The sequence below is a fragment of the Strix uralensis genome, chromosome 15 (assembly GCF_047716275.1).
Source record: "Strix uralensis isolate ZFMK-TIS-50842 chromosome 15, bStrUra1, whole genome shotgun sequence".
Lineage (NCBI taxonomy): Eukaryota > Metazoa > Chordata > Aves > Strigiformes > Strigidae > Strix > Strix uralensis.
In genome coordinates, this window is record NC_133986.1 from 2,349,568 (window position 1) to 2,404,714 (window position 55,147).

The 55,147-nt window shown below is 39.5% G+C and overlaps 1 protein-coding gene across 2 annotated transcripts; it reads left to right on the plus strand.

Annotated features, from left to right (window-relative positions):
• Positions 1–697: 697 nt before the first annotated feature.
• On the plus strand, positions 698–42,053 carry FAR1 (fatty acyl-CoA reductase 1). Of its 2 annotated transcripts, none has more exons than XM_074884331.1 (12): positions 698–821; positions 13,941–14,135; positions 17,020–17,195; positions 19,831–20,010; positions 22,820–22,997; positions 24,051–24,095; positions 24,208–24,326; positions 24,799–24,866; positions 26,418–26,589; positions 33,452–33,581; positions 37,122–37,249; positions 39,145–42,053. In XM_074884331.1, exons 2-12 carry the CDS (start codon positions 13,947–13,949, stop codon positions 39,305–39,307), a joined length of 1,548 nt encoding a protein of 515 aa, XP_074740432.1. In that variant the 5' UTR covers positions 698–821; positions 13,941–13,946; the 3' UTR covers positions 39,308–42,053. The 2 variants fall into 2 exon arrangements, with proteins under 2 accessions (XP_074740432.1, XP_074740433.1); XM_074884332.1 differs by lacking the exon at positions 26,418–26,589 and adding an exon at positions 26,910–27,081.
• The last annotated feature ends 13,094 nt before the right edge of the window (positions 42,054–55,147 follow it).

A 55,147-nucleotide genomic window follows, 5' to 3' on the forward strand; every position in this document is an offset into this window, starting at 1 on the left:
TGAGGTAAGCGGAGCACATTGATTTGTGCAGCACGGCCAGGACGCGCATGTGATAGGTGATACTATTGCCGCGGCGCGGGTAACGCTGCCCGCGGGCCTCGGGCCTGTGGGTACAAACTGCTGAAAATATTCCCCCAGGCGTCGGGCCTGTGGGTACAAACTGCTGAAAATTCCCCCAGGCGTCGGGCTTGCGGCCGCCGGGGAGACGCCAGCTCTGCCCGAGGCCGCGTCCCGCTCCCCCAGCAACGGGGGTGGCTTTGATGGAGGCCGCGGTGGCTCTCGGCAGCCTCGGCTGGTTTCGGGCCTTTCGGCTGATTTCAGCCGGAGCTGACTCGGTGCCTCCACACGCCCAGTTTTAGCGGTTCGGCAGGGCCCGCGTGGCGGCGGGCGGCCCGGACGTGGCGGGGCAGCGGCGCAGCGCCCCCGGGGCGCAGGCCGCCGCGGGGCCCGTTTGGCGCCTCCCCCGCCGTTCCCGCCCTTGCCCAGGCCGCGTACTGCCGCGAGGAGCGGGACGGAGCGGGGGGGAGCGCGAGGAGCGCGCGCGCGCGGGCTCGAGGGCGGCGGCGCAAATCACAGCTGCTCCCCGCCCCCGCCTCGCGCCCCCCGCACGCGCCCCGCCGCGGCGCTGGGCGGGGCTCCCGGAGGCCGCCAACCCCCGGCGTCCTCGTCCCTCCGAGCGGCGGAGCGAGGAGCCAATAGGCGGGCGGGTACCGCGTGCGCAGCGGCCAACGGGAGCGGCTCTTTTAGGACCGCTGCCCGAGCCCCTCAGAGCGGCGGGGAGCGGGGCAGCGAGGTTCAGCGGGGGAGGCCGCCCGGAGCAGGTACCGGCTGCCCGGGCTGCGGCGGGAGGCCGGGGTGATCCGGCGCGGCTGGGGGCCGTGGGCTGCGCCGCTCCATCTCCTGCCGTCCGTGAGGGGGGGTCGCGGAGGGAGCCGGCCGCCGCCGCCGGGCGTTCCTGGGAGGCTGCCGGGGAGGGCGGGCGGCGGGAGCCGCGAGGGGAGGGCGGGAGGGGACGGGGAACGCTGAGGTGCGTCGTGGTGGCGGGCGGGCGGGCCGGAGGCGCGTTCCTGGCGAGGGAAACTCGCTTGCCGGGGTCGATGCTCGGAAAAGGGAGGAACCCCGAACGCTTCTCTCAGCCGCTGTCTCGGCACCGCCGGGCTGCGCTTTCGCGTGGGCGAGGCTGAAAGCCCCGCGGCCCGCGGTGGCCCGCTCCACCTGCCGCTGGGCCTGGGGCCGGCGGGTACCACCCTTCTCCCCGCGCTCTTCCTCGCCCGTCCGCCTTTCCGTCTCCTCGGCCCTCCAGTCACTGGGTGGGCCTCCTGCGAGCAGCGGCGCGCCGGCTTCCTTCGGCTCCCGCCGTACTGCCACGGTAGTTCCCCCTTTCTCGAGCCCATGTAGGTGCGGTTAGTGCAAAGGGTAGTCTTGCAGGAAAAGGCTACAATTTTCCCTCCCGCTTAGAAGAATGTGGGGGGAAGAGAACCGAAACGGCTCGCCTTTTCAGACAGGAGCACCAGTTTAGTGGGTCCATGCATCAGGAAATACTAGATGGAGAGCGTTGGTAGCTCTTGGGGTGTGCAGCAGCCCCTGACTCTGGGTAGACTTTGAGTCTTGTGGAGCAGGAGCCGCGTGGGTCTACAGAAGGACTTTCGTGAGTGAAGTTTAAAGTGTGGCTAACTCCAGAGATATACTGATTGGTAGCAAACTTGTAATTGAAACCAGCTTGAATCCCATGGAAATAGAAACCTTTAATTTCACTTAACCTACTTCACAGCTTTAGCAACAGAAAGTTTTTGATATTTTAATAACTTTCAATAATAATTAAGCCAAAAGTGGAGCATGTAGGAGTTTTACTGTCTGTGACATCTGTCTGTACTGTGACAGGCTAGAATTTCTTGACTCCCAACTTCCCTTATTTGTTTATCATGTCTGTGCTTTATAACTGAGATACATAATCTCCAAACTGCTACAATAAAGTGTTAGGTGTATATTTCTAGGATCTTTACTTTTCAGATTTTCTACTCTGTTTTTGTACACTCTCATCAAATATAGATGGTTTAAAAACCAGCTATTTCCCCACCCAAAACCTCCCACAACTGCGTATGAGAGAGTGCCTTGCAGGTTTCTTTTTCTCCTAGCTGTTGTAGAACTATAAAGTAATATGCAAATCTAGATCTGTAACTTCTTACTGCAAGTACTTAGTCTCTATTTATTTACCTTATGCTGGACTCCAGGTCTAGTGAGGCTTTACTAGAGATTTTAATAGTAAAAGCACAGTGGGACAATTTTCCATTAAGTGTGACTGTCTAATATTTTGGACGTGATAAATATTTTTACTTCCTATAGCTGCAAAATACCCAAGCTGTCAACATCTTAATTATCCAAAGCAGCTGATACTTGTCAATAAAAAGTTAGCATTGAGGCAAAACTGTAACTTTTATAATAGCAAAGGACTTCTCCTCATTTGGTATTTAGTGTTCCTCAGACTTTGAAAGTATGTATCTACGAGTCAGATGGAAGCAGAGAGCATAACTGTCAGTTTTAGAGTGCAACTCCTGGCAGTATGCCATGATTCTGCGTAGCAGAGTTGTCTTTGAAAGGTGGAGTAATAGGTGTCTTGAAATACCTGTACTAATGTTTCTCCTGCAAAGGGAGAATCAGTCCATCCATAGAGCCTCTTAGCTCCTGAGAGGCCAAACTGAAGCTCCTCCTGACTACTACAAAGCAAAGGGTCCTTTGTCATCTTCCTGTTTTCTGAGTTCTAGCTCTTGTAGGAACTTGCAGTTCCTCACAAGGACCGTGCTTTCAGTGCTTGGAACGGATGTATAACAAACTAAAATGGTATTACAACAGTTTGGAAAGTTTAAGCAAGTGCTAGAAAAGGTATTAGACGGCATTGAAGACAAGGCTGTATCGTTGCAGTTGTTTCAAGTTTGATTAGTTTCTCTGGCCAGAAATTGTGTGTATGTGTTTTGTGTGGGTGTTTTGCTTTTTTTGTCAGAAAATATTTGGTGTTTGAGGAGGGTCTGTGTTCAGTACGGTGTGCCTGTTACTTGTCTGCAGGAAACAGAGCTGCTGGGAACTTAAAGCAAACAAACAAAAACTTCTGAAAAGTTTCTGGGTATGTGTTTAAGCTATTTTTAGTATAAGTATTTTTAGATATTTAAGTTGTGAAAATGGGCTTTTAATTTTTTCACAGGGTTTTGCTCTACATGTGTTGGAAAAAAGGAAAGGTAAACGTGTGTGGGGTTTTTTAAAAGAAGGTAATTAGGCTTCAAATACAATGTGATAGAACAGTTGTCAGATAAATGAGTTATTTTTAGGTTTCAGAAGAATTATTGGGAATTTGTACAGAAACATAATGGGAGAGGAAATATCTTTATTGATTTGAATTGGAAAGGCCATTGAATTCTACCATGTTAAGATGTTATATTGTTTAACTGTGGTTTTGCATGAAGAATTTTTAAATGGCTCACCTAAACATTAAGGAATTAAATTCTTGGTTGTTATGGAGGACCTGACTGTAATTTTAACAGAGTTCTAAAATCTTAACTCTTTTTGCAGCTTTTCAACAGTCAGCTCACCAGCTGTGAGTATGCTTACTATGGGTGTCCTTTACCACAAAGGCACTGGAAGTTGGGAGTTGGTGAAACATGACTGGGGGCATTTGACGATTTTCTTACAGAAGTATAGTTAGTGAATTAGTACAAAACATTGACGTGTATCTGTCAAATAATGCATTATGGTGGGTTGGCTTTTTTCCCCTGTAAATCTTTCTTAAACTTCCTGAAACTCTTCAGTTGAGAGGAGCTGAGAGGATAAGCAAGGTTGATAGTTTTGCATTTTTTTTTTTTTTTGTAAAAGCATGGAAGGGTATGGAAGGAGCTTGGAAGTGTTGTTTCTTAGGATCTCAAATTTGTTGTGTAACATTTGCTGTAAAATGTGACTCAGACCTTCTGTTCCGGTTTAACCCTGGCTGGCAACCTAAGCCCCACACAGCCCCTTGCTCACTCACTCCTGATGGGATGGGGGATGGAATCAGAAGAGTGAAAGTGAGAAAACTCATGGGTTGAGATAAAGACAGTTTAATGGGTAAAGCAAAAGCTGTGCACACAAGCAAAACAAGGGATTCGTTCCCTGCTCCCTGTGGACAGGTGGGTGCTCAGCCATCTCCAGGACAGCCGGGCTCCATCACACGTAACGGTTACTTGGGAAGACAAGCGCCATCACCTTGAACGTCCCCCACCTTCCGTCTTCCTCCCCCAGCTGTATGTGCTGAGCATGGTGCCACATGGTCTGGGATACCCCTGGGGTCAGCTGGGGTACAGCTGTGCTGGCTGTGTCCCCTCCCAACTCCTCGTGCACCCCTGGCCTCCTGGTTGTAAGTGCTGCTCAGCAGTAATTAAAACATCCCTGTATAAATCAACACTGTCTTCCACACAAATCCGAAACATAGCCCCATACTAGCTACTGTGGAGAAAATGAACTCTATCCCAGCCAAAACCACATTCTCCACCCCTTATTCCATACCATTTATGTCATGGTCAGGTCCCACGCTCTCCAGTGTATCCTCATTAACCACCACTATCCTTCCCATCATTCGATACAATACACAGATACCATTCCCTTAGTTTATGGACCACCCCTGTGAAATGTATGTAAAATGTCCATAAATGTCCCCAAAGTGGCCTCCATCTGTTCCAGTGGTCACTCAGGACAGGAGATCTGGTGTGTTTATGGAGTTACTGGGCACTGAAGCCAGCTCAGGTTGGGTCACTGCTGCACTTGGCATTGCTGCCTGTAAGGCTTGTCTGCCACTGGTTCAGGTGGCTCCTGCTATAGTAATTCCTATAACATAGAACTCAAATAATGAATTATGACGATTTAAAGGTATTTCCATTACAGTCTCACCCCTGGTTCCTTTGGAGCAGACCATTGGGTTTGACATCGCAGTGAACTCCTCCCCTTGCCCCTGCTCCAGCTTGGCCTTATCCCCAGACTGCAGTCCCTTAGGGGGGTGCCTGCCCCAGGTGGAGCCTTATCCATGAGCCACAGGCTCTCCAGGGGTGTTCCTGCTGCTTGTACCTGCCGCTGCCACAGTCGCTTTGGGGTGTCCTCCCCCCGCAGGGGCTCACCCGCAGGTCACAGTCCCTTCGACTCGGGTTCACGCGGGAGCTCCCGCCTGTCCGTTACAGCAGCACAGACCCAGCAGCGATGCCCTGGCCATCTGCCAGCCCAGGCACATCGCCATGGCTGTTATCAAAATGTGCCCAGGCACGGCAGAGTAAGATGATCAGCGCTACAGCAGTACAGCAAGCAGCGAAAGCAAAAAGCAGCTGCTAATGAGCACTAGACTCTAATACAGAGTAAGGCAAGCAAGCCCCATGGCAGGCACAGGAGCCTGCCAGTTAATAGCCAAACAGCCCTAACAGCTCTAAATTCAACCTGGCACATTCCAGTCAAGCCTGTTGAGATGTCGAACCCTTTGAGTCCCACGTTGGTGCCCAAAAGGACTGTTGTGGTTTAACCCCAGCTGCCAACAGCCCCACGTGGCCACTCACTCATTCCCCCCTGGTGGGATGGGGGAGGGAATCAGAAGAGTGAAAGTGAGAAAACTCATGGGCTGAGATAAAGACAGTTTAATAACTTGGTAAAGCAAAAGTTGTGTGCACAAGCAAAGCAAACCAAAACAAGGGATTCATTCCCCACTCCCTGTGGGCAGGCGGGTGCTCAGCCATCTCCAGGACAGCCGGGCTCCATCACACATAATGGTTACTTGGGAAGACAAGCGCCATCACCCTCAACGTCCCCCCCTTCCGTCTTCCTCCCCCAGCTGTATGTGCTGAGCATGGTGCCACATGGTCTGGGATACCCCTGGGGTCAGCTGGGGTACAGCTGTGCCGGCTGTGTCCCCTCCCAACTCCTCGTGCACCCCCGGCCTCCTCGCTGGGGGGGTGGGGTGAGAGGCAGAAAAGGCCTTTGCTCTGTGTAAGTGCTGCTCAGTGGTAACTAAAACATCCCTGTGTTATCAACTCTGTTTTCAGCACAAATCCAAACCACAGCCCGGTACTAGCTACTGTGGAGAAAATGAAAACTCTCAGCCAAAACCAGCACACCTAACTCTATAATAATATATATAATTTAAAAGAAGGGAGGAATAAGAGTTGGGGGTTTTTGTTCTCAGTGAAGTATTCTGATTGTAAATGCTTCATTAATAAATGTAATCGTATGTGTCAAGGCAATTCTAGTAAAAGACTAGCTAAGATGGCTTATCTTTTCCTTCTGATGGTTTGAACAGAATGTAATTGCAGGTGGAGTTTTTGGGTAGCTATCTTTTGTTCTGTCTGATCAATACGAGGAATGGGAAATCTGGGTTTTAATTACCTGGATTTGTCCCTTCATGGTGAAACCAGGCAAACTGATGAGCCACTTAAGTGTTGTTTGTTTTGTCCCCCATGCCCCCTTTCTTCCACCTGGTTTCTGGCTTTCCCCTTCCAGCAAAATGACAGTATCACAAGGAACTACTGGACAGTAATCCTCCTGCTGCTGCTGCTAAGGCTTTTCCTAGTGATAACCTGCACTGGGTATCAACATACTCGTATGAAGGTTAAATTAGTGCCTTTGGCTTGTTTTCTTAACGCAGTAAATAAGAATTGGGTGATCTTGTAGCTTTAGCAGTTTATGTGGTAGTCAACTGTGAGTGTTACTCTGTTCATTATGTTGTAGGTAGGTGGTTCAGATGGGTTTTGTTCTTTCAGGGTTAACTCGAGTCATGATTTATGCAAAGTAAGAGCCATGATTTATGCAACTACCTTGATAAAGCGAGGCTTTATCTTGTAATCCTTCCGTAACCAAAAACACAAGGGAGATTTCTAATGCAGATCTCACATTAACTTCAGAAAAAATGATCTGCAACTGTGATCCTGTTCAGCAAATCTTGAATCTGCCTGCCTTTTGTTTTCTTAAAACTTGTTTGAAAACTCTCTGGATATAAGTGTTAAACGTGTTTCCACTTGAACTGGAGATGAAGTATAGTGAATGTTCTTATGTGGTATGTGCTCTACTGTAATAGCTTAATTTCTGAGCTGATCTGTGCTTTCTGTGCAACTTGGAGAAATGAGTTTAATTGTACCAAAAGAGATATTTTTCCTTCAACATGCACTTGAAGGCTAAGCTCAAACAGTAAACAATTCAGAAAAACACCACCTTATAACCTAATTATATAGGGATAGTAAAAACCTCTTTTAATTCATTTTCAAAGGAGGAACTTCCTATAAAAGACATGCAATTACAGCAAAGCAAGGCACTGCTCTGGTGCTTTGTGAACAGTGTACTTCCTACTCAAAAGTAATTTCAAAGTCATCTGGTACAGAATCCTTCTGAATAGAAGAATAAGTCAACGGAAATTTGTAGTAAAATCAGAATTTTGGCTGAAAGGTGTGTGAACATGTACATAAGAAATATCTGTGTAACCACACGTGGCCCACACTGAGGTCAGGTTCCCTTTAGTAAGACTAAAGGATTAGAAGAGGTTAAAGACGCCATGATTTCAGGCACAGCCCTGACTTCAAAGTATCTAACTTTCATAAGGGTATCTTCAAATGGCAAATTAAATAGTTAGTGGGTTGGGCTGGGTTCTGCTAATAAATTACAGGGTGGTCATGGGTTAGTTGGTCCAAAGTCATGCTTCTTCCTAAAGCAATTGAGTGAATACTGTGCTTGGTTTTTGTCATTGTTGTCTTAAAAGGAGCTTACAGAACTACTTCAGTGTCTGGTATCAATCTAGATTTTGGTATCAGAATGCTGTAGTGCTGTTAAATAGTTCATATGCAGTACTAGTTAAGTCTCACAAAAATCAATTTAATAGTGCTCCTTACCTTGAATGCATATACTGCCAGAGGTACTATTATATCCAGGAGGAATGTAGCTTGAGGAGCATACAGTCCAGAAAAAGCTTTCAGTATGTAGCATATTGCTGTGGCTAAGAATAGTGAGAAGAATTTTTTTTTTCAAAGCAGGTCTACTTTATTTGTGGATAAGGCTATACACTTAGTTATGTAAACTTTGATCTAACCATATTAGCTGCTCTAACTGGTATTGTGTTTCAATAGATAAATGATTTAAAGTGGACAAACCTTTTCATTGGTAGTAGGTTAGTCTCTCTGAACATCTTCAAGATTGAACAATATAACTAGTTTGAAACGTCTATTGTCAGAAATTCTGAAATATACCGAGTGTCAGCCACAAGTTTGGCTTATTCCACATACAGCTTTGGGTCTGCTGGTGATATTTATGCTGCAGTTGTGATGACTTAGGTATAATCTTTGAGATTTATTTAGTTTTGTTGCATTTCACTTGTTTGTAGAGATCGTCAATAAAGGCATGTTGGTATACAGGAGAGAACTTAATATTACCTGAATCCTCCAATCCAGTTACTTGTCTGGAAGGTGGGTAGTGAGACACTATCTGGCATACTACCAGGCATAAGCCAAAGACTGGTTAGCTAATACTAAATTAGTGGACCCATTTTGATAGTTCTTCAAAACTTAGTTGTTCTAATTAGCTTCCAGACCTGGCAATATGTTTTCCAGCTCCTGGAGATGTGTTAAATTTTCTTGGCAGGTTTATCCTGCAGGGGACTGTGGCTTACAGCTTAGTAAAGAAAATGACCTTGCAAAGTGTAGATAAGAATGTTGATGAAGTCTAAAACATGGATAAGCTTGTCTTTCTGCTAGCTGTGGGAAGAATCCCAAATCTTCCACATAATTATAGTTTGGAATAGGTATGCTTTTAAGGTTAACTTAACACCAAAAGCAGTTTACAACAGGAAGTGCTCTATTCCATCATGTCAGTCTCTACTAATCTTCTAAACAGTATCTTTCACAGATAAGGTTTCTCAATGGATATAACCTTGGACTGTGAAGACAAACAAACTATCATCCTTTGGTGATATGCTGGATAGATATTGTCCAAATAGGGCAGATCATTGACCCTTGTGGTAGTTGAAAATGTGGACATTCTGCTGATAACGTTCATTGATATGCTTTTGTGGAAACAAGGCACCAAATGAAATGACCCAGGCTCGTCTTTCTGGCAGTAACCTTGTTTAGATGAGTTAAATATTTATTCCTTTGTTGCCTGAATCTCTCTAGTTCTTAGATTTTTTTTTTTTTTTTTTTGCTTGCTACGGTGTCCTTGCAATGTGACAATTGAAGCTCTATACGAGGGACCTCTGTAATGATTTTTGTCTGGTGTGGATGCATGTGTGGAGTTTAAAAATATTTGGTGCCTTCAGATTTGATGTCTAGATAGACTTCATCTCCTGAATATGCACCAAGTGTTTCTTCCACCTTACTTTTAGACCTTTTCCTGTTGTACTGCTTCTGGTACTAGGTTCAAGCTGTCAGAGGGAAAGGGGGAAATTAGTTTGTCAGGCCGTATTTTTGCAGAACTTTGTGGCTTGTTGCTGACACTTTAGAGGTTGGGAAATACATGTTTTCTATTTCCTGTGAGTGATAATCTCAGTATGATTGAATTTGGAGGGAGCATGTTGTTGACCTAATGTTTGTCAGTGATAAACTAGAAAACAGACCATTTAATCTCGATCAAGGACATACATGCACACTCTTTCTAGTTCCTGGGTTTAGCATTTAAACATTCAGTGAAACTCTAGCAGGCTTTCCTGGCACTTGGAAAGTAAATCTTTAAGCATCTTGATCTGTGTTTGGACAAATATGTGAATTGATCTTTTTCCTGTTAGAAACAGAATTGTCTTTGTTTTGAGAGTCGGAGACTTCTGTTTGAAGCAATGAGTTAAATATTGCTGCAGTAGCTCTGAAGACAAACAGAGCTGCTGTTGTTTGCTCCATAATAGCACTTGCTCAGCCTTGGACACTACAATTTTTCACAAGATGGGGAATTCTGGCTAGGATCCTGACTTGTGGGGTTTTTTTACTGAAGTGTTTAGGAGCTCTTATTTATCAAAGGAGAGCACCCTTCAAATAAGCAGTATTTTCAAAGTGTCACCATTGGTTTAGCCCTGAACTTGTGAATTCGGAAGTAGCCTAACATCAGACTTCTTTTTTTTCTTGAATGTTATTATTTATTAGCTCAAAAAAGTAGCTGTGAGATAGGGATTCAGATATTCCAAAGTGTGCTTTAGACAATTTTGTGTTTGATAGGAATTACCTGTCTGTGTGTTTGAAGAGGTAGCTGTTAACAAGTCATTGGATAACTAGTGAAAATATGTATTGCTGGTTAATAGCTACAATTTAGCTATTGCAAACATACAAGTTACACTCTAAAACTAGATAAAACAATTGCTAATACTTAAATATCAACTTTAAAATGCTAAATTTGATTTTGCTGTGTTGTCTTGCAAGGTAGGAATATTCTTCTGGATCTACTACAGCCTGTTATGTGTTAGAGGTTCAACTAAGTTTCCACTGGGAACTGCATCTATTTCTTAACTGTGGTTTTTTTTTTTTTTTTAAAACCACAATTATCATGTAGTTCTTCAGTAATTTGCTGCCGTAAAGAACTTTAAAAGGCAACAGAGGTAATATATTATACCTGTGAGAGAAGTCCCTTCTGAGCTTGAAATTAGGAATTGCCAGCAGTGCTATGCTAACTGACATGTGGAGATGCTTTCTCGGAGAAGGCAGGAAAAGGTAGGTGGAGAATGGGAACATTCTTTCCCTTTCCTCTGGTTGAGATAACCTTTCTCTGTAGTGGGGCAAAACATAGGCTGCTGATTTCATTTTGTTGATTCGCATCTAGATTCCATACATGGTTTTTACCCTTAAATCAGATTTGGTGCTTCTAGACAGTTCCCTCACGATCCCGGTGTTTATTGCTGTAACTTTGGCAGCAATGTGTACTTCTGAAAAGGTCACCAGTTCTGTTTTCTAGCTGGAATCTTCTAGAGGAATAGAAATAGAAGACAAACTTAGGGTGGAAAATTTGCTATGAACAAAGACTACCAGAGGCTAGTTGTCAGAGAGCAGAGGGGAATGGTGTTTAGAGTTTTTTAAAGGAAAAATTTGTGTCAGTCCTTAAAAAAAAAAAAAAAAAAATTAGCCTGCAAACATATAAGTGTTGCTGTCTCTCGAGTGAGTATTTATGTACGTTAGTGGTTTTTTAACTGAACCCATTTCATCATTATGCTTAATCATAGCTTTGGATCTAAATGTTTTGTAGGGTTGGTATTCTGTAAGAGTTTCAGGAGAATAGTATAATTATTTTTGATCTGATATCAGCCTCGTACTCAAAAAAGTATGGTCGGTAATAACTGAGGCAGGAAATTTACTGATCTATTCTGGCATCTAGTTTTCTTTACATTGTATGACCCTAAACATTGTCAGATTTTTCAGTTAGCTAAAAAGCTGGACCACAGCAACACAGATATTTCCACTGGCAGCATAACTTTTTTTCATTGTTTAGCTTTTAGAAACAGATGTTGGACTGTAGCCCACGTACTGGGTGTTGTAGCAAGGTTCCTGTGTTTATGTAGCCAAAGACTGTCTCTGCCCATGTGAACGTTTGCAGACTGAGGATACAGCTTTATGTCAGAAGTAGTATTAAGCCTTCCTTTGAGGAAGGGCAAGCAGGCTCATGGTATTAAAGTACTGTCATAGAGTCTTAAGGGTTAAAAAATATGAATTATGGCTAGGTAGGTAAATTAGTAACAAGATTATGTATGAACCATAACAAAACTGAATCTTTGACAAAATTGATACGGTAATGATTGCATGAGTTTTCTCTTCCCTCTTTAACAGAACGGAAGTCTTATCCTGTATGGGCGAGCAAGCGTGTGGATTTTTAGGAGGAAATGGAGTTGAATGGTGTGTGCAAAGACCAGGAAGTTGGAAGTTATGGGGAGGACAGATCTGAATAGCAGAGAGCATTAATTGTGACTTAGAGCCACAGTGAAGACAACAGGCCTGTATCTTTCTTTGAACAGGAAAAAATGACTCAACCATGCTGTATCTTACTCACCAGGCTTTATTGCAGGAGGTGTGCTCTGAAATTTGCATTAAAATCTCTTATGTGTGTGGCAAAAGTGGTTTAACGTAAATAGCTTTCTCCCTCCATCCACCTCTTTCAATCTCATCAGCCTTCAAACGAACAATTTTGGATGGTGTACAGTGGCCAATGGAAATAGTAGTGCTTGTTCTGTCCTAAACTTGCTACTGTATGCCATTATCGGTTTTTAGATGCTTCACTAATAAATGCAGGAGCTAACCTTGTCAAAGAAGGGAGTCAAAATAAGATTTGGAGTGTTGGACCAAAAAATGTAAGACTTTGTACCCAGACTCCTGAAACTGGGTCTTGTGCAGGTGATAACTCATTTCTGGCAAGTAATCACTTAGAGCTCGTTCAGAGGCTTTGTCATGATATGAGCACAGGAAAAGCACAGCACAATTGCTTTAATATGCCAGGTACTGAGATATAGACAAGCATTCAAAAAATATTTCCTTACTCTAGGGGCAAAAGGTGCAGATTAAGCCTGCAGTTGTTCACTCCCAACATCCAGCATCTTGTGTCTTCCTTGATAAGTTCCTGCTTGCAGTAGCTTGTTGTTTCAGAAGAATTAAGCATATTTAGAAGTTGCATTCCTTTATTCCTGGATGGTAGGTGAAGAAAGGCTCTCACCCTGTTTAGATGTTCAGTGTTGTAATTCTTACTTGCTTAAGAAACACTCCATCACTGTTTAGGGAGGCTCATTTTTTGGGGGTTTTTTTAGTATGGTTTTATGGAATCTATCCCTTTTGATAGTGTTTTGGTCATAATGATTTGTGTTTGGCTCTGCTATAGGAGACATTATTTTTATAAGTGTAATTAGAAGGATTGATAAAACATGGTGGAAGTGTATCCTATGCTACAGTCTTCTACAGTAAAATTAAGCTGTTTAAGGGTTACGGTAAGTATATCGATATATCGGACTTAACAGAATGGCTTGTGGTTAGCCTGAGGCAGAGATTGAGTTCTAAAGGTCATAAAGGTCATGGTCCAAAGACCACATTAGTGTGAGAGATAGCAGTATATTTGTCCTTGGAAGGTCTTTCAGTTTCCAGTATCTAGGATTAGCCATAATTTCCAAGGGGTTGATTAAGGGAGGAGAAAGAAATAATTCTCATAGTTAACTTCCGAACTGAAGCAAAACTTGCAACACTTTTGAGCTTTGTGATGGTTTTAAGTAACAATCCCTTGCCCTTCATTTTATTATGAGGTGTATTTGTGGCTAACTCGAATCTTCAGGTTTTGTGAGAATTGTAATCACTTATTTGGGGGGAAAAAACCCGACAGACTTGATTGATAAAAAGGTTGGAAACCTGTATCATCTGTGGAACTGTGTGGGTTTTTTGTAATCAATAGAAAACCAGCAGATCTCCTACCAAGCAACTAACTATACCTTCTCTCTGGCTTAGCATAATCTGTAGGAAGGCTCAGCCTAACACTGACAGGGGACTTTGCTGACACAGGCAAAATACCAGGGCCAGCAATTGGCAGATGCCTGGCTCCCTGTCTTCTGTCAGTGTATTTGAAGTATCTACTTGTGATTATATTTTAATGATATGACCTTTAGTTTACATGGAACAGCCACTTAGAGTGGTAAAGGACCGTGCATGTAGAGGTAAAAATAGGCTGAAGTTGAGCTATTTTCCTAGACTGAGTGGGTATCTAATTCCTTGAGACGCTGTTAACAGGAACCGTTTACAAGAAGATCTGGGATGACTATAGTGACCTTGTGGTACTCTTTTGGAATGTGGCAGAAAAAGACTAAGTTAAAGTACTGGTTATACGTTTAAAAAATGGCTGCTAAAAGTATTTCTTTCAGGTATGAGATTGAGTGTTTGCATCTGTGCCGTTTATTTAGATCTTCTGCACATCTGAACTCCTAGAAGTTCTTTAATATACTTTTGTTTTTAACTTTTGTTAAGGTCATAATGGTTTCCATCCCTGAATACTATGAAGGAAAGAACGTCCTCCTGACAGGAGCTACAGGCTTCATGGGAAAAGTGCTTCTGGAAAAGCTGCTCAGATCTTGTCCTAAAGTGAAAGCAGTGTATGTATTGGTAAGACACAAAGCAGGGCAGACACCTGAAGCACGAATAGAAGAAATTACCAGCTGTAAGGTATGTGTCACATGCTTACAAAGTACATGTTTGTCCTTCTTTATAATGTTCCCATTTCATTTTAAGAACAACTTCGGTTTGTCTAAAGCAAAATATTGTTGTTAAATGTTTTTTTGTTCTAACAAACACAAAATCCAAGACCTGGCAGAGCTTCTATAGCTGGTTTTCAGGCTGTTAGTCTCTAGCAAAGCCGGTAGTGGAAAATTACCCTGTATTTAATTCAGGAGGATGTTCAGCTGTAATCCAGAATTGAGAAGTAAAACATCTGAGTTAAAACTTGTTAAGAGAATATATAATCAAAGTACAAGAGGCAGTGTGGACTGGGAGTTGTAAGATGGGATTGAGACCCTTCTTTAAATCTCAAGCAAGTCACTTTTTCTCCTTGTGCATTTTTTCTTTTCTGTAAGATGAGGCTTACTGCTTCCTTTTTCTTGAATGTGCTATTGGATCTACCAGTTAGCAAGAATATGTGATCTCAACAGGCTGTTTAAATAGCTTATATTTGTAAACAGAACAGAAATGTTTGTCTTAATAGATTCTATTGTGAATTTCTGTTAGTCATACAGACTGCTATAAACATGTGACAACAGGGGAAAGGCACTCATTCTCTGCTGTGAAATTATCAGGGTGGCTATCTAAATGATTTTCTGTGCATGCTGGGTGGGATGCTTTCCTCCTGAAAAGACTCATTGCCTTAATATTCTGGTGAGCTAGGCTGGGTGTTCTTACTGTATGCAGAACCTCCATCAGTGTTGCCCATCCCTCTACTACTGAGTATCCTGTTTATGATGAGAAGGGTGAACAGGAAGGGGAGAGATTTCTAGCATGAACTCTGTCTGAAGCAGAGTTCGTTTATTTCTATCCAGGTCTTTCTCTTACGGGACATGGGAGTAGGCAGTTTAATTTTCCAGGCTTAGGAAATATGTTGAGATGCAATGTAGCCTCTACAAAGTGTGTGCTTAGAAGGTACTTAAAGGGAATCAGTAAGAAACTATGAATGCATTTAGGCTAGGAGGGGTAAGTTGCTTAAAGTAAGACAATGAATTTCTGCGACTCTGTCTAGTTAAGATTATAGCAGACATGAGGATGGCTGCGTCCCTAGTAAATTATTCTCTGTAACTGTGTGTCAAAACTGTAGCTCATCGCTCAGAAGCATCTGCTTGCAGTCCCGTGCAGTGTGATAGAACACAACAGAATGAGTGACAGTGGGGTTCTATCTTAAAATCAAGTCGCAAATTCTCTCTACATAAACCCCTCAGTTTGTCACTCCCTGGAACAAGGAAAAGGTCTCCAGACTGAACTGTGAGATGAGAAAGGAAAAGTTTCTCAATCCCCTTTCTGTATGCACTGTTACCCAAATGAAAAGTGGGGGATATTAAGACAGGGGGGAGAGTGGCAGTAGTGTGGGCTGACTTAAACTTCAGTAAAATGTAAGCCTCAATATAGCTTTTGGGAAACTCATGTGTTGTAAAAGGCTTTTAAATTTGAGTCCAAATCTTCTGGTTATAGTCTGTACCAACTCCTGCTGAGATAACAATCTGATGTGATTTATGAGTCTTGGTGAGCACTTACTGCTGGAACAGGTTCACAACAAGTCCTGGTAAGCAGGGCTACTGCCTGAGGTAGTCCTACATCTTAGTCCCTAGAGTAAGAACATAAAGGGATGGTGTTGCACATCTATGCAGAGATGTAGATGGGGCCAGATGTTTGTTCTCTCTTCATCACATGGTTAGACAATCTGTTTGGTAGCAGTACAAGTTTATGTTGCCTTACGTGTCGCGAAACTGCACCTTTAGGTAACTTTAATGTATAGTTGAAAATGAATTAACTTCTCTTCAATCTGTAAGGAAATGTCTTTTAACTATTTGCATTTGGTATAATTGCATGCTTGGAGAAGGGAAAAAATGTACTGCTGTGATTTTAATACATTTTAATCTACTTCTGTTGAAGCAGTAGCTAAGGTATTGGCCCCTGTACAATTAAGAAGAAGGGTCTGCTCTGGTGAAATTTTCAAGTGTGTTTTATTCCCACAGTACTATTCTGCTTAGGAAAACTTGCATGTTAATGAGTGTAAATAAAATGAGGCAAGAATTTTTATCTGTGTTAAGCCACATAATTAATTATGAAGAGAATATATGATGGAATATAATATGGGTGAGATTTTTTTCAGTGAGAATAGTTGATCACCAATTTGATAAGACTTGATCAGATGTTGGAACATGGTATGCAGCCTTGAACCCTGCCTTTTTTCTTTTAACTAGCCAGAGAAATGATTCTTTTTTTAACCTGGAAGTTCCCCAAAACTGGTGTAATTCCAGGGTAACATTTCTTAAATCACTGGAAGTTTTTAAGGCTTGATGAAAGTTTTCTAAACCTAAAAACCAGCATGACTTGTGCAAGTCTTTAAGAATTTGAATAGTTAATATCAAGCTTGGGAAGTGGGCAGACTTTTCCCTTTCCTTCTCTGAAAGAAAAGGGATTACAGTATTTAGACTGCAACTTAAAATTTGAGTCCTGGTGTCTAATAGAGATCATTCCTTCTTCTGATACTGATAGAGATCTAGTTTTAAGGATAGGGATGAGTATTAAAAAAAATTTAAGTGCAAATTGAAGCCTTATTACCTTCTGTACAACACATGTAATACTGCTTTCATTGTGTGGGATAAATTGTGCACAACTTCATCACTGAGTATGTTCACAGGAAGTCAGTAACATGTTGTAATATTCCTAACACACTTTTCTTACTTACTGATGATCTTGAGAGGTAAGGAGGTATAACTCTGTATAGATAGAAGATGTGGGGGTTTTCTTCACTTAAATGAGATCTGTATCTCTTATCTTCACCGGCTATTAGTTTGAATTTTTAGTCCTGTTTTTTTGACAGCTCTTTGACAGGTTGAGAGATGAGCAACCAGACTTCAGAGCAAAAATAATAGTAATTACGAGTGAACTTACACAGCCTGAACTGGACCTTAGTGAACCAATCAAGGAAAAACTTATAGAATGCATTAATATTATATTTCATTGTGCTGCTACAGTCAGATTCAATGAAACACTGAGGTGAGTCTAAAATTCTGTATACTCTGATCTGGTAAACCAATGTTACTGAAAGGGAGAGGGTAAATCGGGTCTCGGCGCAATCTTGCAAATATTCAGCTTGTCAGGCTACTTCATGTACTCTGACATTGGTGTCTTCGGGCAATTTCGTGATGCCCCTTAAGGTAATAATCTTTTCCCCCAAACTGATCTTAAGCTGTTGGGTTTTCCTTTGCTCTTCTTAGGAAGATGGAGGCACATTATTTAGACCTGCTTTGTCAGAGGTTAGAATTACAGTATTCAACATGGAAAAGTTGATCTCTCTTTAAAGCTTTAGGCAAAAAGACAAATACAGTATTAGTACTTAGAAACTAAGTAAGTTATTCTTGTAGTTTTGCGATAGGCCCCTCAGGTTTTGTGTGTGTGTGTTTGGTTGGTTGTTTTGGGGTTTTTTTTTGACTAAATCCCTCTGCCTGAATTTCAAAGTCGTCTTGAAGGGAAGCTGTTGAAGGGACAAGGGAACATGTTGCTATTCTGAGTCTTCCTAACATCATGCGTTGCTCTGGTATCTGGGATGGGTAGGAAGGATACAAATAAGCTGTAGCTATATGTATTGTGCTCACAAGTAATATTAGAGCTTTTTTCCTAGTGTGTAAAAGGGAACACAAACTATTCCTTTAGCCTTCCTTGTTAGAAGGGAAATGCACATTTTCAGAGGATAACTTTTTGGCAAAACTGCATGTGGGGGAAGTTCTAGCATTTGTTCTGTACCTGATGAACAAACAGGAGATTAAATACTGCTCAGCTTTCTCTGTGTCTTCAGCAAGTCTTTCATTAAGAATAGAGGTTTGCATTGGAGGGAGAAGGGAGAAGTAGACGCGCAGGGAGAAAGCTAAAAGTTGAAAACTTCCATGTTGTACAGAAAATCTATTATGGAAATACTAGAGAAAGGAATACCAGAAGCAAGAAAAGATTATATTTGTTTTTTGGCGAAAACAACAACTTGATTTAGTGTTAAAATACTGGAATAAATGATTTTGTGAGAAATAGCTCACATTTTTTGGGAGGGGGAAGTAAAGCAACTTTGAGATAAAACACTTCTCAACTCTGAATTTCTTTGATTTGTTACAAAGGCTGGCACTATCTCTCTAAGAATGCTATACTGTATGCTGAAATGTCATAAGGTAGCCTGTGTTTATCACTGTTTTATGGTCTTGAAATGTTAAGGAACTGCCAACCTGATGAAAGCCAAGAGGGACTTTTAAAGCAATTTGAGAGACTGGAATGGCATCTTGGTAGAAAAAGCCACTGGCAGCTTCTGCTTTCTTGGTGGGCCCAGTATGTTGTTTAGCAAAATAGAAAATGTGAGCATTTCTTAGGGTGCTCTGGTGTCAACTCTTTCCTAACAGATGGGCTGGAATGGTTGGAGGAACCTTACAAATCTGAAGACCACCTAGAGCAGCCTTCATCACATATATATCAGGAATAACTAATGTGAAGTTCAAAATACTTGACTTGGGGCCAGTGGTAGGAATAAAGTCAAGAAAGCAAAATACTTGTGCTTATTTTTGAACTCTCCCTAATTTGGACTTGCTATACACTTTTGTATCTTTAAGTGATGCGTACAGCTCTAACTCCTTCCTTTGACTTCTTGAAAGAGACAGTGAAGACTGAGAACAATACTTTTATCTAAAAAAAAAATCCAAATTTATTCAAAAGTAACATTTTCCATTTATGTTAATTGCTTTGGGATAGTGGTCCCCCTCTCCTGCCTGCCCAATGCTTCAGTAATAATGTGTGGTAAAGAAGTCTTAAGCTTAGTGCTTATTTGGGGGGGACTAAGATTTTTTCTTTACTAATATAACATTTTTTTGCAATAAAGACTTTGATAAATATTTAATTGTATTGAAACTTTGTTGATTAGTACACTGTGTACAAGAAAACTAGTGCCCATAGTAAATTTTGTAGGCTGGAGAGAATATCTGAATTGTATAATCATAGTAGTTGATGAGTAAGTTGTGTTCTGATGGGAATTATAGAGACATACCTGCTCTCCTACAGTGTCCTTAAGGACTATTTTAATGAGAAGCAGTGAACAGTGAAGTTGGAGGATGAAAGTGTGGTTCTTGGTGGTTTTCCTCCCCCCCCCCCCCCCCCCCCCCCCCCGTGAAATCTTGTTGTGCTATCCTACAGGAAGATGTCAGTCTCCAACTTATTAGTCCTCTAGGCCTTCCCTGTGAGTTGTTGACTGACCTCAAGTTGAACTAGGAAGTTCAGAGATGCATCTCATGTGGCATCTAGGTGTTGTGTTGCATTATTTTCTTCACATTTTATGAAAAATGTAGGATTGGAATTTAGCTTGAGGAGATCAAACGTATACTGACTTTCCCACTGTAGTAATGGAACATGAGGATGCTAATAAGAACAGAGTAAAACTGAAGAAAATTATCCTGAACATTGAGAGATGTTCTAGATTAAGACTGGGGCATACTAAGCAGAAAGTTAGGATGGTGTCCATGCTGCTTTTTTTGGGAAGGGTGGAGTATTTAGGAATAGTTTATATACCCATCACTGAGGCATTTGGGAGTGGCTTGACCAGTTGTTTCTTTTTGCTTGTTTCTATCTTGCTTTCTGCTAATCAAATATGTTTCATCAACAGAGATGCTGTTCAGTTAAATGTGACTGCCACACAACAGCTCCTCTTCTTGGCACAACGAATGAAGAATCTGGAAGTGTTCATGCACGTCTCGACTGCCTATGCATATTGCAATCGAAAGCAGATTGAGGAAATAGTTTATCCACCTCCTGTTGATCCCAGGAAACTGATAGATTCTCTTGAGTATGTGTTACGTTTTATGAAGCTACTTCAGTAATCTGTAACCACTTGCTTCCTAGTAATGAAGTACCAAAAAATGGTTTGGAACCTGAAAGATGAAGAAATTAGCTTATGCTGTCCTGTAAGTCTGACAGCATGGCTGACACTTCCCTTTACAGGAAAGGAGATGGGTTAAGGTTTTATGGTTGCTTTCAGTGGAGCTAGGTGTGGAGTGGTGCTGAGGGAGAGGGATACTCCTATCTACTCATGAGGCCTCCTATATGCTGAGAGTGACAGTTTTTCATCTGTATGATGAGCTGAATCAGGAACTATTAAAAATAAACGCTGTGCTGTTACAAGTGTGCTAGCACTGCCATTGTGAAGGAAAGGGATAAAACCAAGACAGTCCCCTTTAACAGCATCTTCCACTACATCCAACTAACACCATTGTGAGGTCAGACTGAGATGCTGAAATAAATCGTAGTACTTAACTGCTTAGAAACACAACTGTAGAAGTAGTCCTGTTAGGTATTCAGAGAATGCAAACATTAAAAATCTGTAGTTTTTTTAATCTTGAAGTGGGCATTAGTGGGGGGAAGAAATTACTCATTCTGTATTTTATGTTCTGTGTGTATTAGCTGTCCTGAGGTCTTAGTCAGTAGCTGCCAAACCCTAACAGAAACAGGTGGCAAATAGGGGATAAGTCAACTGTAACCTAACAAATAATAATCTCAACTCTAAATCAGTCTCTTCCTTTTTCCCTGTCATACAAAATATCACCCCTTGTAAAAGAAGTATGAAACTAAAAATAACTAAAAAGTAAAATATCTTCTTTAACTTATTATATATGGAAGAGCACTAACATTGAAAACAAATGAATTACTACCTAGAATGCACACTGAGCCAACTTTTTTTACGATGTTAACTTTAAATAATCTTTCAAATGAGATATTCTGAAATAGTCATATTTTTTGTCTCTCTTTTCTTTTTGCAAGCAGGATAAATGATTTAAACTGCTTGCTCTGGGCTTGGACAGATGTCTGCATTTTAGAACTCATGGCAGTGAGGGGAGGCTTCTGTGAACCTATGCAAGAGGGCTCTCTCTAGCCAACAGCTGAGACACATAGAAATCTGTATCCCTTCCTGGACTTTTATACTCCTCTTCCCACCCCAGTTTGTATCATGAAAGGAGTCTGATGCGCATTGGCTTTGATTGTAACAGAACATTGTGAATAACAATGTTGGCTAAATTCTGTTTATGCGGCTAAGATGTTGGGTGACTGAGGCGAACAAAATCCAAGTCCTGTTTTGAAGTGGAGAACACCAAAGTAGCAATAGTTCAAGAGGCGCGTCTCTGTCGTGCCTGTGTGCTATGACTGAAGGTTATTACAGTTTTGGATGCAAACTGCTGAATGAATTGGGGAGCAAGATGAAATTGCAAGATTTAAATAAATTAAGGGGAGAAACATGGTGACCCAGCTTGCTTCAGGGGTGGTGTGTGATTGCTTAACACACAAAGGTGGAGGTGATGCTCATAATGCCTTTGCAGTGGCATCACTTTCTAGATCACTTAATCTAACTGAGGAGCAGTGTGCCTGTGTCCCAAAGACTAACTTGCTGTGTCTGCACTTCATGTTTGAGAACTTAGTTGATAGAATTAGTACTATTGTAAAGGAATGTATTACTTGCTCTGTAGTTGGTGTGTAATAAATTAATTACTTGGGCAAAAAGGTAAATAGCAGTATGCTTCTTGCAGTGGACGCTGAACGTGCAACCCTCCTCTCTCTTACTGAGAAACTTGTTTTCATTTCAGTCTGTATGGCTTTTTCTTTAAAGGAGGAAACAACAAAAGAAAAAAAGATTTAATATTTAACAAAGTTCATAAATGTACTTACTTTCTACAGTACACCGTATAAAATAGTTTCAAATCACTTTTGGAACTGGGCACATGTTCTGGTGAAAGATGATTTTTTTGTGGTTCTTGGCATTTACTGTCAAATATTTAGGTTTTATTGTTTAATTTGAAACTAAATGAGCATGAAGTCAGTATAAACAGTCTTCTGTCAGTTGCTAGTAATGTCCTTAGACAAACCAGCCCAACTACACTGCTGCTGTAGGATCTCAAATATAACATTCTTCCTTAAGATCCCTGTTCAGAAGGGTTCTACATATGCAGTTGCCACCTTAAATAGTAGTGTGTAATCAAAATGAGTAATAGGCAGGCTGTATTAAACTTGAATTTTCTGGCCTCTGGGATCAGCCTTCAGTTCAGATAAGCGAAAACCCCTAACTTATATTTTGATGAATGGTATTTTAGGAGGTTATGTGATTTTTGAAGTTAAGTGCAGTATAAACTGTCAGCAGACATTGATTGTTATGCAAAAGTTTGTGGAAATGTTTTACAACTTCCAGCTGTTTAAAGTAGAAAGAAGTATGTGACATGCGAACTTCAGTGGGAGTTGGTGTTAAATTCTGAAAATCAAGCTAAGATTTAAAGTGTACTAGTGTTAGATATTGGGGCTGTTGCAGAAACATGAAATACAGACCTGCTTTTTTAATTATTGCCTAAATTTCTTTACAGAGTTTCTTGTTCCTCTGTGCTTATGCAGCTTCTAGGGGATGCTAATGCTTTGGTGGTTTCGGTGGGGGTTTTTTGTTGAGTTTTTTTGCCTTGGGTGGTGTTTTGAAGAAGAGATTGGATTTTAATTTTACTTTCCACAGTAATTTTGATTTATCTGGTTATCCTCTTTGCTTTTACCCATCACACCCCTAAGCCTGGTCCAGTGAAGCAGCATGCAGTAATTTACACTTGCCTCTTCTTTTGTTTCTTTAGGTGGATGGATGATGGCCTAGTGAATGATATTACTCCTAAACTGATAGGCGACAGACCTAATACTTACACATATACAAAAGCCTTAGCCGAATATATAGTACAACAAGAAGGTGCAAAATTAAACACAGCCATTATAAGGCCATCTATTGTTGGTGCTAGCTGGAAGGAGCCTTTTCCTGTAAGTCACGGAGTTTTCACCTGACCATCTTGCCTGTAAACTGTAGTGCATACCGACAGCCTGTTTATCTAGTGACCTTCGTAGAGGAAAATCTTTTAGGCTATGAAGTTGTGGCTTGGTTGCTTCTGGATAACAACTCTGATACAAAAGCTATCGAACAGAGTATTCTTGCCTGTGAAATTTAGGGGTAAATTACTTCTAATCATAGAACAATACACTTCTATCACAGTGGGAGATACTGTTTCACACTTTAATTGTCAGCTTTTTACCTCATGATTTTGTGTATCTTCATCTGCTTTTCCCTCTTCAGGATGCTTTGGTGTGTCAGTAGCTGCAAGGGTTGACTAAGAAAACAGGGGACTGCAGAATATAAGATGTTTTGTCTCTGCTTCTTCTGTCAAACCCTATAAGCTTTGCAGGGGATGGCATAAATTCTATGTACTGTATGCTGTATTGATATATAGCATATATGCTTCCTTCTGTATGGGAGACTGGTGTTGGAATAACCTCTCTAGGTCACGACTGAATGTCTTTCAAGCCCTTAAAATCCGTATCATTGACTTTGCGTACCTTTTTGAGTATGTACAATGTACATGTCAAACTAAGTATATAGTGTCTAAATATTGTCATTAAAGTTGAGCAGGAATGTCTTCTGTTTGAAAAATGAAGAAACTAATAATCAATAGCAAAGTTATCTGTCTTCTGTGAGTTGCTAGAAGCTAGTCTAAAAATACTTGTAAACTTGAATACTTTCAACATAAACATATTTATAGAGACACTGCCCCACAGTTTATTCACTAAGAAATAAACAAGCTAGCATCTCACTTTGAAGGACCAGTGAATCTGCAGGTAGATCTCGTGTCTGAGTCATAGCAACTTGTTACATCACCAGACTTTGCTGTGGAAGAACTTCATTTACAGACATGGAAATTAATAGCTTTCTCCTCTTTATTATTTTTGCCCTCCACCCCTAACACTTGTGAAAAATTTTCAGAATTTCACTTGAAACTGCTGACTTATCCAAATCCTTTCCCTCCCCCCTGTTCATAATAGGGATGGATTGATAACTTCAATGGACCTAGTGGTCTCTTCATTGCTGTAAGTAATGGATATACTTAAATTTTTTTCCTTCCTTTTGGAAGGCAACAAAGCCTCATATGTTTTACTGGTGGGTCTTCTGTCTCTTTTTGTTGTTGTTTTGTTCTTTAAGGCAGGAAAAGGAATTCTTCGAACAATGAGAGCTTCCAACAGTGCAGTAGCAGATCTTGTTCCAGTAGATGTTGTTGTCAATACAACACTGGCTGCAGCCTGGTATTCCGGAGTTAATAGGTATAACAGGTGACAGTAGAGAGTACTGAGTATTTTGAAATTATGTTGTGCATTTCATTTTAACAAATCAGTCTTCTGTTGAACTTCTAATTGGTGTCCTGCTATTCCCCCAGGAGAAAGGAATCTAAGATTCTGACAGCATTAGTCCCTCAAAGTATAACTTCCTTATGCTAAAGAGGAAGACATCACCTGCTGATACTGTTGTACAATCTATGCCTCAAAATTCTTTCCTGCGTCTTGTTGTAGTCAATGCAATCTACAGTAATGTAGGTGACGCCTTCTCTGAAAGTAAAGAAATATGATAGTTAAAGGAGAAAAATGCTGGAAGATGATACAGAAAGCAAAAAAATCTAACATGAGACTGATGCTTTCTGCTTTATGTAAATGATGCTGTTGAGGGAAAGGATAAATTTGGGTATGTCTTTTGTCTGTTTGTCTTTCTAACTTGCTCTTCTGTCTTTTTCTTCCCCAGACCAAGAAATTTAATGATATATAACTGTACAACAGGTGGCACCAATCCTTTCCACTGGGGTGAAGTTGGTATGCCATGTTTCTTTTTTTCATAAGCTTTAGTAGAAAAATAAGTTCAAATAGTAAAAGCACAGGCTATAATCAGTAGGTCATATTACATTTTTATTGTTGAAACTAGTATAATAGCCATACCTCTCAATTTTGCAGTGTATTGTGCTTTTTCATTATCTTCCATTGTTAATTCTCTCCCCTTGCAGCATCATGACAGTTTAATTTTGTCCTTGTTTGTTTTTTTTTTCATTCCATTATAACTTAAATGATGGGAGAACTGATTCTTCTGTTTGCTGCTGCCATGACCTAATCTGCAGAGCGTGGGTAGTGTGCAGAGAAAAGCATTGCTCAGGGGAGCAGTAGTGATGTTGGGTTTAATGCCAACCTTACTAAATACATATGGATAAACAGCCCACAATTGGATGTTTTGTACATCTGCATAATTGAGAGGTGTGATAATAGTTTTGCACTTGTGTAGCTCTTTGTAGTGATTGGCTTAAATTAATTATTGGTTGAGGTGGCTTTTTTAATCTTCCCATAGCTACGTGAGACCAACTATTCAAGTACAGGGAAAAATAATCTTTAAGTATGGCCACCTATTTTCAACTCTTGAGATATCCTGACTAGAATGTAACCCACGTGCCAAAAACTTTGTAATAGTTTTTGTTATAAATAGTAATACAGGCTGTCTGGCATAGTTTATTAGCTTTTAATTTTTTAGAAATAGAATTCTTAAACTCAGATTATTTTTTTCTTTCAGTTCACTTTCAATACTTAAATCTATTTTATTTCTCTTTACTACTTCATGCTTTTTACTTGCTTTTGCCCATTTTATATGTATCTGTATTTATAAATCTTACTGCTTCAACCAAACTTGGGAAATTGTTGACTTAATTTATATCCCAATTTGTATTGGGGTATTTAAACACTGTCTATAAACAACAGCATAACGTTACAAGAGATGATTAAAAGGAGAGGTGAATTTCAACATAATTTTTTAAGACACTGATCCTGCATATCTGTCATGTACAGCATTTTCAGGTGTCAGCAGGAGTTTCACATGGAGTCCCATCCTAATTGCTTTTTGCTTAATGCTTAAATATGGATAAGTTGTTTAAAAATATCATTTGAAATGCGCTTCAGATGCTTGCAAAGTCCTCAGTCTGTTTTTAAGTTATTCTCCACACAAGAGATCAGAATAGCCTTCTTCATGAAATATAGATGACTATTGAAATAGCTTTACATGCTATATAAACTGAAATTGCTGTGAATTTTTGAAACCAACAACTTCTAAGGTAGGGAAGAGGAACAGAAAGAGAGAAGCTATAATATAACATGATACTGAAGATGACGGCATAAAAGACCTCTTGATTACAATAAGAACCAGTTCAACAGTATTTTAGGTTAAAAGCTTATGACTTTAAGTTTTTGTGGATTATAGAAGAGTTAGGGTGGTTATTTAAATAACGTACTGACATAAATACTGTACACTGTAATGTACTTTGAAAACCATTAAATTTTACATGGTTTGGTTATTACCAAAGCTGTTATGCAACTTTTCTTTCTCAGAATACCATGTAATTTCTACTTTCAAGAGGAATCCTCTCGAACAGGCCTTCAGACGGCCCAATGTAAATCTAACTTCCAATCACCTTTTATATCATTACTGGATTGCTGTAAGCCATAAGGCCCCAGCATTCCTGTATGATATCTACCTCAGGATTACTGGAAGAAGCCCAAGGTAATGGTGACTAGCTCTGTCTTATCTGTTCCTCTGACTTTTAAACAAAGCTATGCTTACCCTATGATGTATATTGATTATTTTTTAAAATATTTTTCTTCCCCTGAATGCTTTGAGACTAAAACTCAGCCTTCTTTCCCTGAGAACAGGTGCTTGAATTCAAAGTGACTTTGAACTTTCTAGCAAAAGTGAGGATGTTTTTGTTGGATAGTTTGGGGGTTTGAGTAGTCAAGGTAAACAGAATTACGAGATCTAGCAAGTGATGTTTGCTCTTGAATAATAAATATTCAAAATATGTTGATCCTTATTTTTTCCTACAGGATACCACATTAATTTGAATTTCAAGATAAATCCGTTAGAAAATGCAGTAAGGCACCCTAACTGTAGTCTGCAATCCAACCCCCTCTTGCATCAGTATTGGACTGCAGTCAGCCATACAATGCCTGCATTTTTGTGTGATCTTTTGCTCAGATTGACAGGTCATAAACCATGGTAAGAAGGACAGGGCTAAAAATATCTTGCTGGTAAGGTTGTGGAGACTGGTGAAGAAGACATGGCATGGGTACTGTTTAGACTTACTAACTGTAAGCAGTAACAATGCAGTGACTGTGTTTTGAAGAGATTAACGACTGGCTCAGCAATGCTGTCCAAGATATGTCTTGGATCAGAATACTAGTCAGTCATTAAACTCTAGGAAGTGGCTTGCATTAAGATCATTGCTATTATAAACTGAAAATTGAATGGGAGACAGAATTGTTAAATGCAGGTTATTCCTGTAGATGATACAACTTGATCTGATATGTTGGTTTGTATCATCTCAACATTCCGTTCAGTTTATAATATTTACAGTATTATCTGGCTAACTCCTTAAGTGGTGAAAATGGCATACCTCTGCTAAATAGGCTAAATTATGTAGAAGGAATATACGACGTCACTTCAATTTGTTTCAGATTTGACAAGCCATATGATTTTAACTTATTGCATATGTTATGTTTTCAAAAGTATTTGTCTTCAGACTCTAAAATCTCCAATGTGGTGACAGTGTATTAACACAAGTGAGTATTCATTCATTGTCCTGTAGTCTAGGTCTGTCTTACAAGGACAGGAAAAGTTCTGTAATAGACTTGGCACTGGATCAGTAGAAGAAAGCTATGTTAAGTGGTTTGTAGGAGAGCTTCTAAACTGCCTTGGGTTCTGTTGTTCCAAGCCTACTCAGTAGTGTAATACAGCAACAGCAGTGGCAGGAGGCTGTGCCTGTATAGTAATCTTCCCACACTAGAAAGATGTAAGCTCTTCAGATCAAAAGAAGGTATTGAACATATAAGTTCCTGGCTTTTAGGTTCTTTTGCAATTTTAAGTTATTATTAATAAAAATTGGTAGAAATTCTCTGAGAGATATGAAGACTTCATCACTCACTAAAAATAGTTATACTATAAATGCCAACCTACTGTCTTTCAAATGGTTAGGAAGTAGTGCTGCCAGAATCTTGTCAGTCTTTAAAAGGCATCTAATCTTTTAAGTATTTGACCAGTGGGAGTAAAACAAGACTGTGACTAATCATGTTTAGAACATTCTTTGCAGTTTTATATTGTAACACTGGGAATGTTGAATCTTGGTTTTGCTTTTCATGGAGTTCTTACTTGATGTTGAAAGATGGAATTTAGAACTTTAATTAGTACTAGTATGATTGGTGACATTAAATTTCTAGCTTGTGAAGTATTACTGATATGAGTGTTCCTAATTAGTTTAATATAATGGTAGGTGGGAGAGTTTCCTGTCATACACAAGATTTCCAGTTTGGAGGAAAGATGGGAGATTCAACTAAAACAAGCTATTGTTCAGTCACTGAGGTTACTCAAATGCACTTGAAAGAAAATGTTTTGATACCCAGCCCAGTTACAGGAATATCACTTTCATTATGTAGTGCTCTTGTCTTTTTTTTTTGTTTTTTTTAAGCATAGGAGAAGTAGAAGCAAATAAATACACAGATGCAAGCAAGACATGCAGTGTTAAATCCTAATAGGCTTCATGTGTTGTTCAATAATAGAAGAAAACTAAGACAGATCTTTACTCTTCCACTTCTTTTCTAGTCTTCTAGCTCAGAGTACTTTGAAAGCTGCTTTAACTGATGGGCTGGAGACAGTCATGGTATAGGGATGTACTACTGTTGCTATGGTCATTCTGTCCAGTTGACAGAGTGGTTTTAATAGCCAGGTAGCATGTACTAGAAAACTTCTAAAGCCTTGGAAACATTATTGGAGATTCTTAAACTCAATATAATGCTGTTCTGAGTGGAGAAGGGTTGGCTTAATCTAAAATGTGATCTTTTCCACTGCAATTTAGCAGAAAAACTTGAGCAGTATAGTAAAAATGTATTTGAACGTTCTTGTGCTGATTTTAGTATAATGCTAACTTGATTTCTCATGGTCAATAGTCTGCCCTCAGTGCTGAGCCTGAATACACTTCTGAGGTCTTAATTGCATACAACGTAGGAAAAACTCTAAGCAATGAAATTACTGTTGTAGGTTTAACTGCACTGTTGTCACACTGTCAGGATATTGCACTGTGACTGAATGAGAACTTTTTAACAAGTAGAAGAATAGATCAGGCCTATGACCCTTCAGAACTAAAGGATTGTGTTCATAATAATAATAAAAAAACCCACTTGCTGTTCAGGGTTTTTTGAAAACTTGTCTGTTGAAATCTTTCTGCAATATGAAATCATTCTTTTGCACCTCACTTGTGGAAGCAGTGTTTTTAGTGAGATGGAAATATTTTTGCTGCTTCTGCATCAAGTTGAAGGTTCTTGAATTTAACAGTTCTCTCATAATATTAAAGAGTTAAGGAAAGGGAAGGAAGAAATAATGCATATAATACTTCTTCCAAATTTTGTAGAAAGAACGTGTACAATAAGAATTGGCATAATGAAGATTTAAAATTTTACACTAAATACTTAAGACTGTTATGGCATTGTGCAGTTACATAAATAGTGGTGAGAATCCTTAGCATCCAAGTTTAAGGATAGTGTGGTCAGTAGCTTGCCATATATACTTAGTTGCATAGCAAAGCTTATTAATTCTCTAAATAACTTTAATATAAGGCATAGTTCTCTCTTGTGACTTTGCATAGTGCTTAGCACAACAGAACCACATGTTATTTAAAAACAATTCAGTATATTTGAAATCTTAAAGTCTTTAAAAATACACACCCAGCAGATCTTTCCAGTTACTCTGGAAGAATAGAATGTGGCATGAAATATTCAAAGTTGTAATTCAGGGATTTCTCCAGCAATTCATTTTCTGTTACTGCCTCTTAGAAAGCTAAAGGGAGGGCATGGTTGGTGTATGTAGGGAGGGGTAAAGGACATAATTTCATATCTATCATTTCAATTTAAAGCTTCTTAAACCTTAACAAGAAGCCCCTTTCTTGTAGTCTTACAAACCAGAAATGAGTAGACTTGTATTAAATAGATTAATATGTTTTTTCCTCTTGGAAGCACTTTTAAGTATGGAGCTGGAAAGATAAGAATTCCAGTAGTATGTCTTACACTTCAAAATTTACAGCCAAATGAAAATCTGAATAAAGACAAACCTGAAAGGTTGTTTTATGAGAGGAATCTTTTTTAAAAATAAAATAAATAATTAACTATCTCTAATGCTTATGCAGAAACTTGCAGATTGGCAGCCTGTAGGCTGAAGGATCAGGCTGTATTTAGCATCAGAACTGTTTTTAGCCTGGAGACAATAGGTTGTGTGTAAGACTTCCTCAAAATGCAGTCATAGCCTTAAGCCAGGTCGCTGTCAATTGTCTGGTATAGAAACATGCCCACCTAACTTACGGATAATTGACTTAACTATTGCTTAAAACTTTTAATTCCTGTGATGTGCTTCTCAAACTGTTGTAATGTATTTTGTGTTAATGGCAGTAAGGACTGCCTAGTAGAGGCAAAATTCTGCCTAGCATCTAGGTGAAAGTCTTGCATGCTGTCACACTGACTTGCTGACTGCTGCTAATGTTCAGTTCTTTATGATGATCAGCAGGTCTGACTTTTTTCTGTCTTCAGCTTATGAAGGTGTGATGCAATGCTTGATAATATACTGACTGGTTATATATGGCTTTGATATTTATGACTTGTATCCAATAGCTATCTCTGGAACAACCTGTGAAGTGTATATTTCAAAACTTCAGGCTGAGAGATAAAATTCCATTATGTGTATTCACGCTCTTTTTTGAATCCTGTGTATTCCCATTGCAGGAGGGATATGGTGCCATTGAAGTTATAAAACTTAGTCTGCCAGAGCTACACAAGTGTCCACTAAATGATACTCATTGCTGACATCTCTGAATGAGAGGCTGTCACTATACTTTTCTTCTTCTCAAAAAAAAAAAAGTGTAGTTTCATGTTGATTTAGTGCAAACTGACAAGCTGTCACCAAGAAGGTTGGTCCTTTTCTGCTAACTTTGTAATTGATCTAGCAGTTGAGAGAATGTGGAGACATTTGATTGTTTTGGCCGATATATCAAGATACTAACCCTACAAAGAAAAAAAACCATTTTTCCACTGATTAATTGAATCAGCTGGTTCTGTGGCCAGTCACTAAATTCAGTTTGAGTTTGAGGGCGAAAATCTGCAGCTGAGGTAGAGCTCTTTTTAGCCACTTGATTTTTTTTAAAAAATTTTTTTAAATTGGCTTAGCTATGCTTAAAACCCATATCCATAAGCAGAGACAGCAAGATTCCCAGCAGAGGTTAGTCTTTACATTAGTTTGAATTTAGTTTAGTTTTTGTTTACAGAAAAGAGCAAAAGCCAATGTCAGTGGCCAGTAACAAGCTCAAAATCTACACTTGTCTAATCAGATACTCATTTGCACTATTTAGTATTTTGCAGGGACATAAAGTTTTCTTAAACTGTAGCAGTCTAAGCACTTTAACTAAAACTCAGCTGCCCTTCCAGCTTAGCATAAGAACACAAACTGGGGAGGCACAAAAGGGCAAGTCAATTAAGTTAAATAATCTTAAGACTGTCAGTGGACAGACCTCTGCAGAAACTCTAAGCACTTAGCTACTGTGTCCTCTTTGGCACTATTTTTATCCAGGACATTTTACTATGAGGTCTTTCTGGCTTATCTGACCAGCAAGATCTTTGCTTTCCAAGTTTTGAGTTCTTTTCTGAATTTTTTGAATGACATAATATGCTTTTTTTTTGATGTTCAGTCTTGTTAGCACAGGATGTATTTTGGATGCACAGTCTATGTTCCTAATTATTTTTGAATCAGAGGATTCAACTCAGCTCCCACTGCTGCCACCCTGCCCAATTGCTGAAACTATAGACAAGTGTTTGAAAGCATCTGGAAATGTCTACTAATAAAATTAACTGGTGATCTGAAATTTGAATACAACTCTGAATTACTCTGGAGATAGGTTCCTATGGGGTTTAAGAAAATTTCTGCTTTTTGTGCTTTAGAGATACTCTTACTTTTTCAGTGGTCTCTGCAATTTGTATTACTCCGTTTCATGAGAAGAAAGAGGCAATTTCGATACTCCCTTAGATATTGAGATGCCAGCCATAGTGACAGTAGGGGACACTAATGCGATGCAGAATACTTTCTTTAGCAGAGTTTCTGAGATAATGTGCTATATCCCTTCTACAAGTATGAATGCATCAAGGCAGCTTACAGAGAAAAATCAGTGGTTTTTATTGCTTCTATGAACTTTATTGAACAAAAATTACCTTCAGAAAGCCGTTTCCTGTTAGTGCTGGGTTGTTCTGCTTTCTTTGCCTTCCCCCCCATCCCCCCTTCTCACTCTGTGCTTAAAATAAGTGTGTCCTGCTATAAGGATCAAATTGGAGGCAGTTCTGTGAGATGGAAATACCTCAAGCACCCAAAGCAGGAATTTCATAGCATTATGTTATGTGGTACTAGTTAGTACTTATTAAAATTGAATGACCATCTCTAACACTGTAACACTTGAAACAATTTTCTTATCATAAATGTTGGAGCTTTGCATCTGAGAGACTGGATGACTCACATTTTTTGGGTCTACTTCAGATAGTCTGATCAAAGATAAACTTGCCTGAATTGATCCTTATAACATAATTTCTCTGTACTCCAAGTGATGGTTTTGTGGAGTTGCTTCCTCTGCATAATAAGGGATGATGGAAGGTATTTCTGCATATTTTGAAATAGCATAGAACTGACCACCTAACTAGCAGGATCTGTGATGGTCTGTCTGTGCCCTTAAATATTTTTCTGGCCTTTGCTGCAGAAGCAGTAGGGTTAAGGGGCTAAGCCATATTTCTGGTGGTTTTTAAGCCTTGATCTCTTAGTGACCATAATAAACCCATTTTGTTTTGTCACAGTGTGCAGAAAGATCAGGGAAACTGACTCCTTTGCTGAAAGTTGTCACGTGCATATGTTCTGCACTGTGCAATTTGACTCTTTCATCAAGTCAGATTGTTCAGTACAGCTAACTGTTTTAGTATGCTGAAGTGAAAAGTGTTCAGTGTCTGTGTCCTAAACTAAGAGTTACCAACAGAAGACAACATTTTACTGTCTCTTAATTTTTATTTTTGTTTAGGGAAGAAACTTACTATTGCACTGGGAAGTAGGATTAGAAAAAAAGGACTGTCCTGTAATTTTTGACTCTATATAAAGACTGGACAGCCAAAGTCCACTTCAATAATATGCAGAAATATCCTATTGATCTAATATAACATGCTTTGGATACAGAGCAAGATGGGGTATGTTAATATAGGGGTGTGGGGTTGGAGGGTAAAAAGTTTACAATCTTACTGTGTTTTTCTTGTTTGAACTAATCTTTGCCACCTGTAAACTGTACATTCCATGCCTTGGACTGTAGGATGATGAAAACAATAACACGTCTTCATAAGGCCATGATGTTACTAGAATACTTCACAAGCAATTCTTGGATCTGGAATACTGAAAATATGACTATGCTAATGAACCAGCTAAACCCTGAAGACAAAAAGGCAAGTAGCTGTGTGATGTGGGCATGGAGAGTGAAAGTGAAATATGAGCTGATTTATCTGAGATTGCATAAGGATATGAGCTGGTAATGCCACTTAGTGAATGTGGAGCGAACCCTGGTACTAACTCGGCACTGGAGATCCCCGTCACATCCTTTCAGTTGTGCCAGGGCTGTGTTACAAGCCAGATCAGTGATGTGATCAGATACGAGGAAGGGCAGGACCCCCTTGAAGAGGCCTGATGCAAAAGGTGATTGTCTTTGGAGTGGCCTGATCATGTGATCTGGTGTTACCCATGTATCAGCCAAGTGGTCAAGCTGTTACGGTTTTACCTGTGTCATGAATAAAACAAGGCTTTACTTCTTGACCACTGTTGCTTTTCTGAGGAACAGGAGGTGGGTTTCAAGGGACTTGTTTTTAGACTAGTAACAACTTATATATATATACACCCTTTTCATGCTTTGGCCAGAGCACCATGTGTATTCACAGAAATGTAAGTGTAAATTCTCTCACTTCTTTCTGAAGCACAGTCTTGCTGTGTGACTAAAACTGCCCTGTGCAGGGGGAAAAGTGTAACAGAAGCAGAATGACAGAAAAGTCCTGAAGGTTGTTGAAGAACAAAAACTGGTTGAGTGCAGGGTCTGAGTAAGAGTGAATGAAAGAGCTCAAAGGAAAAATCTTAGTCTTTCCTACTGTGTTTTGTTGACTGTGTGAGCCTCTTACTTTTGTGCTACGTTTACCAATCTCAAACTAACAAACACCTGTGTGGTGGGTTGACCCTGGTGGGCCAGGTGCCCACCAAAGCTGCTCTATCCCTCCTCTGCTCAACTGGTCAGGGGAGAGGAAATACAATAAAAGGCTCATGGGTTGAAATAAGGACACTCACCAGTTACCAGCACAGGCAAAACAGACTCAACCTGGGGAAATTGATTTATTACCAATCAAATCGGAGCAGGATAATGAGAAATAAAAACAAATCTTAAAAACCACCTTCCCCCCACACCTCCCTTCTTCCCGGGCTCAACTTTACTCCTGATTCTCTCTACATGCTCCCCTCCAGCGGTGCAGGGAGACGGGTAATGAGGGTTGCAATGAGTTCATCACTGCTGCTCCTTCCTCCTTGGGGAGGACTCCTGACACTCGTCCCCTGCTCCAGCGTGGGTCCCTCCGACGGGAGACAGTCGTCCATGAACTTCTTCAACGTGGGTCCTTCCCACAGGCTGCAGTTCTTTCTGAACTGCTCCAGCGTGGGTCCCTCCCACGGGTGCAGCCCTTCAGGCACAGGCTGCTCCAACGTGGGTCCCCCACGGGGCCACAAGTCCTGCCAAGAACCTGCTCCAGCGTGGGCTCCTCTCTCCACGGGGCCACAGCTCCTGCCAGGAGCCTGCTCAGCGTGGGCTTCCCACAGGGTCACCGCCTCCTTCGGGCACATCCCCCTGCTCTGGCGTGGGGTCCCCCCCGGGCTGCAGGTGGGTCTCTGCTCCCCCGTGGGCCTCCCTGGGTGCAGGGCACAGCTGCCTCACCAGGGACTGCACCAGGGGCTGCAGGGGAATCTCTGCTCTGGCCCTGGAGCACCTCCTCCCCCCTCCTGCCTCACTCACCTTGGTGGCTGCAGAGTTGTTGCTCTCTCATATTCTCACTCCTCTCTCCAAGCTGCAGTTGCTGCTGTCCAGCTTTTTTCCCCCCCCTTCTTAAATATGTTATCCTAGAGGAGCAATGGCTGTTGCTGATGGGCTCGGCCTTGGCCAGTGGTGGGTCCATCTTGGAGCCGACTGGCGTTGGCTCTGTCAGACGTGGGGGAAGCTTCTAGCAGCTTCTCACAGAATCCACCCCTGTAGTCAGTCTGCTACCAAAACCTTGCCACGCAAACCCAATACAACCTGCATGTGGCTACCTGGTTCACCCTGGTGACTAGTATTGACCACAGCTATTTTGGTTTCCTGCATGTGTGCCTGTGCTGCCAGATTCCCACCTCCCTGCCCTTCATATGTCTGGGAAAAATTATGCAAATCTTACTGGATCCATTCGAAGTTATTCAAAATATATTTGTGCAACAGGGAAGCTGTAATGGAATGGAGTTGTTCTCCCCCCTCCCCCCAGTATTTCTCATGTGAAGATACACGTATAGGTTAAAATAAGCATTGCAACTGAGACAAATTTCTGCTGCACCCCACCACCCCTACCCCTCCCCAGTTTAAACTTCCTTTCTGCTATGGTTTTGTTGGTTAATATTCAGCAGGGTAAAAATCACCAGTTACAGTTTTAAAAACTCAAATTCCCTTATGCATTTGGAACAGTTTTGTCATCTTGTAAGATGCCTTTCCTATTCAGGTATTTTGCTGGATCTAGTTCTATAGTTAAGTTGAAGAAAAGCTGCCAGACTTCTAAATAAACTGTCTAGAAGTAGGAAATACAATAGCTTTTGGTGATTCTCATGTGGAGAGGGTTTCTACCCCTTCCTCCCTCTTTCTTCCCCCCCAGCAACTTGAGTTCAGGAGGAATTTAAAAGTAACCACAGATATTTGGACTGTTAATATTTTCAAATAGCTGAATTTTCAATAAGATTAAGAACTAGTTGAAATAACAGTTGAAACTTTACTTTCTTTTATATTATGGAAAATATAGTTTAATTGAGAGATTCTGATAACATACCAGTACTAGAAGGCTGTTTAGGATGTATATATTTTATATCATAACTAGAACTACCTGCTGATCTTTAACTTGCAAACAGTGCTAAATTACAAAGACTCACTATGAGGGATTGTCTTGAGAACTTTAATGGGTTTGTTTTTCATCATACCTTGTAACACACCTGCCATGCTGTTAAGCAGCTTATTTGGAAGCCTGGACTTGGGGATTTAGTGTAAGTATAGCAACTTTTAAAGCTGAATATTTTCAGTGCACAAAACTTTGTCTCTTGTTTCAATAACGATCGTTTACCTGAAAGAAAATTGGCAGTTAAAAACCTGCTAGGACTTAAATGGCTGTTATTGTAGAATCTTGAGATGAGGAAATCAATACATCAGTGAAAAACTTGAGTTGTGAATTCACTATAGTAACTTTCTCTCCTGAGGAAGATACTTACATAGTTCTTTTTAAAATATAGCTGTGCAACTCTTAAGTTGCACTCTGTATTTATCAGTCAACTTGGCAGAGAGCAGTGTTTATTCTGTAGCATATTAGAATTATTTTGTTGCTTAAAAGGAAACAACATAATAGAAAATAGTTATTTCTAGAGTAGAATTCCTTACAGACAGGTGAAATGAGGGAGCAGTGCACTCGGAAGTGGAGGGAAGAATATTACTGCCGAGGAGGAAAAATGATTGAAATGGTTGAAATTTGGAAAAGGTGGTATAAAAAGCTGGTGGTTGAGTCAGAGATGGGATCTAAATCTGGATTGCTCCTATGATTAAGGACAAGATAACTTTCTTACATCAAAGACAAATTGGACTTATCTAATATAATGGCATTTATTCTTTAAATTACTATATATAGCAGGTGAATTTTAAAGTAACTAACATTGAAAGCTTTTATTTTATGCAGACGTTTAATTTTGATGTTCGACAACTACATTGGGCAGAATACATGGAAAATTACTGCATGGGAACAAAGAAATATGTGCTGAATGAAGAAATGTCTGGTCTCCCTGCAGCTAGGAAACACTTGAATAAGTAAGTATAAATTTTTATTTTCCTCTGTTTATATTTTCTGTGTTTTCCTGCCCTTGTCAAGTTTTGCTTTTCCATGTTATGGCTTAATTGTTCTTTATAGCACCTCTTTAGCCCTTCTAGAATTCTTCTGTTTCAGTCCAGTGGTCTGAAGCATTTTCTAAAGAAGTCAGATGTCATCTTTCTTGTTCTATTTGTTGTTTCTGAGTTGCTCTTGGTATTAATAGTTTACAGTATTAGTCTGGGATTGTGATTGTAGCTCTGATCACTACTGTATAATGTAATCCAGGTTTCTGATTTTACCTGGGATTCTTTTGGAAGGTAAAAAGGTACACAGCAACACAAGGTCAGAATGGCTCGTACAGTTATGGAGGTTTAATTAAACAATAGTTGTTTCTTCTGGGAATGTGGTCTTTTGAAGCAGGCGAGTAAACAGGACTCTCCACCTCAGAGCAGGAAACTTCGATGTTGGTGCTCTAAGATGTCTTCTCTTAGCCTTTTATCTGTGGCTTAACTCCTCCAATTTGAATGCATTGTTACTGTCCAGAATTTTACTGGTACAATTGCCCTTGTTTTGTTTGTGGCTGATTCATAAAGATAGTTACAGACTTTTTTGATTTGTCTCTTTAAAGAGTGGAATAAAAGAGTGATTAAGCTTCTTGTTCTGCAATACTACTTCACATCTGCTGTCCTGATAGCACAAAGAGAAGTGGCCTGAGTCATTACTTGTGTCATTCTTCTGAAGACAAGGGTTTGCAGTTGTAGAGTGGATTGGCATGATATGTTACCATCTCAAATGTACTTCTGAAAGATGGTCATCTGTGATAATAGTGGAGATAGCTGAAGAGGTGTCCCCTTCTGATTTTTTTTTTTTAAATTTAGACGCTATTAAAAAATGCGTAGGGGTTATACAGTTGCCATTCTTTGTACAAAGGATCTTGCCAAAAATAGCATGAGAAATAGTCTTGTATTAGAATGGCATTTGGTTGCCCCCAGCTCTTAGTTTATATGTGGAATGTTTTGCAAGAGGTTTAGATTGTAACATACATTTACTTTGAAGTACTAAGTGGGCTTTACTTTTGTAATACAGAAATTTAGACTTTTTTCTACAAATAAGGTATGTAGAGGAAGGTCTGGCTATAGTAACACACAGCCTACCTGTAAAACAAGATAAGGGCAGTGAATATTTCCTTAAAAAGAGCTGCCTTTAAAACACAAATTGTCATGATATACTGAACCAAAGAGATTGTTCTAAGAAATTTGAGTAAATTCTTGTTGCTGTTTGTCTTGAAGCTTCCATGTTTACATGTGAGAATATTGCTCAAAGTCACAGTTGCCCTAAAAGGACACTTAGTTTCTCCTAATCTTTAAATATAGTTCCCTGAGAAGGAATGAGTTTAAAATTGCAATGAAGACTTTGGGCTCTGTGGCTGAAAAATCCTAATCCTATGATGTTGTGGGGTTTTTTTGGTCAATGGCAGTTGGAGTTACTTCTACATATATATGAAGTTTTAAATACATGGAGGGGAGGAGGGGAGTTCATAGTGTTAAATATTTCCTTGGGTTTGGGGTGGATGGTAGCCTATTACTGTTACTCTGTGTGTGTGACCTTGGCTTTAAGAGGTTTTTATCAAGCAGCTGTAAAGCAGAAGTACATGCGGTTAGCTGTTAGTTGTCATCTCTTCCACTTTTCAGCAGTGAACTTAAGGAAAAGCCTTCTCTGTGTGGTCCTTCATTTATCAGCTTACTTCTGTCATTCACTTAATACCACTCATAATGTACCTTGAGATGAATAGATGAACAAATTAAATTCTGTATTAGAAGCTAATTTTGAGTGTTCTTTTTTCCTGTAAGTCTTGGTACCTTTGCTTTTAATTACTTCTTTTGTTTTTCTTTAGGTTAAGGAATATACGCTATGGCTTCAATACAGTTCTTGTGATCCTGATCTGGCGTATCTTTATTGCAAGATCACAAATGGCAAGAAATATCTGGTACTTTGTGGTTAGTCTGTGTTACAAGTTCCTCTCCTACTTCAGAGCCTCCAGTACTATGAGATACTGAAGAAGAGAATTTAGCATTAGGACATCTATGCATATGGTGGTCTAACTGCACAAAGCCTGTAACATGTAGTCATCTCACATTTTGTAAAAACATAATTTCATCTTAAATTGGAGTGCGAAATATATGGTATGGTATATGTAATGTTAGTTGTGTATCTTCCTGGAAACAGAGAAAATAAAATGGTCAAGTGCCAGGTTGAATTGGCATTAGACAAGTATTTAAATAACTTTAACTCTTTGACCTGGGGAAAACATTTTAGACCACTGACCAAGATAACTGTGCAATTTGGAACGTGTTTGATTGAAATCTGCCTTAACATGATTTTTTCTTTTAAGTTTTACTCCACGTTGAGCAAGATAAATATTCTTAGTAGTTGCTAGTTGCTGTAGACCTATTTATTTGAAGTTCTTCGAAATTACAAAGGGTTTTGCAAGTTGCAAAAGTGTATAAATGATGGTGGATCTCATGAAAAAAATTATTTGAGGACTTTTGTAATTTGTCTTTTTGCCACTTCTTCCCTTCTTCTGAAAGTAGGGATGCAACAATGGTGCCTACTTTGCTTTAAAATTAAAAAAAAAACCCCAACCCAACCTTCCTTAATTACTGAAAGGCCTCTTGTCCAATCTGGTCTTCAGAATGCACCTAGTGATTCAGTTCTGTGCTCAAAACTGGCTGCATCCAACTTGTATTTATGTCAGCATGAACGATTTGCTTCCCTGAAAGCAGAATTGATCCTATGATTGAGTAGATAAAAGGAAATAAAGTCACTGACCATCCTCTTTTTTTAAGAAAACAAACACAGAGCCAGCACTTGATTGATACACTTCTGACTTCAAAAGGTAAATGTATTTGAAAGGAATTTATTATGCTTAGTTGCTATTTATATTACTGGTAATAGTAGCTGGACAAACTATAGGCTTTCATTAAGAGATATACCTGGTTTTAAATTCTAAGCGATGTTATCAAATACTTCATGAATTAATAATTTTTTAAATCTCTGAGCTATGAAATTTGATGCATGGACAACACCAGTGCGTAAGCACACTTTCTTATCCCTGCCCCAATAAAATCTCTTGTTTCACTGGGCAAGCAGAGCAAGATGCACCTTGCTTCAGAATGAAAATATGTTAACAATTCTGACATCTGTCTTTTAACTTATTAGGTTTAAATCTAAAGAAATCTGTTTTCTCTGCATGTTACTTTGTTTCAGTAGGGAAAACATTTGTAAAAAGAGCAAGTTGTAAGGAAAGATTGAATCCTTGTTTAAGGCAATACATGAAGATCCCTTTAAATTTTGGTTGCACAGAATTCTATCTGAGAACACTGTAATGTTCCACTAATTGATGCACTGACCAGCACCCTTGCCCAGCGTTTGTTCATTAAAATCAGTTTATACTGATGAACATGTTCTTGAATCTGCTTCAAAAGGCAAATAATGACTTATTTACAAAAGAGCTACATTATACTTGCCCTTGGTAGTTTTTTGTCCTATTTGAATTAAGTATGTAAAGAACTTATTTTGCTATTCTTGTGAAAACTCTTACTTTAAAGAGAACACCTTTCGTGCAGGTGTATATCTCATTTTGAAAAGGTAATGGCTTCCTTGTTGAAGCTAAATATTCTGTAGTAAGTAGTTAAGCTGTAATTCCTTTTTAAAATTACCTGTGTATATATAAAGCTAGGGATGAAAAGCCTAAATGGTCTAGGACCACACCTTGTGTGAGAGACCTCTGACTGGCTGAAAATAAATCATGGCTTCTGTGATTGAAGATGCTACTTTAACAAACACGTTAGGTGTATTACATTTTTAGTTGCCTCCCCAAGTATCTTACTAGACCTGAAAGTATGCTTAAGCATTCCTGCATTGTAGACTTTTTTTCAGAGGTGCCTACTATCCAGTGACACCTCTTGTCCCATGTTGGCATGTGGCTGAAGTTTGCAAAAGACAAATACATCATATTCTGAAAATGATTCTGTGAAGCAATTCACTTATGAATTTTGGTTGTTTATAACTATTATACATGGTACTTCTTATGTTGATTTTTTAATACTGAGAACTATGAAGCCAATGAACTGATTATTTCTGGTCCAAAAACACTGCTTAGAAATGTATTCTTCTGAATAAATAACGAAGAAAAAGATTACTTTAAACATATGGATATTTAACCTCTACTCTTTAAACATTTGCCAATTTAGAAACCCAAATGTTTTTCCCTCTTTGGAGACCATGTTTCTGTGCACTATTGGTATCTTACACGAATTTATCAGTCATCCTGTTTAACTGACAATAGATTCAGTGTCACCATTTATTACATTAGTTTTGTCACTTCCTGTGGTCAGTCTGTGAAAATCTATCTGAAACTACTGGGGTTTTTTTCCATATCAGAACCCTGTTCTCTTGCAGTTCTTCATACCAGTGTTTGCACATAACAGATGTTGATCAAAAATATGCCAGAACTATATTTTGATATAGTAAGCTAGACTCACTGTACTGATGAGCAAGTTGCAGGAGGTATTGCAGTTGGTTAAATAGGAGGAAGAGCAGACTGAAACAACATGATCACTTTACAGTTACTGGTGTTTAAATTTGGGACCAGGAAAAAAATTTCATTTTCCTGTAATGTTTTTCTCTGCTGTAGGAACAGATGTTTGGAAACAAATGCTAAATCCGTGAGCTTTTATAAGACATAAACAGAAATATTGGGTGCCTTTGTTTGTAAACCAAAAATAAACAAATCCCTTGAAAGTGTTGTTAGTGTTTATTGTATTTATGCATGTTTAGCTTAATTTGTGGTAAATAACTGGATAGTGTAAATGCCATCTTACTGTACAAGAGCATGCTCTTTCCTTTGTGAGAAACTTAGAAAATCAAGTTAATGGCTAATACTGCATTGTAAAAAACAAAACAGAAAAACTTTCACAATCACAAAACAAAAAAACAACCAAAACGCCCACATCTAAACCTTCATGGGGTGATATCAAAACACACAGTGAGGTATGCTTGGTCATGGTGACTTTTTTTGTATGTCAGCTAGTTTTCTTGGCACTGTCATTGCCTGTTCATTTGTAGTATTAGTTTCAAATTTACGTAAATAAGATGGGTGCTTTTTCATATGGTTTAAAAGGCTACTGTGGTTTTGCAGTAGCATTTGGATTAACATTTCAAGGAATTGCAAGCAATTACAGCTATTTGGAGCATCTACATTTTGTGGTGAAGAAGGAAGAAGTAGTGTTAAGTTACTGCATCACCAAAACGTCTTAGTTTTTTGTTTTTTAACCTTTAATTTCTTGGAATCTTCAGATTTCATGGATTCCTCCTCCTTTTATCAAGAGCACAGTTCTAGAGATCATGCATCATCTGTAAGCTGTCGTTTGGGGTCTACCAGCTTCAAAGTATAACCTTTCCTTTACTTGACTTTAAGACTTAAACTAGCAAATATAGATGGTTTTTGTTGGTCTCTTTAGTTGATTCAAAATTGAAAGCAAGGAACAAAAAAGTTTTAAGATGTTACCCCTTATGTGTCTTATGCTGTTAAACATTTTGCCCTTTCTTCTTAGTACAGTATTACATCGTACATTGTTCAAATACAAAGAACAGGTTTATAGAAGTAGCTTGGATCCAAGAAGTACCCTGCACAGAGCTGGGAAGTATAACTTTTCGTGATATTTTTACATATTTCACAATCTGCTGAGCAGACATTAAAACAGAAGTGAAGTCACCAAAGAATGACTACTCTGGAGAAATGTAAGTGGATTGCTTTAAAGTGTATTCTTGCTGTTTGTCAATCTTTTTGTGCTGAAGTATGTGCAATTTATTTTGTCTAGCCTGTTGACGTTTACTGTGTGTTTGAGTAAATCTCTAGAAACTCATAAAATAGTTCCAGTGGAGCTGATATGAATTGTGTGCTCTTATTTTTAATATGTGCTCTACCATCATAAATTTAGAGGTGAAGGTTGACAGGTCTCACCACTTTAAATTCTAGGTTTTCTTGCTCTCTTCTGGAGTATTCTTCAGAGCTTCTTCAGACAACTCTGTCCTCCTTTCTCTCTGCAGATGACTGCAGTTAAAGGTTACTTAACCAAACTGTGCTACTTCTCTCACATCTTGAACTAAATTTAACCCTGTGTCCACTTGCAAGATATTCATAAATGCTTCCTCCTTGATGTTACTTCAGTACTTTTCTTCAGTGCAGAGCTGACATTCACTTTGGCTTTCCCTGCTCTGCAAGAAATATGACTCACTGATAGGTAATTAGTAATTATGCAACTGTCTTTTCTGGAATATGGAACAATGACAGCTTTGAGTAGCTTTTATTCTTACTATTAGAAGCAGGAGAAACCATGACTAACTGCTTAAAGCAAAAGTTCCAACACAGTAATGCACTGAATAAAACTGGAATGTGTAGAGCTATGGGCTCTAGGAAGGGTGAATGGGACTTTTTTTACTCTTGATTCAGTTATATCCGTTAACTGCAAGTGTAGTGATTGTTACCAGGAGCCTTTAATTTCATTCTAATTGAATTGTTATACCTTCAGGATGGTAATTCTGTAGCCACTATCACTTCTGAAAAAAGAGCCTGACATGTAGAAGCAAGGCCTCTTTTGCTTCTTTATGAGCATATGAAAAAACTAAAGTATGAACTTACCATAAGAATCTTTGAAATGAAAAAATTAAAACCACCACTTGGTTAAAATTTTCTGGGATGTGGAATGAACATTAAAACTTAAATGGCCCTTGCCTCATATGGCAGGAGTTTCTGCTACACCCTTTGCATATGCCCTATCTCTACTGTAGAAGCAGCAATACAATCTACCACCAGCACTATCAGAAAGTAGTTGTGGTATTCTTGTTTTAATCAACAAACATCTGATTTACCACTTCATGAAAATGATTCACTACTTAGCAACCATTAACTTTTATGTATCATGTCAGCCTTAATCCAGATTCAAGACCGCATCATATAGTTGAATATTTTTATCCTTATGAAAGCTCATCCTTTCCTTCATTCTGCTGAAATTATCCCAGAACAGGATGTCTAGGGACACAAATAGTTACACTTACTGTTTTAGGCACCTAACTTGGATGGAATTCAAGAATCTAAAGTTAGGAGGCTTGATTTCCTCTATTATACAGTTTTCTCAGTATGATTCAGAATCATAAGGCATATGCTTAAAATAAGCAGGGACTTCTCAAAAGTGGTCACACTGTGGGGTGGGGAGGGAAAGACCTGTGGAAATGAAAAGAAATGGCTGAATATTGTTAATATTTGTTCTTATGTTAGTAAGTATGTGGATTTGAGGCATATAGACGTGTGGCTCATGACCTGTATTGTATATAAAGCTTGTGGTCCAAACAGATAAATCAGACAAGAAGTTAACTCTGGGTCTAAATGAGCAAGTCTGTCATCTGGCACTTCTCACTTAATGTGTTCTCCTAGGACAGTGCTTATTCACCTTGAAGATTCAGATTCAGTTTGGAGAGGGACAGCAGCTAAAGAGATGTTTGGAATATTGCTGACAGTGTGTGAAAGTTTGTGGAGTCTGTGGAAGATGAGGTATTCTTTGCAGTTTACAGGATAGAAATCCTCTTGCAAGTTAATCACATGGTATGAAGTGCAACAGTGTCTCCCACAACTACACCTTAATGACTTCCATGAACAGACTCCCAGTCGGTTCAAATTGCTTTTAAATAATTTCTTGTACTTCAATGAAGTAATTAATTTTAAACAAATTGCATAGTCTAGAACAAGAGGACTTGATAACTACTGTAAGTCCTTAGCAGGAAGAATGGAAATTTCCTGATCCACTTGTTCTGTACAATTTCTTGCTTCATATTCATTCAAGGACTTTTAATTGATATGCTTAATTTTTAAGTTGTACTTCAGTACTCTCCAATCATGTGAAGTTACGTGTACTTTGAGAGAGACTAGTTGTTTTTTGCTTGCCTATATCTTTCAAATCCATCCTACCTTTCCTGTTTCATAAAGGCTCTCCCAATTTAGGTCAGAGACCTGCTATTTGTCGCATAAAGCACACAGCACATACTTTCAGAATCTTGAGCCTAGTAACTAGGGTAAGGATTCAAGTCTACTTCAGGCCAGAGCAGCACAATCCTGAAGCTGTTGAGCTTTCACTGAGTAACTGTGAATTAACAACACACGCTGTTCTGACTGTTAATGCAACCTTCTCTAAGCCTGCAAGCGAAAGAGCTCTCTTCCAAATACAACAGGGGAGAACCGATAAACTGATTCCCTCCTGCATTCTGTTTGTTTGCTCGCAGAGCACTTGTCTGTAATCAGCTACTTAACTGCTCTAATAGAGGACTCATAACAATCACCTTTTTCCTCTGTATCATGTTGCAAGAGTGACAATCCAGTAGGCTGCTTCCATGTTTGGGTCTTAGGTTTAGTTTCCTCTTGCTGAAGGGGCTTTTTTAAAAGGAAGACCAGAGCTCTGGATTTAACTATGCTTCAGTAAGATCTGGTATGTTTGAAATATTTTATGGGAGGTTAGTTTGCACTGAGCAAACAAAACTCTTAAAAGCTGTTAGCTCCTTTGTTTTCCTGCCCCACCCAGGTGTTATCATTGGTTCCTCTGCTCTTGCCACCCACTCAGCTGACTGTAGTTGTAGTGCTAGGCTCTTGAGATGAAAAGATTGTATGCTTTTGGTTGTAAACACTTTATTTAACACCAGGCACTGTAGATATCGGGGAAATGGCCGCTTTGGTTTTTTTAAGAATATTAAATTCTGATTCTTGGAAACAATGAAAGGCTTCTAATTCTCCTGTGACAACATGTATCAGTCTAAATTACGCACTTATAAGGTTACTTAGTGAGCAGAGCATGTCTCATTACTTTTCAATCCATGTGTGAGGTTTGAAGCCACAACTAATCTTTCCTTGTCAGTGACACCTGTGGTTTTCCTCTGTTAAATATTTGATTTGGAAAGAAAAACATGCAAGGTAACTTCCACTCTCTGTGACACTAATTTAAGACCAAGTCTATCCATTTTTAATAAGAATGTGTGCTGCACTTAGCCTAGTAAGTCACCTTCTGGATGAATTAGCTACTTCTGTGCTGGTTTCTGCATTCCGTGTGGTTTCTGCATTTCAGAGTCTATAGGTGCTTAGCACCTATAAAAGCATGAAATGTGACTTGAAATTCTACAGAACATTAGGTGACTGAAGATATTTTAGGGACTTAAACTCCAGTAAGTATTCTGTGAAGGCCTTCCTTGTAGCAATCCTCTCTGGTTAGAGAGACAGAGAACAGTTCCATTTTTTTAAATGTTAAGTGATCTCACTGTTATAGCAGTCTCCACTATTACTGTAGAGAAAGAGGAAAGTACTGATAGGAATTAAATCACTGGTAGAAAATACTAGTTGTGTCTGTAGTTGAGAACTGTCAATGTTAGGTTAATGGTTGGACTAGGTGATCTTCAAGGTCTTTTCCAACCTAGATGATTCTGTGATTCTGTGAATTAATGAACTAAAATATTTTTAATCAACCTCGATAGAAAGAAAAGTACTGGGAAAACTCAGCCACAGAATATAGAAGCAGTTGGTGCTTTTTTCTTTAAAGGTTGTGTAATACCTATCAAATAACCTTGCTTCTGATTAGAACTTTACTGTAACTTTTGTAAACAAAAAATGCAAAGACCAGAAAACAAGTGCAAAATAATCAGTTCTTCTTGGCACTTCTTTCTTTGTATTAGAATTAAATGCAATCTTGTCACTTTAGTCATTCTGTTGGAAACTCTTGAGGTTTGTGCTTCTTTGTCTTTTGTTGACCCGCTACCCTGGGTGCCAGCAGTGATCAGTGTAGCTGGCATAGAAGCTGAATGAGGAATCTGGAAACAGATGCTCCCTTCACTCATGGTAGCTTTACAGGTGCTTGGCATGCAGGTTTAGTAATTAACCTTTTTATGTCAGGCATCTTTTTGGGTAAGTTGGATAGGTGGTGGCATGGTAAGACAGCTTGCCTGAAAGGGCCCTCTCTTCAGGGACTTTAAAAAAAAACCAAAACACCACAACAAAAATCTGAAAAACCATGCTAAGTGGAAAGCCAATGTCACCTGCATACTTAAAGTAATACCTTTCTAAATCCTCAGGTGGCATTGTCACCACATCAGACTGTTTTTTGCATTTTCTGTTTGAAAGCTACTAAAACATGACAAGTGAAGATGATGACTTGCGTCTTGATAAATGATAATCTTTAAAGCATGAAATCTGCTTACAGTTCATCTTTCTTTTAATTCTTCTTCCCACCTATGAAACATTGGGTGGCTCCTATTTTGAGATCACCTTAGAAACCCAGGTGGGAGAGTTTAGAACATGTAGTTATTAGCATGTGGTGCTGCAAAAAGACACAGGTGTTGCACATGAGCTGCTTGGGGCTTTGGAGCAGAACAGCAAGCTCACTTGGACCTCAAGTGATGCTGAAAGAATGGGCTGACACCCCTTTAAACTGAGAGCACCTGGTGGTAGTCTTCCTGCCCAGCTTGTCTCTAGTTCCTTTCATGGGATTTTCAGGGTTGATTGCTGCTGCATCTTCTTGATCGCTTGTCTAGAAGCTTTTGCTTGTTCTCTTCATCATCAGCAGTTTCATAGGATTCCTTAGGAAGTTGGTTGCAGATGGAGATGGACACAGACTTAAGGTAAGAGAAAAGTACAGATGAGAAGTTTCCATGAGGAGAAAACAGAAAAGGCTCAGAGGTTCCTCTGAATAGTGGCTTGTTTGAACTGACCCACAGTGAACTTGCTGCTCTACTTCATCTTTTCTGCATCATCTATGTGCCCACCCGTGTGACTTGTAACACTTGCTTCTAGAGGGACCGCTTGCTTCCTCTGTTTCACTGCGTTTAATTAAAGCATTTGTCCTCAGCTGTAAGCCTTTTACAGCCATAGTTCTTCTGATTGCAGGCAGCAATTTTTCTTTTTTCTGTTGAAGCATATATAGTATGTTAGCGAGTGTTCAAATATGTTTCGTGGCTTCTGGGTTTTGTGGAACTTCTTGATGTCTCCTCAGTACTTGAGTATCGTTCACCTGGGTAGCTTGGGAGGCTAGTGTAAATTCCTAGACATACCTCACTGGGAAAACATGGATGTGATTTCATGTGCACACAGTTGGCACTACAACATGTGAGATTAACAAGTGATTATTTTTTCTAATATAAAATGTGCAAAGTGAAAAACTACTGGTGTTTTTACTTCTGGCTATCTGTAATACTATGCTGTCTATTAATTACTGGATTTCATAGGACTTCTCAAACTATATATAAAGTGCCCGTGGCTTCTGTTGTCCACCCTTCTGGTTTACTGCTGGGTTTATGTTCCCTGGAAATAGTCTTTTTTCGACAGAATTCTATTTAGAACAGATATATCCACAGCAGGTTTGAGTTCTCATGTTTCTTGAAAGTATTACTCAGTTGCATTAATCACATTATGAACATACATAGTAATTTGCAAGCATTGTATAATAATTTGAAAAATTTCCAAAGTGTTTAGTGTGTACATGTCTCATAATCTCCATAAACATGTACATGTGTATAGAGAACAATATATATTGCCAGTCTTTCCTCTTCCATTTTTGTTCATGCCTTCTGATTTGCTGTTCTATCTGTGGCTCCTTTTGGAACTGAGGGAGGAAACACTTAACCATTACTATTTTCAAAACATAACTGCTTTGCAAGAAGGCTAAATATAGAATGCCTGTGCTAAATTGTGCCATCTGTTCGGTGCTTGGCTTGCGTCAAAACTGTGCTAGTCCAGTACCTTCTTAAGTCCTTTGCTGCGTTGATGCCATGGTCTTCATGCTGGCTGTATGAAAGAGCACCATTTGGTCTGAGGAGAAGACCTGAAGCTGGGCTGGATACAGCATTATTGGAAATTCTTTGGGGCTGCCAACTGATGCAGTGCTATAGAATTAAATACTCTTAAGCTTGTGTCCACTGGTGGGCTTCTGAAAGAGGCTTTTGAAGTATACACCAACGATAGATGGTAAAATGTTAATAGATTTGACAAGTTCATGATTTATCAGGGGCACCAAAACTGAAGTGGGGGAGCATGGGTTGTCACCAGTGTCTTGACATAAGATGTGGAAGATGGGAAGAAACACTTCATCCTTACTGCAGAAATTACTCCTTGAGACGTGTCTAAAGCCTTCTGCCCTGCTAGCTTTTGAAAGCAAGAAGTACATGTGCATAGAAGAAATGGGAAACTGGATTAACTAAAACTTGTATAGCATGTGGTAGTATTTGCACCTGTCTGAAAGAGAAGTGTAAAATGAAAGTTAAAATGGAAGGTGGATGATTAATCGCTGCTCTTAAAATATTTCTGCCATTGTCCTTTTCTTTGGGGTGGAAAGTATAACTGCTTTAGAGATTGTTTTGGAAGTAAACACTCTTACTAACTTATTGCAAACACTGATTTTTGCTCCTGCAGGAATTGGTTATAGTTTATTGGTAAAATTGGTGTAGGATGACGTGTCTCAGGCTGTTTTGTTCTGTTCTGCCAAAATGAAGTATCTGAGGAAAGATAAAAGGTACGAAGGTTGTACCTGAAATGTTGATTGTATTGCAGGTTTTGAACAACAGACTCCTGGCTGCTGTCTGGGATGTTTTGGAGCTAAAGTAATTTGAATACATGTGATGTTAGTTGGTAAGCTCTGCTTAGATGTAACTGCACTAACATTCTGAACTGTGTGCATTAGTAAGCTTACTAGAAAAGCAATTCAGTGTTCTGGAGAAGTGACTCACAATTACTCTCTTTATGTACTCAGATTGTAACATTAGCATAGCAGATTTTCTGACACTCCTGTTCTTTCACCTCTTTTTCTTTAGAAAATAATGACTGAAGATTAGTTCTTTGTTGGAAACTAAGAAAGGCAGAGCCCAGATCTCTCTTACCTGGCAGTTAACTTCTTTAGGAAAGAGGCTTGCGTCAGGAGACTGTTTGTAAGTGGTGCATGTCTACCAAAATAATGTTTTAAAAAGTACTAAAGTAAATCTATACAATCAATACTTTTCAAATCAATTTAACAGTGTACAGACTGACGTAGTGAACACTCAATAACCAGAGTTATTAAGCAGGTATTCCTTTATTACGGTGCCATGTGTGTGTGGGATCTCCTAACGCACACACACAAGAGTTAAAAGCCCTCAGGCCATATAGGCAGTATACATACATATGCACGAGTTTTCTGAGTATTCAAATGGTTTCCCAGAAATCATTTACGTAGTTCCCTGCCCCAACCACGCATGCTCTGTAAAATGTGGTGGTGGTCGTTGGGTGTTCTCTGGTGGTCGTTTGATGAAGGCTCAAAGTCTTCCTTGCTGGTAAACTTCTGATCTTTTGCTAATTTGTGCTGAGCTCTCTGCACCTGCTGTGTTGTGGTATTTAGGCAGACAGTTCTAACTGTAATAGAATTAAACATTTTCTGTGTCATTGAATAGAAGATTGAAATGCTATCCCAAACTTACTTATTTCCAAATAAATATCATCCTCTAAATTACATGATTTGTTTATTTGTGTAAACTGTACAGGCATATATGTGCGTGTATACATGCACAGATATGTACACAAATGTATGAATGGCTTTTCAATGTCAATCTTTGTAGCAAAAGCTTCAATGCTTGCAGTGCAAGGTGTACGAGAGGATTTTCTCTGCTTTACAGAACGGAGAGGTTTTTCATCTCTATTTGGTCAATGTGGTATGCAGTTTGGAGCCTTATAGTTCTACTTTTGTTAAGTTGTTGGTTACTGCACGTAGAGAAGCTGGTGCATGTATTTTTAACAAGTTCTTCTCCAGAACAATTGATTTTTGAATAGAAAGTATTAATAAAGAGACTGAAAAAGTAAAAACTTTGTTATAAGAACTATTTTTATGACTGCGTTAAGATGTGTAGGCTCTAGTTTGTTTACCGTTGGGTTTGAAAGCTTGACAACTGGTAAATGATCTTGCAGAGAGATGGTATCAGAGTCTTAAAAATACTCTGCACATGCTTGAGCAGGTAGCAATAAATGGAAAGGTGAAAGAAGAGAAGCAAGTTCAGGTGCATTCCATGAAAGGCACTTTCCTCCTGCCAGTTAATGAAAACAACCTGGGAGCTTGTAACTGCACACATTTGAGGGGGAAAAAAATCATTTTAGTTTTACTTTTTCTACAGTTCTGTAGGAGCTGTGTTCTAGAGTTAATTTTTAGAGCAAACTTCAATGCAAAGCTAAGCAGTGGTTGAGTGAAAGTGCTGATACACCATTAATAATGATATTGCAGATGCTGTTGCTTCAGTGAGTCTATGGACTGACAATTCATTTGAATAGAGCGAGCAAGCCAAAAGAGGAGGTTTTAAAATGGGGATCATACAAAGGACTGTTGCTGCACACAGACTGTTAGGTAAGCAGTGATAGATTGGGTGCATGTTGACGGCAATGATGGTGTGCTCTGTTTTTGAAAACTTAATTGTGCCTTCTGACAAATACAGCATTACTACTGCAGGGGCTGCTGTTAGCCTGTTGTCTAACTTCACTTGTGGTTAAATGCCTTGAGACATATTTAATCTTTTGTATCATACACCTATTTATCTCTCTTGTTACATGGTAATACTGCATGCTGTCACTGTTGGTGCCGTTCTGAATGCTCTGCCTGCAGAGATAGGAAATACAGGAAATTCTGATGATCAGCTCCAAGTTGCTCACATTCCTGCAACATTGCTCAGAGCCCCTGTTTTTAGGAGACTGTTGGTGTTTCCATAGTAAACTTTCCGTCTGCAGCCTGAAGCCCTTCAGAGTGGAACTTGGCAAACAGGCCAGGCCTAATTTTGCTGCCATCGATCTCAACTGCAGGAGCGCAAACTTAGTGAAGTGAGTCTTCTGGGGAGGTTTGAAATAGATATTGCATCAAGGATACTTTGCATGGCAAAACCAACTCTTTCAAGGGATTCTTGTGCATGCACACTTCACATACACACTTAACATTTTGTTGAGGAAGAGGATTGTTCTGATTAAAGACAATTTTCCTGAGAGGGAAAAATAAACAGGCAAACAACCCAGCTCAGATGCTGTTTGAGGTTGGCCAATTAAAGCTACACTGCAGCAGCTGATTTGATACCCAACAAACTTTAATTCTAAAAGCAGCATTTTTTTTACTTCAAGAATCATAAGCTCTCTATAGTAGAGAGCTTTACGCTAGCAAAGACTACAGTGCTTGCTGGGAAGTTTGGGTGCCAGTAGGCAATCTAGCTATGGCAAAATGGAGCTTTCTCTGGTGTCAGTTTTTCTGCCAAGAAGTCAAGATTATTAGCCTCAGCTGATTTGGGGAGTTTTAGATATTGAAGTTTCTGGGTATCCAAATGGTCAGAAACGTGTAGAATGTGCAACAGAAGAGTGGCAATTCAGAGGTTCTGAACTGATTTTGGTGGGGGTTTTTTCTCTATGTTTTTAGGTTAATTTAGCCATTTTGCCTTTGACCTTTGCAGTGGCCACTTATGCAATGGTAATTGAGAGATGAAATTCTGGTTTTGTTTAATTGTATCAGTAATAGAATTTCATACAGTAAACCAGATATTTCAGAGTGAGGAATGAGTGAGTGTAACTGAAAAAAAAAAAAATCTCAATTTTAAGAAGTTTTAAGCCCAATTCTGCTGTCAAGGTTTTTCCACAATTATGAAGTCTAGACACTTGCTTTGTGCGTGTCAACTTTATTTTTAACTTAATCTAGGAAGTAGGAGAACCTTGGCTAAACACAGCTCACAAGTGATAAAGGCTGTGAAAACACAGAAAATTGGATTGTAACCAGAAGCCTCTTGTGCTCGTGGCTGAATCCTGGTCCATAGGATAGGCTTTCTGGCACTGCAGTGTTAAACTGTAATTTATCTGGTGTTTGAAAAATGACTTGCACTGAACACACCTATTAAGTAACCACTAGTTTCTTGCATGATTCTTTCCTGCCATAACAATAACAAAATTAGAAACTACTTGAATTATTAACTTTTCATCATCCTAAATCTGGCATCCTTCCCGCAAATTGAGAGCTGCAGAAACCTTTTGGTTTGCTTTCTTGCTACCTGGGAACAGTTCAGGATTCCAAAGACTATACCAGGCCCATGGAGGACCTCTAACATAGCAGGTAGAAATACAGTGCAGAAAGAAAGCGGCTCTGTTCAAGGTGGAGAAAAGCATACAAAAGATGCAGGAGCTGCTAAACTGAAGGAGTTGCCTGTTGGAGAGATACTCCTGAATGTCAATGGTAGTGTTTCCATTGGCTGGCTTGTTAGTCCCCAGCCCTGGTATGTCTCCTGCCCAACACCATACACATTTCAGTCTCCTCAAGTGCTTTTTTTTTTTTTTTTTTTTTTTTTTTTTTGCTAGGTTGCTCTGCAGGTTAAGATGTGCCCCACTGAAGTTTGGTGAGCTTGTTTTGCAGATTTATCTATCCTACCCCACTTTCTTTCATCCATCTGTCCATGCACACGTGTACCACTCAGGTTTTCTATGTTGGGGCTTTTTTTGCGTGAAAAGATAGCAAAACCTGCAGTTTATCCCTGACCTTTGCTTTAGAGGAGATTGAGAGTTCCTACATCATGAATTAGTGATGCAACTCCATGCATATTACATTAGGGCAAGGAACAGTGCAGCAAGTGATGTGTACTCGTTCAGTATAAACTAGCACAGAGTGGCACAAAACTGCAGTATTCTGCAGTATTTGTGGACTGCAGTGTTCTGAGAGCTTGACATGGCACTTTCCTACATAAAAAGGGTTGCATTGTGCACAAAGTTATGAAAGAAACACTGCTATTCAGTGTGTTTCAGCTGTCTTTCTGTAGGGAGTTAGTATTTGCTGTCTAGTTTGGAGTTTGGGATTTTTTTGGGTTTTTTTTCAGAACTGGCCAGAGCTCTTGCATGATCAGCACAGCGCTGCTCACAACTGTGTGGCCGACCTACAGGACAATGAAGTCTTAAGTAAAACATGTACAGAATTTGTAGGTGGTTATGTTCTATCTCCTGTTTACACCAACTTAAGAATAAAGGCTGTTTGTTTTAATTAACACTGTGTCTGTATTTGTTGAATTCACATGGCTTTGAGCCACTGACCAGTCTCCTAGTGCTGTGTGACCACTACGTTAGAAATAACTGTCTCTTGAAGAAAGAGGGCTGACAGTAAAACTTGCCTGCTTAGCTTAGGTGGACTGTATTGCAGTTGTTCTGAGTGGAAAGAATTTAGCAGCTTCAACTAACGCTGATTGTGTGGAATATCATGCATCCGCTGATAAAAGGTAAAAGCCACTTCCTGTCTTTGAGCATAATGTGGTTCCTCTAGTGTTCTGTCATGTTCATTAAAGGCCTCCAGTTTTTGACTGAGTTGCTGCAAGAGAATTGACCTATGCATAGTTCAGTTTTCTACCTACTGAAGTTTCACATTGGCCCTGGAACTCCCTTAAATTAATTTTCTTAAACTATGAAGACTCTTCCATGATAATTTTGTTGCAACGTGCTGCTTGGAGCTTGCTCTGGCCTGTCATTGCAGATGTGATATTAGTAATCTAAACTCTCAAGCTCTATCAACTTTGCCAAATCTTGCTGAGACAGCTGAAATCCCTTCCAAAGCAGACGTGATGGAATGGCTGTATATCCGTGTCTCCTCAGTATGCACGATCACATTACTTAAGTAAAACAACGTTGCTTTTTTAGTAGCTCTATTATTTAGCTTTTTCACTTGGGCTCTTTTTGCCTCTTCTTGCCATGGTCACTTTTGCAAAGACTTCAGTTGTGTTTGCACATTCAAAGTGCTGAATATTTTGTAAGGCACACTTCTCATTTCCTACTCGGTATTCAGAGCTGCATC

Excerpts from the sequence above, each read along its gene's own strand:
- FAR1 (XM_074884331.1), top strand. The coding sequence starts at position 13,947 with ATGGTTTCCATCCCTGAATACTATGAAGGAAAGAACGTCCTCCTGACA. Across the intron at positions 20,011-22,819 it reads AAACTGATAGATTCTCTTGA|GTGGATGGATGATGGCCTAG; the intron begins GTATGTGTTACG and ends TTGTTTCTTTAG. Across the intron at positions 24,096-24,207 it reads CTAGTGGTCTCTTCATTGCT|GCAGGAAAAGGAATTCTTCG; the intron begins GTAAGTAATGGA and ends TTGTTCTTTAAG.